The 72,089-nt window shown below is 41.0% G+C and overlaps 2 protein-coding genes across 4 annotated transcripts in view; one reads left to right on the top strand and one right to left on the bottom strand.

The window, feature by feature from the left end:
* Positions 1-5,969, bottom strand: part of esyt2a (extended synaptotagmin-like protein 2a) — a 43,043-nt gene extending 37,074 nt beyond the window's left edge. For 2 of the 3 annotated variants that reach the window (XM_010751960.3, XM_027288945.1), the window contains exons 1-2: positions 5,740-5,969; positions 4,402-4,786 (exon numbers count right to left, since the gene is read on the bottom strand). In XM_010751960.3, the coding sequence (XP_010750262.3) occupies positions 4,402-4,779 (378 nt within the window). In that variant the 5' untranslated portion in view covers positions 4,780-4,786; positions 5,740-5,969. The other variant, XM_027288947.1, reaches the window with a different exon arrangement.
* An 11,963-nt stretch (positions 5,970-17,932) lies between these two features.
* vipr2 (vasoactive intestinal peptide receptor 2) lies at positions 17,933-60,516 on the top strand. The gene is made up of 13 exons (XM_027291010.1): positions 17,933-18,167; positions 34,497-34,600; positions 41,622-41,740; positions 45,027-45,118; positions 49,548-49,645; positions 51,217-51,349; positions 53,211-53,361; positions 54,664-54,724; positions 56,723-56,792; positions 57,674-57,765; positions 58,825-58,954; positions 59,050-59,091; positions 60,301-60,516. The coding sequence occupies exons 1-13, from the start codon at positions 18,120-18,122 to the stop codon at positions 60,472-60,474; spliced, it is 1,314 nt and encodes a 437-aa protein (XP_027146811.1). The 5' UTR covers positions 17,933-18,119; the 3' UTR covers positions 60,475-60,516.
* The last annotated feature ends 11,573 nt before the right edge of the window (positions 60,517-72,089 follow it).

The following is a 72,089-nucleotide window of genomic DNA, read 5'->3' on the forward strand; positions in this document are numbered from 1 at the left end:
TTAATACAAAGGGCTCTTAAGGATGCTGATTCAGTTTGAGAAATCGGAGCTGCATAATGATGACTCGGGGACTTCCTATGAGCGTCTAATCACGAGTTTTGAGGTTAGTGTGACAGAGGTGAGAGAGATAAAGTATCTCCTCTGCAGGACAGGGACAGACCAACACCGTCTGAGAGTCTTTCAGGGATCAAGGTTCACTGATTGTTTGCCTCGTTATCGCACCATGATCTTAAAAATATCGAGATATTGGTTACAGGCCATATCGTGCAGCCCTACGACTAATCAGTTACGGAAACAGTTGCAGAATACATTTCTTTCGATTGGCTGATGAAATGTGTAGATTCTTAGGTTTGATTTTCCACCTTGAGTGGATCAAAGAGTTACAGAGTTATCGAGTAACCATGGATGGACAGCAAGTTAGAGTAGTAAGACTGAGACTGGAATGTACGACTTCTTTTACTTTAATCATAACATTGCTTGAAAAATGACTTAAACGATTAACCAGTCATCAAAATACTTGAGTGGACTGATCGTTGTAGCTCTTGTCGAACCTTTTGATATGCTACATTTTATAGAATATATTACATAGAGTAATCAGTAATAAAAATAATTGTCAGCTGTTGCTTTAATGTACAGAATATTGGTAGTAGTATTGTAATTTATCTACAGAGTGTGTATATGTGTACAACATAAACATTGACTAGCCACAAATACTTGTTTCATTGGAGTGATTATTTAGGTAAAGTCATTTTGCATGACTCTCTACTCTGCTGCCTCGAGTTCAAAAAGGTTTTACAACCTGTCTTTGGTGGTGAACACTCGCCAGTTTTGATCGAGGTTATCTGTGTGTCCAGTGAACTTCATGACCCATGTTTGAGACTCTTCTTTGAGAAGTTCTATAAAAAGTTATTTAAAGTTTTCTGAACATCACGGCACAATAAAAACAAAAAAACACGCCTCTACAGATGCTTCTCTTTGTGTTTGAGGGAGCCGGCCTATCTTTGCAGAGATAAAACCGTACCATGACCTCAGGCATTCTTGGCTTCTTAACTATGAGTTTCTGCCCATGTCGCCTATCGAGCCTCATTCTAGGCATATTTTCTGCAAGAGTGAGCCAAGACGAAGACGGGCTCTCCACTAAAATCCATATTTCAGCTGGTTTACTGCGTGCCAGTATGATGCAGACGTGATTTATTTGGTTGATTTGTAGGCCGAGTGAACTGTGTTGGCCTTCTATTCATTGTTTCTGTGCAATGGAGTGAAACGTTCATTAAATTAGACCAATCAGGACAGGACAAGTCCAAGTAAAACTACAAGATAAAAATCCACTTGTTGCATCACTATAAACTGAATATCTTTGGATTTTTGGATATATATGACAAATGAATTAACACAAACTCATACATTTAACTTATATTTCTGATTCTGAAATCACTAAATTCCTCATGCTGAACAAACTTTGACACATTAGACTGGAGGCTAACGCTTGAAGAGTCTTTGAAATCACAGTTAACGGGTGTTTTGTTGGACAGATTACACATTTCACAATAAGAGCCACAATGGAAAGTAATTCACTATCATTTAGAGATTATATTATTTTCTGAAATTATGTATTTTGGTATGACTTTGAAGGGAAAAGAACTTGAGAGCTCTGACTGTCTTAGGAAAGTAGTGGCGGCTTTTCATCTGGAGGGAATACTTTCCGCTTATTTAATGCAAAGTAGGTGTCGTATCGATGATTATTTGTCCCTGTTTGTGCTTAGTATGTCTCAAGAAGGGCTGAAACAATTAGTTGGTTAGTTGATTAGCCAATCAATGGAAAATAAACCAAACCTAATTTGGATAACTGCTTTTTAAATATCAGCCCTATGATTGGTTATTGGACTCTTGATCGGGCAAAACAATCAATTTTGAAGACTGAACAGTAGAGGTGTGCCTCATCTGGACAATAAAGTTGTAAAACGTCGCTATCTTTCATTGAATTGTGGGCGTTGTTAGGTTCGCACGAAGTATCTCTGGCTTTACTTTTATATGTTGGGAGATCTGGCAGCGAGTTATAAAAACACACACGGTATTCTGAAAACAGACATCTGGGCATATTTGAGATTTTATGAACTTACTGGGAAGCACACGCTGTGAGTGCACCTAACAGCAAAACCAGAGCCTAGGTGATGAAGTCAATAAGTAAAGCTAGTTAATTAGAGCTACTTAACACTTCATTTCATAAGCAGTTATCATTAATACAAAGGGGCTCTTAAGGATGCTGATTCAGTTTGAGAAATCGGGAGCTGCATAATGATGACTCGGGGACTTCCTATGAGCGTCTAATCACTGAGTTTTGAGGTTAGTGTGACAGAGGTGAGAGAGATAAAGTATCTCCTCTGCAGGACAGGGACAGACTAACACCGTCTGAGAGTCTTTCAGGGATCAAGGTTCACTGATTGTTTGCCTCGTTATCGCACGATGATCCTCTGACATCCTTTCACTGATTTCTCAGTTTCCCTTCAATCAGGCAAACAATGAGCTGTCAATCAGCACTGTTCACTGGCTCACACATCCGGACGTCATTAGCCGAGCTGTTGTGGGTTAAATTAGCTGTGACGTGGACGTTGTCCGACACGCAACATAAAAGAGAAAAGACAAGCTTGCTGACTCATTACACGACAAACATGACAGCTGCTCAACGCGGCGGCGTCTGTGCTCGCGATGAAGCTTTCTGAGTCGGGCCCCGGAGGGCTGTTGCTGAGCGCCGTGTTTCTCAAGGTCTGTGTGATAATGGACGTGTTGATGGGTGTCTCTGCGATGGGGTGTGTGTTTGGATCTGGCAAACACTCGGCTTCTCACAGTTGTCTGGCATTATCAGCGATAACAGAGAATATTATTGCAAAATGGAAGCCTCGTCATTACAGGGGCGTTCAGTCTCTGGGAGAGGGTGAGTGGTGAAATAGTTTCCAGGCGTGGAAATGACTTAATGCATAATTACAGAGAGATCTTGAAAATTCAGAAACATCTCGCAAAGACCCAATTAGATATGACGCCATAGATCAAGTGTCTGCTGTGTTTTTTCTGTGTGAGTAATAATCTTAAAATATTAATCTGGAAACAATTGTCATGGCCTGAACTAAAACTCCACAATCCCAATAACTCAAACTAAGGGAACAGCTGAGAGGTTTTGAAATACTCCTCTTCACCCAGCGGGAGTGTGTTTACGCACAAACACTCCACTTGATTAGGTTCATCTGTACAATCTGATGCAATCCCATCCAGCTGCTCTGCCATGTAGTCAACCTTTAAGTTGCCTTTTAGACTGAGAACCACGCTCCGACAAACCTTTTGTGCAAACACAGACAGGCCTAAGGGAACTTATTTGCACAGTTCGCTCTGACAAGCAAATGTTTCTGGTATGCTTACATCCTATGCGTGCTCTGTAAGTGCTATTCCTTGCTACTCCCTTTAGTCTGGATGAACATGTCAAGACCAGACAATGTAGTAGACGGAATGAATGGCAGCTATGTGGGAGGTGTGTGTCCTGTCAGCTTCCTCCTCCTTTACAAACCTGACTGCACACTCACAACAGGCAACACGAATCAATGGAAAGTCAACACTTCCAGCCCTGGGAGCCCCTCAGGCTCAGAGGCCATGTGTGAATTATTCACTGAGGACTCCTTCGGAAATGACCAAAAAAAAAAAAAGAGTCATGCAACTGATGGGGGAGCTTGTACACCTTCAACAAAAGTGCAGTGAAGTTTGCTTTGTCGTGTGGATTAAAAATAAAAGTGTCCGAGTATCATGTATCAAGAGATGATGCATCTTTTTTTATCCCGGGTTGCTCTGACTGTCACCATATTCCTCCTCCTGTGTAAAACACAGCTCAAACATCTGAGAAATATGGCATGACCTCACAAGAAATGTGAATAAATACTGACATTGGTGGCCATTTGCAGTATCTAACTGCTAACCCTTCTCTGTTATTGCCCAAAAGATAGTTTTTTCCCCACTTATTAAGTGATTGCAGCATCCTGTCTTAGTCTTGTCATAGTTTTCAAATGATGTAAGTCTCTTGTATCGAGTGTAACTCAAGTTTCCAGCTCAGTGTCAGTTTGACTGAAAAACAGGTTAACCACTAACCTGAATAAGGAAATTATACAGTTATTTGGTCTGGTCCTTTGGTTTGATTGAATATGGGAACCAGCTCAAAACCATGTGAGCTCGGATGTTCCATCTGTTCTTACAGTAATGAGTAGGATGGTGTTAATCCCTGGTTTCCCAGGGAGTGTATTTATTCTGAGCGGAGAAACCAAAGTGGGAACTCCATCTCCAGTTACATTTCAGCACGGAGTCAAAACACAAACTGGCGAGATGGTGATAATACCAGGAATGTAATAACACTGGAGGACTTACCCATGGTGGCAGCTCAGCGGTGGGAACACTTTGCTTCACTACTTTCTCCTCGTGCTCCAGGAACGCTAAGGCACGGTTTATCCTGTAGTCCTTGCCGCCATGGTTTTTCCTCCAGTAGAACAGCATGGCGAGTCCGATCAGAACCCAGCTGAAGCTGAACTCGAAGTATCCCAAGATGTAGATCGGGAAGATGATGGCGAAGGTCTTGCCGAATTTAATCCACATTTGGGTGACGTCCGTGAGAGCAGACTGCGGCTCTTCGTCCAGCTCTTCCGGGGACAGAGGTGGGCCGATGGGGCTCACCGGGGTGCTGGGCGCTGCGATGGGCCCGTTCGTCCTGACGCCGGGTCCTGCAGAACCCTCCATCCTGTTACTCATTTCCCTGCTGGAAAATGGATATTTACAGCAGATTTGTGTTAGTTAGTGTCTTGTCACACACATAAAGGTGCAATTGATTCATCACTGCAATGCAGAGAGGCCTCATGCTGCAAACTAGGCACTCCACTGGGCAAAGTTCAAATAATTACACCACAGACATGCAGAAATCATACACAGGGGAATAAAACAACATTAAACAAGAGAGTTTTTGAGGTTATATGTATGAGTTATTATGATAGGAAGCTCCATATTACAGTCAAAAAGTTGGCAGTAAAAGTTGGTGAAATATATTAAATAACCTGCACCAAATCACGAAAACAATTAAATCTGTATACGATATTAAAATACAGTTTATTTAGTTATGTAGCTGTGATTTCAGTGTCTACCTTCATGTATGGAGACGACGCCATACGAAACTCCTTTACAAAAACGTCAATTTCACATTAATGAGAAAACTGACAGCAGTACGAACTTTAAAATAAATAAATTAACTATATAACACGAAGCGTGTATACGTATTCTTTAATTCGGCGTACATCCAAAGCACCTACGCGCTATATTCGAGTAGTATTTTAACTTTGAGAAGTTGTTGTCGGCGTCAATGTTTAGCCACCAAAACAAACCGACGTGGATAGCAACGGCAACTGTGAAGCGGTTATGAGTGTGGGTTACACCGAAAATATATGAATTATGTGCCGCTTAGTTCGGTTGTATGTACGCCGAATTGAAGAACACCGACTAATAAACCGTAAAATGTCTTCAGTCGTCGGTTACCGTGTGTGTATTTTTACCGTTAAGCGCGGCAACTCTTAACTGCCGGTTATTTTGAACGGAGTCCGTCGTGACGTTCTCTCCCCGCAAAGTGACACGTATTATCGGGGCAGCACTGCGTAACACACCAGCGGAAAAAACAACAACTTCTCCGGTCCTCGCTGCGCTTCAACGCCGGAGCACACTCACCGGTATCCGCCTGCGACATTCGCCTCTTCACCGTAAAAAATTCACTGCCCGGTCCACTGCATGGCGACCAGCTAAACTATGATAACCCCGTCTCCTCTCCTCTCTCTCTCTTTCCCCGGCCAGTCTGTCTCAACCAGCCCCGCAGGAAGCTGTCATCGCCGGGAAGCAGGTCAGGCTCGGCCTCCGTCGCCGAGGAGGGAGCTTCGAAACACGGACCCAGCAGCGGAGCCGGGCGCCATCTTGTGGCGGGAAAAGAGGGGGAAAAGAAACGGTTAGTTTCGATTTAAATAAAAACAAACAAAAATAAGTTTTAAACATATTTTAAAGCTTTAGTGCTAATTTAACCCACACAGACAAGTCTAAATACTGTTGTTATATATCATACATGCATTACATATCGTGTAATTTCGAATATAGAAACAAAAATGTAAAAAAAATAAGGCAAAACGTTTAAACATAGAAATACATACAAGAATACAAGAATAACTCTTTTTAAATAATGAGTGACAATGTACAATATATTTTATTTTATCGTATTTACTATTGCTTTTTTGATATTTTATTATGTATAGGTTGCTTTATAGTATATTTTTATTTTTTGTTGTCACTTGTCACTTTGTGTAATGCTGCTGCTGCACTATAATTTCCCAGCTTGGGATAAATAAAGTATATCTATCTATCTATCTATCTATCTATCTATCTATCTATCTATCTATCTATCTATCTAATACCAAGCTTCCTTGCAACTTGTTTATACCTGATAATACCTGAGATAATAATGATGATTCTTATAGATGACTTTGTATTACAAAAAAAAACAAAAACAAAATAAAATCTGCATATAATACAATACACTCACACACATGCATGAAGAGAAACAATAAAAAAAACAAAAAACAAAACTATTTTTAATCAATATTTACTAAGAAAAAAAAACTTTATTATGGCAGATATCATGCTGAAATTGCATAATACTGTCTCTGGTCTGATTAAAATATTAATTACAGTTATACATGAGGTGATCAGTTGACTCGATGTGTTCTTCTTCCACCACCAGGCCAATCCTTTACAAACATTACCAGGTAACCTCTGACCTTTGACCATTTCATCCTATTTGTCGCCTGCAAAGCTTAATCTACAGCTGACCTCAGTGTAATTTACAACACGTAAGGAAGCCAGTTGGTTTAAGAAAGATTATTTAGTATGTAAAAGACAAAGAAAACATTGTAAAATAATACATTTATTAGATATTTAGGGCAGCTTGTGGATCATTGCTGCTCAGTGCACTATTATTATTATTTTTGCACAGAGGACGCTTCCCCACTAGATGTCATGGTAGCGTGTATACTGAATTATCTGTCAGCTGCTGTGGACTTGATATAAAGTGAACTTATCAAACACTCTCATAAAATGACTTTTCTATTCAAATAGGCAGTAGCATTGAAGAAAATGAACATTAATATTAAAACAGAAAACTCTCTTGTAATTTGCCATGTGTCCTTCCTCCTGAAAGTCTTTTTGTCTTATGCTCCTGTCTTTATGAATAAAACAACATTAATATGACATGAAATAAGACAGAAAAACACAGACAAACTTCAGAGAATTGACAGAAGATAGTTTGTCTGAGTTGTTCTTCTATTTGATCTGCACACAGGTGGAGTTGGAGTATGTGTGTTAAAGGTGGAGACAAATAAAAGAAAAGGATGTGTCCATGTGGAAAGACTCTGTATGACCTAGACAAACATAACTTTTAGTTTGAATGTTCTAAACATTGAAAACAAACATGTAATGTATACTATATAGTATATACTATTGTTTATTGCTGACTTGAGAACGGTCTCTGAAGATCTCGGCATCGACCGCATTCTCATTCGACCTTGTCTCAGCCTCAGACAAAGAGGATTTGGGATTTAATATCAAGACAGCTGCGAGAATATCAATACATTTCCCGTGCATTGTCTGATGTGTTTGTTGACATCGTTACTGTGATCGGATGTAAAACTTCATGCTCCAAATGCAACCGATAATTGGACTGAAGGTTGTAGCTGTCGAGAAGATGTCAGCTGGATTTGCTGTAATAAAATTCAGCTACCTAAACCACCAAAAGAGTTCATCTGCACAGCTGCATCAAAAAATCTGCACTGGGACCACGAACTTGCCTCAGTCTCAACCTCGCAATGTCTTGTATTAGTCTTGATACACTCTAGTCTTTTAGGGGGTCTTGACTAAAGCACTGGTACTCACTGTAATTCCCTCTAGACGAGATAATCAAGCCTGTGAGCTAAAGAAATACATTGTAAGAAGACGTGTTTGTCTTCACCTGTGCCCACATTTCTTTACTTGCCCACTGTTTGCTATTCAAGAAATTCCTGTAGGTTAATTAGATTAGTTTGGAGTCGTCCCGGTCTCACCGTCCGGCTCCCACAAGCGCTTTGATGATGCATCATAGAAAGCCCAGTTTGAGGAGACTTTAAGATGAGGTGCCATACCAAACGAAAAAGTGCGCTCATTATTCTCATTTCTGTCCTCTCTGAAACTGTGCACGGTAATGACAGTCTGAGGGAGGAGGAGGAGGAGGAGGAGGAGGAGCACTGTGCTTCTTAATATGAGGGTGGGAGAAGAGCAATTTACAACACTGCAGCACAGAGGTAATAGACATCCCATGTCTCCAGGGTAAGGGAGGTTTTTCGTGTAGCCAGTGGATATCTACGAAATACATTATAGATATACAGTCAAGACTTCATCTGCAGTCTGATTATCAATGCTTCTGCTAATCTTTATGAACAGATAACTTTAAAGACGATAAATCAGACAATAGCTAATGGTTTCCAAGACTGCATTGCGGTCAATGCGTTCTACCACTCGTGCTCTCCACACGAACTGCTGCAACCAAAGCCCGCTCAAACATGACTGATCAATAAACTGAGACTACAAATGGAAAACTAGAACCAACAAAGTCTTGGCTCCTTGTCCATAGATTCTGCAGATATCTGAGGACCTCTCCTGGAGCAGCAACACTACATCACCGGCCAGGAAAGCTCAGCAGCGCCTCTATTTCCACCACGTGCACCTTCTATAATGGTCAGCATCCTGACCAGCTGCATCACTGTGTGGTACTGCAGCTGCACCGCATCCTGCCAGAAGACCCTGCAGCGCATAGTGAGAGAAGCTGAGAAGATCCTCGGTGCGATGGCTAAAGCCAGCTAGACAGCGAGGTCATGAATGTGACATCAGGGACGAGCTGATTAATATGCACACTCGCCACCAGTTGGACAGGGGGGTCTACATGTAGTTACTGACACTGTTGCACATGAATTTCTGGACGTAATGGAGACCCCTCAGTGCTCATCTATCAAAAAGTTGGACAGCATGCAGACTTTTCCACTACATCTCAGTGAAAATGGGCAAATATTTGGTGGTTTATGGTGAAGCAGCCGGTATCTTGACTCAGCCTGAAAAACAGAAGAAAGTCACACTTGAGCACCGTGAATTTGAATTACACAATCTGTGTCTGCTTCGCTCGGTGGTTAAATTGGCATTGGCTGTTGTTATTGTTTCGACCTTTTGCAGCAGCTTTAATCCAATCAAATCAAACATTTCCCTTCCCTATTATTAAAGATTTCCACTTGTTTGTAGAGGTTGGTGAGGGATCCTCCTTCTTGGTTTCAGAGTTTGCTGATAACATTTTACAGTACGTGGTGTTTCAATAAAAAGTTCGACAAGCTATTGCAAAAGACATTGAAAGCACATCAAGTCTGCTGAAAATTCAATAAATATGCAAATATATTTGGTTGTCTCCATTCTTAGTGTATATGCATGAGCCGGAGATTTCAAATTTTCAAATCTTTTTGTGTAATGTTTGTCGGGCCATTTAAAAAACAACAACATTATTCTCGTGTATTCACGTCGTGAACACAGAGAAACTTTCCCCGTTCAGCAGACGGATGTGGAGGCAGCTTTTGATTGTGACAAACTTGCACATCTCTGTTTGGCCAAGAAGAAAACCTTAGCTTACCTCACCCGAAGGTAAGAAATCTTCAGAAAGCCTTCTTTTCTTTTATATGATGCTGCTCTTTAAAATTCCTCACCGTGGACGCGACGGTGCAGAAGGAGTGGGCGGTCACTTATATTTTTTCAATCCCTGTAGGTGTTGCTTATGGGCTGATGTACTTAAAGTCTTGATTTGAGCTTTGCTATAGATCATGTCTGAAATATAATGCCTGCACTAAAACCTATTGTGGGAATCCAGTCTTTCTTCTTTTTGATATATGATTTTCTTTGAGTGGTTCAGTTCAGTTGGTGCTTTTTTTTTCCATCATCCATAATTTTTTTATTTTTCATTTTGGTTGGGGATGAATCATCGCAGCTGAGGCTGGTTCCCTGAAGAATTACTGAAATCTATCCAATCAGAGCAGTTTCCCACTGAGCAGATTTACCTCATTTGCATTGGATGAGCTCCTTCTGCAGTGACCGTCCAGAATCGTGTCAGTAGATATTTAAATGTGCGTGACGCAATAAAGGGGTAAATCAGAATCATAAAAGCATAAGAGGAAACATGTATTAATGTGTTTTAAAGCTGGCAAGCCTTCAATCATTAGTTTGTTCAGGATGTGATGGGCCAGTAATGTACTTCATCAGCTTGCCAATACTGAATTTCAGCCAACGTGGGTTTAGTATGAAGGTAAGTCAGCCTATAACAAAAGTTACAGGCTTCATTTAAATCACAATAATATGTTTAACTCTCTTGTCTGCTCTTGAAGAAGGAAAACAATGGAGGGAAGAGGAATCTAAAACTGCGTTTAACTGAAGAAGCAGCTCCAGTGGAAACCAGTCACCACCACTGTGTCGGGGATATCTCCAAACCTGGAGCTCTCTGTGTGGTTGGATACTGTCACAAACCAGCTCAGGAAATGTGACAAGTCAGGAGTCCACACAGGATATTTACTTAAATAAGAGTAACGTATTAAGACCATGGACAGCGGGAGTAGTTTTACTGTTGTTTCAGTGTTAATTCCTTCTGATTTAAAGACTTTAGCTTGACATAGAGCGTACTGACCTTTTGTACTCAGTGATAGGGGGAGCAATGTTGTTAAACATGGTGTTAAGTTAAGAATGACAGACCAGTACACCATGAATTCAGCTCACAAGATCAGAGCAGATCCACTGCTGCTAAAAGAGTTTGGGTGTTGTTGGGTTTTTAGATATTATTGTATCCTCTTTGGGCAAAGAATATTCCCCCTAGGTGCAATAAAGGTTTAATTCATTCATTCATCTTCAAAGAGTCCAGCCACTACAATGAATCAGACATTCTAGTTTTTCATCACTCTACACACAATTTCCAAGAACAGTCGGGATGATGGAGGAAAATGGACATACTTCTAAAAACCAGGAGAACAAAGCTGAACAAAGACAGTTGAACATAAATATTTAGCTGTGATGTACAGTATGTGCAAGTAGGTGTAAAAATAGATCAGTGCATATATATACATATATATAAGACATACCATGTCAGGGCAAGTGTTTCTGTAAATTGTAAACAAGAAGGAAGCAGAGTGCAAAGAGAGCTGGAGTAAACATTGAATGATTAATGTACTTAAGTGGGTGGATATGTACAGTGCATGCAGGCATGCATGTCTAAATATACAATGTGCAGGACTTATATTATAACACCGATGATGTAGGTGCATGTTAAAAGAGCCGTGTGTGTTTAGTGTGTGTGCAGTGGATGTTTTAGTCTTACAGGCAAACTGACTCTGGTTCGTCGTGGTTTCAGGTGGTAGGTTCCTCAACGTCTGGTTCCTTGCAAACATGCTGCACATCTCATTCCTCCTCCTCACTGAGATTATGTTCTGCTCTGTGCAGACTGGCCTCATTTCACAAGAGGACAGGAGGTGCGCCATCCTTCCCCCCAGTTGGTCCCAGTTGGGGTAGGGTTGGCACCTTCCTCCATAGCGGCCCACGCACCTGGTCAAGAACGAACTTCCATGCTTGACCTTTCAAACTTTTAGCGAAAGAGTTACCTTATCTTTGACAGGCTGTGTGGGATGATTCAAACTATTGAATCCACAATGAATAATGATAATAACTTGGTGATAAGATATCAGCACAAAACATCAGTTTGAGAAGAAATTATGCATCTATTAATACAGAGTTCTTTTGTGTGGGCTTCAGCACGCTATCTTAAAAATCCACGAGATGACCTCTTCACACATTTAATCGCATCATTCCTTCATAATAAAAAATGTCATTTTGATATGAGCAATGTGAAATGTTTATCTGTGTTTGGATACATCACTGATGTGAGAGGAGACTTTAATCAGGTTTGCTAATAAAGATATGAGATATGATAAACAGATGGCTGAGAAAGACAAAAATAATCTCATAAGTAATCTCCACGTTGATGTTCGTGTACTGAAGATACGAAGAATCAAGTGAAACTCTGTGAAAACCAGCAACAGTCATGAAGAACACTCAGTTAAACAGTACAGCTGTGTACATTTCAGCTGTAACAGGGCTGTGTTGTTCTGTTTTTCAGCCTTCACTTCACACCTACATGTCACTGCATTAAAAAATACTACACCACATTCTGTTCCCAGATAATAAGCTCCGGTGCTCTCGTTAATTATGTGCTCTCAAAACCAGATTACACATGCAAATAGCCAGTAAACCCACACACTGAGCTAATATGTAAAACCTATACGTCCATGTGTGATGCACGCAGTATGGCCCTATACATAACTTCATGTTGAGACCATATTCATATGCAAATCTTATTTATTCACTCTATGAATTGGCCTTCACTAAAAGCTTCAAACATTCTCAAAACTTTCTCGAGCTTGTCTTTGTCCTGTGCTGATTTATTCAGGGTTGATGATCTCTAATTATTACACGGCTTTGTTGCAGTCTGATTGTTATTTCTGAATAACAGACCACTGCTATGAATAACAGAGACAGCAGAAGCAGTAAAATCATTTTTAAATCAATATCTTTTACTTCTTTAGTAAGTAGTTGTGTAATAAGTGTAATAATGTACATTGTTGGGTTAGTACGGCATCCTGCGTCAACCTGCTGGGGTTGATTTCACAACGTGAATCAGTGAAAATATAGATATATATCTATGTGTGCACAAATATGAATCCAGGTTAGTCATAGTGGGAGTGTTGGGCATGTTTTGTTTTATTATAATTGCATGGGGCAGCACAGGGGTTAGCACCATCGCCTCACAGCTGGCCTTTGTGAGTTTCACATTCTCTTCGTGTCCGTTGGGGTTCTCTCCGGGTACTCCGGCTTCCTCCAAGACATGAGGGTTATTATATCTGTTTGTCTCTATGTGTCAGCCCTGCAATGAACTAGTGACCTGTTCTGGGTGTACCCTGCCTCTTGTCCAATGCTCATCTGGGATTGGCTCCAGGAATGGGTGGATATGTGGACCTTTATAAACTCAGTTACTCGATATGAACGAAAGCAGGCTTGTAAAGAAATATTTATAAAATAACTGGCTCTTGGTTAGAAGATGTGCGCACTTTGTTCCACGACTGTGACTTTATTTATCTGTTTGCTCAAAGTAAAGCACTGGGCTAAAACTGTGTACATTCAGGGAGGTAAAACATGAATACTGAGAATTAACTTGTATATAATTTATCTAGAATACAAAGAAGCGCCAAGAGAGCTGGTATTTTACCATTTCGTAATGAAACATGGCTGGTATGTCCGTCTGAATGGGATGAAAATGAAGTTCTACTTTGTTTTTTTTACTTTGTAAAGTCAGATAAAGTTATTTAGAGGACGTCTTAGGGATTCCAAAAACACTATTTATTAGAATAAACTGTACGCTTGTTGCCATATTTTCTGTTCATTTTTAATTTTTCTACATAAATACGTTATTAGGGAATATAGAAATACTTGATCGTCCTCAGTCGTCGAATTAAAGATGTTCAAATTTAAATTTTCTCGGAGCACTTCAGGGACAATCCGTCAACGCTGGATAAAAACGTTGCAATTAAAAGTTTGCTCCTGATCTCAGCCGTTAACGAAAGACATTTTTTTCCACAGAGCTACAGTCGTTTCACTCGATTTGAATTTTCCAGATTGAGCAGAATAAAATTAACATATTTTTAAAAAACAGAATTACAAATGGACTCAGCCATACATACGCTGTGTGCTGAGGTATACAGATGGTGGTTTGTAGGCTACAAGCACCAACAATTAATGTTGTTGTTCCTCAATACGCCTCTTGGATCAAAGCATTAATGCAAACTAGAATTATAATTAGTAAGAATGGAGATAAAAGGTTAATCAAACCAAACCTGTTTGATTAAATAGTATCAGATCGAGTGTGTTTTAATAAAATCTTCCATGTGCCCCCATGAGCCTCCATCAAACTTTCATTAACTGTTATCATTTAATTTCTTCCCACCACACCTCTGCCCCAGGTGTTCTTCCTACGATTCTTACGAAGGATTAAAAAACTGTTTTACGGCGACGTGACATGAAAAAACAAGTCATATGACAAAAATGAGAAGCTAGATGACACTTTCTTTCCCCTCATCTGGATCAGGACGGGCACAGCAGAGAGTGACTGCTTGACTTCTGCCTGCACGTGTGAATGCAGCGTGAACACTTTGCCCACAGCGAGCGAGTGACGCTCTCTGGCTTTGTGTAAATACGTGCCACTTTCGTCCTCGCTCTGCTTTCATGAGTTTACTGTACAAGACAGCAAGCACGTACACACCCGAGAGCATTTATAATGGAGGGGTATTTCTGCTCGGCTGTTCCACGCTGAGTCAGAGTCCAGGGGTTTAAAAAGTTTTACATTTCTGCTGATAATCTGACATATCTTTAATCAGGCAGGCAGGCCACTGACCTTTACTTGATATTCAGAGACACACTCTCCAAAAGCTCACTGAAGTGGAGACGCAAAAAGAAAAATCCAGCTCTTATGCCTCTTCTAGCCGAACTGATGTTACAAAAGAGAAATCAGTTCATGTCCTCTGTCTGAAACCGTTCTGCTGCTGGCGATTTGATTGGTCCACTATCTGTATGAGCTTAAAATAGTTTACGCAGGCAGTTAACCAGCTGTTGCTTGGTCCCATCTGTGATCTGAACCCTGCCTCTATATGTTAGTCCATGTCCTGATGCAACGTACAGAGTGCTGAGGTTGCAGGAGTTTTATTTTATTAAGCAGTAAGGTGGTTAGGGGGGACATGATAGACACAGCATGAGTTCGAGCCGGTGGGTACGTAATAAACAAAGGATGGGATGGAGGAAAAAAAACTGTGCATGTGTGTGAATAATCAGGGTAATCGGGGAGATGAATGCGAAAGGGAAAAACAAGCAAGCTCTAAATAGATTAATCAACTAATAATTATGTGCATGTGTGTGTGTGTGTGTGTGTGTGTGTGTGTGTGTGTGTGTGTGTGTGTGCTCATGAGTTTTGCCAGTTTATTTGACATCACCACAACAGGAGCCATGAAAGAAAGACGGCTAATACTATCTGCATCCTCGTTTATTAATGTTGCAACAGTCAAACATGAAAACCTTTGTTTCTCCATCAGTCTGAGGTTAAAGTCTCCTCACAGATCTGATGTTTTCATCTTTCGTCTAAAGTGAAATGCAAACCGAACAGCACAGTGGGTCTGTGGACCTGTTGAAAATGGTCTTGCACCTACACATTTAGACCTGCAGTCATTAGCACGACAAAGAAGTTGATAACTCGTCTCCTGGCGTCAGCAGCAGTCAGTCAAATCAGTCAGCCGCTGCCATGGGAACCAATCCGAAGAGGACTGAAATTTAACTGAACAGTTAAACCACTTTACAAAGTTACGTGCACCCCGAGTTCACAGGTTATTAATCATAAGTGTTTGGACTCAGACTTCATAGTGTGAGTCACACAAACAAACCCTCATTTGACTCAGCGCCTTGTTGTTCTGCCCGGCCTTCATCTTTTGTCACAGACAGCTTCTGTTTAGCTCTGGACAGAAACAACACGGTGGGGATTAAAAGATGTGTGGACTGCAGCCACCTTTTGTAGTGTAGCGGTGAACATCGTGAGATAAAATATGCTGATTTACAAAGTATTTTATGAGATAAATGAAGACGGATGCTGATGTCCCTCTTATATTGTTTCCTGGTGGACAGATAGATTTATCTGCTGTTAGCAGGCAACAGAGCCGGCCTCCCAGTGAACCCAGTTGGACTTGAGACCGACAGGGAATGCAGAACTAAAGTCATTCACAGGGTTTCCTGATGGAAAGATAGACTATCGTGCTGAATATTATCTTCAGCAGCAGATGGTTTGTGCACTTGTTGTGGAAAGCATATCATATCTCTGATCACTTTAAAGACTTCTTGTCCATGCACACTAAAAGAAAAGTTTATCTCTGACTTCAGGAATAAAAGTTCATCTGCTGCTCAATATAATTTGATATGATCGAAAACAGTTATTAACCTACATTAAACCTGCAAGGACTTTTTGGCCTCTTGGGGGCAGCAAACACACAAAAAAGTTGTGAATATAACAATAACTTGTTTATGCTTTTACTTTAGGAACATTATCATCCGTTTGGAGTCATATTCGTGTTCAAATGATGAATCCAAGTCTGTTTTAGCTCTGTTTTGGTCTCCAATGAAGAAAATAACTGACGTTTTAGCTTGTCTGTGTCAGAGGCGTTTTTTAGATATGTCTCTCTGTTCGGACAGCAACAACGAGCTGAAACTCAAAGCTGGTCTCACATTTCCATAACAAACTGGCAGATTTATCTCCTGATGAAGGCGGTCTCATATGAGTTATTTTGTTCGCCACAGTTATAGAACGAAGTCCAAACTGTTCTGGAAATGAGACGAGGAGGACGAGGATAGATGTTTTCTGGAGAGATCTCTCCACTTTAACTTTTCAAAATTTATACCCAAAGCAGCTGAACATGAGTTCATGGACCAATTTGACAAACTATCACCTCACTGTGATGTACAGACGGACATAATTCAATGCGAAATTGAACGCACCAAGAAAAACAACTGGGGTCTGTATTGTTTGAGGTCCACACTGGCTCGCTCTGCTGATCGAGCAGCAGAGGACTGGACAAAGTCCAATTATTGAATCGTTGCAGCGCTGGAAGAAAGAGCCCGTGCACGGGGGTCAGTGTAGTTTGCGCTGTACATTGTGTCCGCTCATCCATTGTTCATTGTCCATGTGCTGTATTTACTTTATTTAAAAGCTTTTTTCTCTTTAGTCACTCTCAATTATTCTGCTGTTGGATTACTCCCAAAGCAATTTCCAAAGCGGTCTAGTCTTTTTTTTTAGGACAACACTGAGACGTTCGGACGTCTGGAGAATTGTTGAAGTTTGTCCGTCTCAAAGTTTTTTTTTTCTCTCTTTACTGTAGTCGACATGTTTGGACAGTTAAAATGAGACGATGCAAAGAAGAAGTGACACGTTCTTTGTCTTAAACCTGAAGCCAGGACTGAAACGTATAGACATGTTATTGTGTATAAATAAATAAACTGTCTACAACGTCTGTTTTGATCAGTGAAATATATTCTTTATCATTCTATTATCAGACAGTGGACGGAATATTTCTTTGGGTCAGATTTATCTCTCAGAGAAAAGATGGGTGCTTATCTCTGTGACTGAGGTGTAAAGTAAATACTTCTACTTCAGCTCCTGCAGCTTTGGTCGGCTTTCATCTCTCATCTTCAATTTACGTGAAGCCACGTGCATGTGAGCGTGTATTCAGTGGGTGGTGCTGCCCTGTATACCTGCAGTTAAATGTGAATAACGCAGCACTGCAGCACATTTGACTTTTAATACTTTAATATTTTCATTGCAGGACTTCTGTCAATAAAAGGATCTTGGTCCACAGGTTGGGAACCACTAATCTAGATAATCATTGGTCATGGAGGAGGGGTCAGTCAGTCAGTCATGTTTTATTATGATAAAGATAAAGGAAGTCAACACAAAGATGCTAAAATGTCTGTTTTACAGCAGCACATCCATTCCCTCATCCATTTTGTACAAGCTGACTGAATTAATGAAGTAATGCCAAATCGATTCTCATATTACAGCGAGCTTAGATAATGCTTTTATTTTGAAATTCGCCACAGGAAGCCTCTGTGTTCATCACAGTGGGCTTGACAGCTGAAGGCAGCTGCTTGAAGCTGATCTCTCTCTGCACATTCAGCTCTGTGGATACAGGACAGACATCACCGCCTCTGGCTTCCTCCTCTTCACTCTTTTATTTTGATTTCATTTTTTCCCCCCCACCACATTCATGGATTAAATCAAACATTCACTTCCTGTGTGAGGATGAAAAAGTCTAAAGTGGAGTTAAAAATGAAGTCTGGACTCTTTTATTAAAGCTCAGTTCAACCCTGGAGGAGTGAAGATGAAAGTTTGGCTCCTTGTCACCTTCTGCTCCTCGTGTCTGCTCATGGTGAGTCACTTTACTACAATCAACAGTTATTATGAAACTTAATGACTGTTTTTACTATGAAGCTCAAATGTGAATGTACAGGACACTGATATGAAGTTTCATTCTCATTATTAATAATAATAATATTCTAATTAAACATGTTTGACCTTTGTGTTGTGAGGTTGTTTTTTTTCTGCAGTTACAACAATCTGGAATCTGGTATTAAGCCAACTAAGTCTTTTCATTATCCATGTATGAGCTCATTATCTTCTTAATTAAAGCCATAATTAATTGGCGTATGAAATGTCAGGTTATCACAGAGTCATTTTCTGACCAAAAATATAAAAAATATCTGATTTTTATTTGATTATTTCATTTTTTTCAGTCTTATGTTCAGTTTTACTGAATATCATTAAGTTTGTTAATAGTTTGAATGTGTCAGCTTGAGCTTTGGGAAATTTGTGATTAACATTTATTTATTTTTGTTTACTTCTCTTTGACATTGTATGGATGATTAATCATTAATCAGGACAACCAGCTGCTCGTGTGTTTTGTCCAACTTAGAGTGAAAAAAAACCCAAAAATCTGAATTTACTGTCAGATTCGAAGAAGGAAACCACAGATATATATAAATAATAATTAATATATAACACATCAGAGACACTGCAGGCAGAGTTTGTTTAAAGTTTAATATATTAGGGGAAAAAAATCAATGCTTTTTGAGCCACTTATTAGGTGAAAATATCAAATATTCCTTCGAGTTGCCTCTTAAATGTGAGAATTTGCTGCTTTTCACTGTCTTACAGTGATAAACTGAATATCTTTGGGCTTTTGGTGGACATACAAAAAATAATTACAAAAAAAAAAACATGTCCCCGGGTTCTGAAACGTTTCTGTTAATTTCAGACAAAGTGAGAAAATAATTGGCCGATTATTAGATAATGAAAATACTTGTTTCTCTGGTGAAGCTCTGGTTGTCTTCGAGCGTTAATTAGATTGTTTGTGTCACCGCTGGTGGTTCCTGTTGAGCCGTCCTCCAGCTGTTATCCCAGTCCTTCACACGAGCTGCCCTTTCCCCGTGTTGATACACCTCACAGGATAAACACTGCTCTCGCTTTTCCCCCCCATAATCCTCCTCTGACTAAAAGCAGACCGGGCTGTCAAAATGTTCTCATCACCTAAAACAAATGTGAGGGTTTAATTATCCGTCTGATGAACGCTGCTGGCACCCCGAGCACTCAGAAACCTTTTCACATAAGCACAGAGTCTCAGAGCGATGGATGGACCCTGATACTGAAAGGAACATTAAATGTTTCTTTATTTTTGGACTAAATTCCAGCGAGGTAACGTCAAAGCGAAGTGAAGTCATTTTGCGTCTTATCACAACGCTTGAAAGTCCTGCTCGAAGTCGACGGTGACTTACGTTACATTGTTTTACCCAACCAAACAATGTCAACCATGTTAATTATTGTTACCGTGACGACAAAGTGTCTTCGAAATGTCATAAAATGCATTGTGACGTCGTTGTCATACTCACAAAGACTGGACCCCGCACGCGTATGATTGCTACCACGACGACAAAGTGACTTCATACTTACTTTTGTGTTGAAAAGTCGTAAAACTCGGCATCCGCGATGACGTTAAATGACACGCGAAATCTTAGCAGGAGTTAAATGACTCACGAAAAATAATTATCATGCATCATTAACGTTCAGGGTGTACCCCGCCTCTCGTCCTATGGGATAGGCTCCGGTCCTAACCCTAGTCAGAATAAGTGGTCACAGATAATGTATGTATTCACTATCTCACAGATGTGTTACACGTGGAAACATTTTGTAAATCTTGGTTTTTGGTGACGCTCACTCACGTTTTCATTGTAGCTTTGACGTAACGGGCAGTCGAGCTGACTGGTCACTTTCTAACCAAACAAATGAAGCAGAGGAAGACGTGAATGAAAGTGTCATTCATTGCTGAACGTCTGCCCTTTAAACAGATTGTGCTGTTATGTAACGTCACGTCTCCACCACCTCTAGTTACACCTCGTGACCCACAATGCCGGACAGGCAACACATCGGTGTGTGTAACGTTTCTCTTGTAAGTTAAGTTCCCCTACTCGTTCGTTCATCTTCTTCCGCTTATCTGTTAGTCGGGTCGCGGGGGCAGCAGCTTCAGCAGGGAGGCCCAGACTTCCCTCTCCCCGGCCACTTCGTCCAGCTCTTCCAGGGGGACCCCAAGGCGTTCCCAGGCCAGCCGAGAGACATAGTCCCTCTAGCTTGTCCTGGGTCTTCCCCGGGGCCGCCTCCCGGAGGGACGTGCCCGGAACATCTCACCAGGGAGGCGTCCAGGAGGCATCCTCACGAGATGCCCGAGCCACCTCAGCTGGTTCCTCTCGATGCGGAGGAGCAGCGGTTCTACTCTGAGCTCCTCAAGGATGGCCGAGCTTCTCACCCTGTCTCTAAGAGAGAGCCCAGCCACCCTGCGAAGGAAGCTCATTTCGGCCGCTTGTATTCGTGATCTCATTCTTTCGGTCACTACCCAAAGCTCGTGACCATAGGTGAGGGTAGGAACGTAGATCGTTCTCCTGCTTCACCACGACGGACCGGTGCAGAAGCTGCACCAAGTTCCCCTACTCCTGTGGCGTGATGTTAGATGACCATGAATAAAGATTTGATTCATGTTCGTCGATATATTTTCTAAATATTCTCCGGTTGCTTCTCGTGCGTGAGGAATTGCTGCGTTTCTCAGTCTACTGCAAATTGAAGCAGTTTGAAGTCACCAAAGTGTTTTATAGCCTAGTTAAGTATTATTAGCTGCAGCCCTAAATAACAGTCTAATTTACGACCTTGACTCACATGAACCCTCTGCACACACAGGACGTGACACTAATCTGGACTAAACAAAGAATTATAACGTGATCATTAAGAGTTGAAGAGGTGGAGTCGATGTTTGCTCCGTTGCTGGTTGTATTTCTTGATTTGCCCCCCGTGTGTGTTCCCGTCTGTGCAGCCTGAGGACAGCAGGGACTCAGGTGTGAACACAGTGCTATATTAAATTCACCTGTCTGCCTGCAGGAGAGCTCAGGTCCAACTCAGCACAGCAGATCTTAAACAAACTGAGTTAACCCGGGATGAGCGTGCGGTAGAACTCGTGTCAAACACTGTCACTCACATCTGTGCTGATTCTCTGGGATGTTATTTGGCAAAACAAATCGAGCCGGGTGCCTGGAAAACAGCTGGTGATTTTTTTTAGGCCACCGAACATCTGCTGAAACTTTCTCTCGTGTTCTCATTCAGGAGAAAAGAAATCAAAAAGAAAGTCAATAAAACCTTTCAGCGACTTTTCAGTTCATCAAACACGAATATTTCACATCATCGTGCACAACACTGGTCAACACACATCGACTAACTAATGTGGGTTTTTCTTTAAGTCAGATTTGTAAACTGTTTGCTAGACAGACGACAGAAGAATGTTCAGTGGATTCTGCTAAAACCAGAATAATATCAGCACATCACACACGTCTTAATTAGGAAATGCAACAGTCAGAACAAAGCCTAATTTGGAATATCCAAACAGAACATGACCCATATTAAATTCAGAATAATAATGATAAAGTACTGCGAGTGTAAACACAGTCACTGTGTCTGTTGATGTGTTTTATGTTTCTTCTTTCTTGTGCAGCAATAACCACCAAACTCAAACTACTCTAATTACTTTCAGACCATGAAACTTTAACAAGCTCCAAATCGTGTCGTCCACAACTCAGACACAAACCAGGAGTAGAAAAAAAGACCAAACTTCTAGCTTCTGGGTGAGCCTGCCGAATAAATCGGCGGTCGCTCTGCCGTACCGGATCCGGCTGTGACACATCCAAACTCTCCACAGAAAATCCTTGTAAGACGACATCAAAGCCCCGCGCTGTTTGACTGACAGGTTGATGTCTGGCAAAAGTGCGGCACCGAAACAACGATGAAGCAACTTTAGCGATTAAAGACAGAGACTCGAGATGAAAGAAGAATCTCAGAGATTCCCATTTTAGGATAATCTCTTAATGCCAATTAAGAAAAATAAGGAACAGAGGAAAACAGTCTCAGCTGCGTGCTGCATGTATAATTCTGTTTTAGGTTTAGGTTAATTTGCATGAACACCCGTTCATTTACTTTACTCACTTCTAACAGAAAGTTTCACACAAAAAATACAACAAAATGAGCAGGAGGGAAGGGATAAAAAACCTTGTGTTACCTCCCAAACTTCTCAACATGAACTGATCAAAGAGAAAGTCAAATAAACCGCCCGGCATAAGAACTTGAGACTTGAGGCCTTGTCAAGACGTCCCCCGCGTTAGCAGCATCCACTGAACTGCTCTACACGTCCATAAAGAAGCTTTGCATTCACTTACTGTTTCCCTGCTGACATTCGTAGGTCAATGCCTGTGTTAGAGTTCAGGTTTTGGTCCATCCTGCACGTGACTTTAAACCCCACTGGAAACGTTTCTGAAGCGTTTATCCCTCCAGACTTTGTTTACTTGCTCAGATTTGGTCATTTTCCTGGTTTATGTTCTTCTAAATATGCTTCTACGTGTGTAAATATGCTGCGTAGTTCATTTGTTTCTCTTTTGTCTGTTTTTACGACCAGCAGTTTGCACGGGGTGTTTTATTTTGAAAATCCACCATGATGTTTCTGTGTCTGGCTTCCTGTCAGCTCGAGGTTGCTCGGTGTAAACTGATGCGGGCTGCTCGCGGCGTCTGTCAAAAAAAAAACAGCCGCATTGAATTCAACGCAGAGCCGAGCAGAGGCCCGGTCCTGGGACGTTTCTGAACCGGACCGGGGTTTGAAACATTGACTGGAACGGCCACATATCGCTGCTAATTTGGGGGTCAGTCCGTACATGTTTCAATTTCACGTCAGATTTGTTGTTCAATGAGAGTTTTCAAACCTTTGGTTTTATGGATCAGAACAGGAACCAAATAAAACAAGATAAACGCCCAACAGACTTTCATTGTGAGAATTTAGTGACATCTAGTGGTGAAGTTTCAGATTGCAACCAACTGAAAATGCGTCACCTGTTCCTTCTTTCGGTTCAAGCATGGAGGAGAAACCACAGAGGCCGTGAAACTCGTTTGGTTTGGTTTGTTTGGTTGGTACACTGATGAAAACATGAATGTTATCAATGTGATATTCCATTTCTGTCAATACATCTCCTTAAATGTTACACACCGGACCTTTAAAAAATATATTGTTTGTTCATTGTTTTGGAAAATACTTTACTATTTGAATGGCAAAAAATCAATGGCACAGCCATGTGTGTGTATGTGTGTGTGTGTGGCCGGACTTTCAGCTGTCGGCTCAGGCGATCCTAATTGGACATGTTCCACACTAAACCCTCGTAACGAGCATGTGAGGTTTAGTCTAGTTTTCTGAGAGGGCATGATTAAATGCCACACAGAGCTGTAATGAGGAGGAACAGTCGCATTCTGCACTTCTTCTACCAACCATAGGATGGTTAGAAAATCCCATTTCACAGGTTAAACCGTGACGTCAGGTCCAAAACCTTTAGAGCGAGCGTAAGGCTGATGACAAGAACCACCTGTTAGGTTTGTCTCTGGGTCTGCAGGATCTGCAGCGGGGGTGCTATGACAACATCACACTGCTCCCGTCTTCCCCACAGAGAACACACAGTCACTGTTTACACAACCCACCAGGAAAAGGCAGAAGCAGATTGTGCTTTTTGCTCAGTTGGACCAAATTCACAGTATTGAAATGATAGAGAAGCATCTGTGTATCAGATCGAGAGGAGCCAGCAGGAAGCCAAGTGTACAATCATCAGCGTTCAATCAAACAGGCAGAGCTGATCACACCCGTTCAAGACAATCGTTACGGGAATTTTAAAGAAAAACCCTTAAATAAAGAGGATCGGATTCAAAACATCAAAGTTGAATTTATTGTTCTTGTACAAGAGGAGTGTTTCACAGTGAGACACACTAAAGGGGTTACAGAGAAAAAGGCTCTCTGAGGAGCTCTAACAGTTGGTTCTGTTTCAACCCCTGTAAATTGTTAACAGTCCATTTGCATATAATGCATTTAAACAGCTTTTTTCAACATGTCCCCTAATGAGTAGCCAGTATGTTCCCAATCTAGATGTCACCTCTCTGACCTGTCCCTGAAATCTCCCTACTTATACATTAACCCGAACTTTACCTTACCCTGCCAGTCTCAGGAAAACAGCAATAAAGGGAAGTGCCCTCAAGACATGTAATAAATAGGAACAAACATCGTATAAGTTAAAACATCTAACTAGCTGTGTAACCCGGATTTTTATAACAACAATGTTTGTGGTACGTTTCAGAAGCAGCTCTCTGCTCTGCTGGCGGTTGGCACCAATCAGCACCCATCAATAAAGAATCTGATCGATTTAAAAAATCAAACTCCTTGTGCAATTGCAAAAACAGACAAGAGGGAAACTACATACTCATGGTAGAAGCACTTACAAAGTGACCAAAGTCTGGGTAAAGTGCCCAGGAACAACAGGCCTTTGGAGCAATGGGCGTCGTTTGGACAAATGAACTTTCATTTCAAACGGACATTTTTTTGGGCTGTTGAGGTTTCAGAATATTGGACCGTCGGAACAATGGCACAGCACCTCATGTAGCTTTATTTCTGACAATGTGGACAACCAAGGATATGTGAGGCAGCCAATGTGCGACCATACAGTTTCTAATAAGCCAGTGTGAACACAGAGTGGAGCATTCTTGTTGGTCGGGATGGAATAAACTTAACCGTAGCTCAGTAAGGACCTTTTATTGTCAAGAGCCAAATCTCTATCGTTTTTCTAGGTGTTGTTTTCATGTCATTGGGTTGAATTTTGCCTTTTTTTCCCCCAAAACCTTGATCTGAGATCTGTTGTATGCATCTCCTGTGGTATTAAACCATAAAGAGCGCCTACATGGTGAACTGGCAGGGCTGATAGAGGACAGCAGCAGGTATTTCCACCTCCAGAGAGATCAACGGGGAGCTTCGGCATCCACAAAGCCACACACACCACACCCACATGCTATTTTGCTCGCATCACAGTCAGGCAGTAATTCATCCAATTATGAACCGAATGCTACCCGAGAATTTTAATGTCGCCTTTCAACGACGAGGCATCGAGGCGTCAGCACAAAAAGTATATAAAATCGCAACTCCCACTTTAGCCGTGATCAAAGCTGCGCACACCTTCTGTAATCGGAAAAAACAAAAAGAAAGGGGAAAGAAGCTCTAAAGCGAAACTGAAAAACTGCTTCAAGCCTACGTTTCTCCAAATAGACACAAGATTTAAGTCACACTTTGAAGTCTGAACACCGTAGCAAGTCACTCAAAGCTTCACAGGCTTTTAGATATGCAAAACGGTTGCCTAATGTTCAAATGGCAGTCGTGCGTCTTTTCTCGCTACAAATGAGCCCACTGTGTAGAATGGTATTGATACATGACGCAGCAATATAAAGCTGTATAAACTGGTGTATCCATGGATGTATTTACATTTCATTTACATTTATTCAACTGAACTTTTTATCCAATGGACAAACAAATGAGGTCAAATCCAAGCCAAGATCCGGAGGTGGGGGGCCGGATGCTGTGAGCTTCATTAATGGTGCCAGGTGATAATTGTGGTACTTGTTGTTTTCAAGGAAACAAATTGGATGAGTCACCTGAGACTCGCTGTGGGATCACATAGCAGGGGGATAGACAGCTGCAGCTACCCTTTCTCTTATATGGAAATGTATTGATTTATCACAGCCAGGCTAGGAGGAGGCGATGCAGGCTGTAGTCAGTATTCTGCAGGGAAGAAAAACTCCAACCTTTACTGGAAGGATAACAGCATTCTTATTCTGCGAGTTGACAGAGTTTTACCGCCTGTGGAATGCGTTGTGGAGAAATCAATGGTCAATGTAAAGGTCAGGAGTCCAGTTTGTTAGCCGGGGCTGCCTGGACTGTGAGCTCAGAGCACCGTGTTTGTACCACAGGTGTTTTGGACCTCCAGGAAGAAGAAGAAGGAGGTTTCCAGGCCCGGGGTGCAGGCGAATGCTGATGGGGAGTGGAGCTGCTGTCGTGCCAGAACAGGAGCTGGGCAAGCATATGCAATGTAACTGAGCTCAGCAGCCCCTATGGACATAATGACAGAGGTGAAGAGGATGTTGACAAGAGGAAGCTATGAAGAGAAAAGGAGAGTGACCAAACGAGTAATTCTGGATAATATATATATATGATATGGCTATAAATATATTAACTGTATATCTACTTTAGGGGCATATTGGATGCTGTATATAAAACATACAGAAAAGACCCATGCCACATATATTTTTAATTTCTGTGAAAGTATGGTTCCATTTTTTCTTCTTTATTTATTTATTACAAAAGTAGGATATCTCATTTCAGAGAGCCGTTTGTTGTCCATGTATTTAGGCTACAGAAAGCAGCGAAGCATAACCCATTATGATTAAACACAGCGCTGTGATGTGTGCTCATCTGTAGTTGCTTACCAACAGTTGCTTTTGTGCCGTGAGCATGAACATCAACACAATGCGATGAAACGCTTGCTTCCATTATGTGCAGCCAGCACACAAAAAGAGCAGAATATAACAGAGGCACTAAAAATATTAACAGCTCTCTGCGGCGGTTCTTCTCATAATCTGGTTTAAATTTAAATATATTCCAATGATGGACTCTTTGTACTGTAAATCACTGTGAATGGGATCGACGCTGCTTATTGTCACAAACTCGGTTTTCTACAATTAACAATACAAATATAGAATTGAAGATTTAATGCCGTTCCAGATTTTTCATCAACAAATCGTATGAAAAGACCAAAACCTTTAAAAACGGGACATTTGCTTTCAGTCTTCCTAAAAGAAAGCCGTTATTCCTAGTTTTTAGTAAACGTTACTCAAACAGGAGGATGTAGTGCATTCATTGGAGACTATTTTCAGTGGTGAGTTGTGGATTAATCCACAACTGGTGTATTTGTGGTAGCATGTACGAAATACTTTGGGTTATTTGATTGTTTGTTTTTGGTATTTTGATGGATTTGTTAAGAAAGACTACAAAGAAATCATGGACCTTCTTTAATATTCAAGTTCTTTAACTTGGATTCTCTAATAAAATGTTACTTTGGTGTGATTGGGGGAATCTGCATTCATTTCATCGCTGACATCACCAGGTGGTGCTTTGAACAGCCAAAATAAATGTAGTCAAAGCATAAAATCGTTGAATACCTGCTCCTCTAAGACCCTCTTTTATAACATGGTTCAGTTCACACAAATTTCGTCGAGCGAAGGTTTCTGATGTGTGGAGAGTTGGCGTTTGCACTAAAAACATCTGTCATGTTCCTGACATCAACTCAAAAATTTAACAATGTTTCATCTGCACATTTTGGCATCCTGTCCCAACCCGGCAAGATGATGTTGAGGAGACAATTATTTTGCCAGCAGCGGTTATTTTCAGTTGCTGCTTCCGCGGCAGTTGAACTGACATTGTTACGTCCAGTGCTTTGTCAGATCTGAAAATATCTATTTCCTCAGCGCCCGCATTAGAGCATCATCCATTTCTTATGAAGCTATTTTGAGATTGTTTGTTGTTGTGATTGTGTAATTTTAGATGTTTAAATTGGTTTCCTGTAATCAGTTTAGTGCTGGCCAAGCGTAAACCCTCTGAGACATCACCCATTGGTCGATGGAGAGCCAGAGGTGACTATATTTGGACGAGAGGTTGGTTGTTGGTTGGTTGACAGTTTGATGTGTTGAGCTAGACGGACTTTGTTGTCAATTTTACACAGGATATAGAACCTTACTTTATAAAAAGAACATCGTTCTGTATTGGGGAAGGCTTGAAACAACAGATTGAGACCATCATGAAGAAACTGTTTAGTGAGGTCATACAAAGTGAGGAGTTGGAACATTTTTACATAAGATTCAATACAACGGGAAGTTTTTTGGTTGCAGCCAATGGTGAGCTGCCAGTGTTTCGAATCCATCGGCTATAATCTAACAACGATTTAGCCTTGGCCAATGTGAAATGTGTTTGGTGTTGAGAGACGACTTCTGCAGGGGGTTAAATAGGTAGGTCAGGTATCTGCATATGATGTGTTCAGCCTCTTTCGCTCTTGGTTTGTTTGCAACCAAATCCCGCTCCAACATGACTGGTCATTGGTCTTATTTCTATCAGAGCTAGACTGATATCAGCTGATTTCAAATGTGTCTCTATCATGTTTGTGTTGGGCAATCCAAAACATTTTAGGGATTAAAGTTCCTCTCAGCGTGTTGTAATATTAATTCTAACAAATCTAAGGGATATAAAGATTGCTTGCTATCAGCTATCTCATAATCCGCCTTTAAAACACCACGTTGGTTGCCAGCTTGTGTTCATCCAGTGACAGTGTTACTATAGTTAACAGCTCTGACGTTAAACTGAATCCAGTGAGTGGCTGTGAAACCCTGAAGCAGATGGTGAAGCCGTGGTGGATTCGTACCTCGGAGACCGACTCTTGAGGTCAACAGTCATTTCTCTGGATCCTCATATGACTGAAATCTGGGGCAGCCGTGGCCTTAAGGTCAGAATAGCAGGCTTGTTACCCAAAGGACCAGCTGGTTGAACCAACGAGCAGCACGCCGCTACCGGCTTCTGCACAGCGCGCCTTTGAGCAAGGCACTGAACCTTGAAATTCCACAGATTTCTGCAATAGCACATGCTGAAGCCGAGATTAAAACGTCTCTTTCCGCAGCATGTTAACATCAAGTACAATTTTCAGACCTTAGTTACTAGTGAAGCAGAACATGACCTCGCTGGAACAAGTGGAACTTCATGGTGCTCTTAAATCGCCCTGCAGTGTGATTATTGTCTCTCTGTGTAATCTGATAGACTGTGTCCTAATAGGCTTTGCTGCCTAGAAACACAGCTCTGATGAGGACCGTGAACACGGCTTCATAACAAGACTTTGCTCATGTGTTCTACAGTTGCCTGTTTGTTGATGTCTGATAGCTCATTCACACTCGAGGCGGTTTGCTGAGGCTGTCAGAGTATGACTCATTTCATTTTATTTATTTATTTCATAAACATACATGGAAAAGATCTGTTTGTGTATTCCAACCCGCCACATACGGAGGACCTTCTTTATGCAGACAAACAAACTACCAATGTAGTTAGAGATGGACGACCACATTCACACCTACGGGCAATTTAGAGTTGCTAATAAACTTCTCAACTCTTCTGACACAAGTCTTCTTTAAATAAAGAAGTCAGTCACTAATTTCCATCGAGCAGCTTCGGCCTGTGCTTTCCCACACGCCGGCAGGACACAATAAATTTTGTTACCTTGCTGAGAAGTTGAAGGCGTGCAGCCCGTCGCCTGCAGCTCTTCATCTAACAGCTCGCCGAGGCTGCTCCGTCACTCCCTGACGCGCCATTTAAAACCGATCCACTGACAAAAAAACAACAAAAATAACTGGATTGTTTCACGCTGCAATAACTTCTTGTGGATCCCTCGAGCGTGTGAGCGCAATTTGAATCCTATTACACAGAGAGATAATTACATTAATGCAACAAATGGGGATTACCGAAGAAGAAAAAACTGCCCTTTAATGATGATTTAGTTCAACTTTAAGGGTGAGCCCACGTACTATTACCTGTGATCTCATTGGTTCTGACAAACACAGGTGATAGTTGGTTTGCTCACCTTCATTTCCACTGTGACTGTCAGCCTCTTCTTCACAGGAAGAATGTCTTACCTTCACATGGATATTAATAAAAACAATGCATATTCATGCACTTTCTTTGATAATGATACTGCTTTCTACTTGTTTTTCCAGATGTTGTGGGGCTAAAACAATTCAGATATATAGTGGTAAGAAAGCATATTTTTAGAAACCACCACTAAAGTCAGAGATTCAGTGTTCTGCATCTTTTCTCTCCAGTGACAAGTCACATGACTCCGCAGGCTTAAAACTGACTCATGCCCTTTGCTGTCATCCTCCCTGACAGTCGTCATCACTGACTGCAGACCACCTACCGCGACGAAATGTTTCAAAGATGACGCAGAAATACAAAGCGGAGGTCAAGAGCGGCGGCTTAGTCGAGGAAAAGGTTGGAATATGCAGCCATGAGCAGCTCGGAGCTGATGAATATTCACACATACTGTATAAAACCAAACATCTGTCCACAGAACTCAAATGCAAACCTATAAGTTTAGCTTTTCAAACATCTGGAGCGTCTGCTGCTGCTTGAATTTTCTCATTTTCTCATACTCGGCTTGTTTTTTTGTCTGGACTGCAGATCTCACGCTCTCAAAGTTTACGTGTTAGATGTGACCACTGAGGCTTGGCGGACCAGACCTGCTTGTTCCTCTGCTGTAATATCTAATCCAGCAAACAGTAAACTCGACACAATCTCTGATTGTGGCCAGCAGCCACCGATGTACGTCGCAGCTGAACCAAGCCTCGGCAAGAAAAACACACGAGGAGAGAAGCTGATAAGACTCCTGACTGACGGGAGATTCATTTGTGACGAGAGAAATTAAGAGCCAACAGAAATTCAGATTATGATGAACTGGCACTCACTGACAATGACGAGCTAAAACTAGATCTTTGATAATAAGAACTATGACGATGTTTTGTTTGCGCTGATAAGACTGGACTAAAAGTCGTTGCCTCAAGCGGAGTTCAAGTATCTCTGGGACGAGTGATGCCGATGATGTACCGGACCGTTGTAGGGAAGAGGGAACTGAGCTGGAAGGTGAAGCTCTTGGGTTTTCAGTCCATCTAACCCTCACCTACAGTCCTGAGCTTTGGGTAGTGACCGAAAGAATGAGATCGCGGATACAAGCAGCCGAAATGAGCTTCATCCGCCGGGTGGCTGGGTTCAGCTTTAGAGATAGGGTGAGGAGCTCGGAGTAGAGCTGCTGCTCCTTTACATAGAAAGGAGTCAGCTGAGATGGTTGGAGGTGTTCGGGCATCCACCTGGGAGGAGACCCAGAAGCAGACTCTGGCCCATCTAGCCTGGGAACGCCTCGGGATCCTCCAGGAGGAGCTGGTATGAGCTGCTGGGGAGAAGGACCTGCTAAAAACCAGAGACAGCCGACTATACGTGACGCTCTCCAATGTAATTGTTGCGAAACACTCTCTGGCCTGCTGAGCACGCATGTGAGGAAATTGTTTGTGGTTTGGAGTCCACATGGACTGAAGGAATGAAGGTCATCGGCATTCAGTCAGTGTGGGTCGTGCGTTTTACCTCAGATGAAACTTTTCGGGCATGAAATCTTTGAATTGGTTGGACCAGCCGTCCAGGAGTCCTGCATCAGGGCTATGTAGCTGTTGTCTTCACACACACACACACACACACACACACACACACACAGCTCTCAGACAATTGTGGGAATGAAGCCTGTAAAATGTCTTCACACTAAAAGGGAGGAAAAAAGACGAGAGAGGAGTGAAGTGAAGAAGTGGAGCCACTAAAAGCAGCTTCTGACACAGATAAAGACCCAAACTGTGTTTCCATCCAGCTCCTCCACATTAAAATGTAAATAAACGTCAGGCCTTGCTGGCTGCTGTCGGACACCAGTGAGTTTTTCCACAAACTATCACCGTGAGGAAAATCGCTGTGGTGGAAAAGGAAACGATTTACAGTTTGGAGGAAGTAGAAGAAGAAGAATTAGCATGAGCAGAAAGAGCTGCCACCTCTGAGGACATCATAGTCCCGCCTCCTGAATTTGACGGACAGGTAACCCACGGTGATGAACAGCACAGAGCCCTCAGCTCGTCACTCATCTTTATTAGTGTCCTTTGCTGTGATGAAAGCAACCAAGGGGACAATAAAGTTTGATGGAAGAGCGCTGCCGTCCTGGACGTTCGTCTTCTTTGTTCTTTTTTCCCTGGACTGAGCTGAACCTCAGTCCAAACAAAGACTAAACAGACTAAACATTTCTGTGCTGGACAGAAACAAACGCCGTCACATCAGTTTGTCTTTGATTAATTAGTCGCCGTAACAGTTCAGGAGTTTGCTCTGTGCTTCCTGTGTGTGCAACACCTCGTGATCCTCAACACGGGACGGCGTCTTACTTCTTTAGACCGAGTCTAACGTTCAGACATCACCCACAGGTTTCTGAAGAGACATTTTGAAGGTCGTCCGCCTCCCGCTTAATCAAAAAAATATATATTCATAGTTTATTTCTGCTGTGAAGTTGGACATTTGGACATGGGGACCTATGGAGACTGACTCACTTCTGGAGCCAGCCTCAAGTGGACGTTAGAGGAACTGCAGTTTTTGGTCAAAAACGATAAATTTGCTGAAATGTCCAGAGAAACATAGACGTTTCTTCAGTCTTTCAGTTCTTCTTTGTCAATTGGATCAGTTTGGAAACATATAACCTTTTCTTTCTTTCTTTCTTTCTTTCTTTCTTTCTTTCTTTCTTTAACAACATTTCATTGACTTTATTCCAGCATGTAGTGAAACGTCAGTTTTACGTAACCTGGAGGACTAAAAGCTCACATTTCATTTAATCTGCATGTTTTGATGCTTTCTGACCACCAAACTAAAAATCACTGCTTCCTTGCTGACATCGGTAGCCTGAGGTGAAGCCGGTTTGTTTGTGTGTGTGTGTGTGTGTGTGTGTGTGTGTGTGTGTGTGTGTGTGTGTGTGTGTGTGTGTGTGTGTGTGTGTCAGCCCCCGGGCTGTTGCAGTAAGTGGAGGTGTTGCCTTTAGTCATCTTTCCTGTTATGTTTGACAAAAACACCTCCTCTGTTACCTGCAGGTTCAGAGTTCAGAGCTCGGATCGTTTGGGTTTTGTCTGAGCACGTTCTCCACGAATTTAGGAGAAACTGGATTTGTAATGGACAGGAGAGGAAGTATTTCAAACGCTGTTGATCCAATTATCGGCAAAATAACGGAGAGAGTTGAGACATAGTGAGACGCTGCTAATAGTCTGATTGAAGTCTATACACGACTGTTTTCTCGATCTGCCACCTCCACAGTTAAAGCAACCGTGTGTAGAAATTGGTATTTTTGCGGTTTAGTGCCCCCTGAATTCAGACTCAGTCATAAATTTGAACATTATGATATATGATATAAAACTAGGGAGTCAGTCAACAAACATCAATCAAACGTCACTTTAAATGTAATATGCTGCAGTTTCTCGCTGTCCCTGTAACCTCACTGATTCTTTATTATCATATTTTTCCTAAACTAGCTGCAGGGAAATGCAGAAGTTACTATTTAATCAGACTTTGAAGCGGTTTAATCCAGCTGGAAACGACAGGAACACGCTGATGTTTACATGTTCAGACCACGGCTTATGTTTCTTTAATAGAAACACACACGGTCAGTGTTAATATTCAAAAACATGCAGGATGGTTTGTTCTTTGTCCAGCGCTGTTTGCCAGAGTCTCTGCAGGATTCATGTGGCTCACACACCATTAGTCATATGCTCACACACACACACACACACACACACACACACACACACACACACACACACACACACACTCATAAAGAGGCAGTGTTGGCTGGTTGGTTTAAGCAGCTTATCTCGACTCTGTATTCACCTGTCGACTGTCGCTCTCAGCTTGAAATACTTCCCTCCACCACGTACCTCTAAGAATATTACAAACGAATTATGGACAAACAAATCAAATAAATTTTGCTGTAAAATAAATTAAACTGGATTCTGATCGCAGCCGCTTTGCCGTGTTGTTTTGGTGTTTTGGGTGTTGTTGTTGAACGGTTTATATATCGCCAGAATATTTCACATAGCGTGAAACATATAATAAATATACAAGTCTGACTCTTTAAGAGTCTGATGTCTCTTATCAATGCCATTGTAATTTCAGAGCCAGTTTTTGTATTTTGGTTGTTGCAAGATCATGAAATCCCATTTTTCATTGGTTCACCAAGAAGCCGAGTTATTGCCCTTTTTCTCTTTCTAATAATTTCTAATAATTATTTGTCCCTATTATCTAGATTCTTTAATATATGAAAGACTCAGTATGCAGTCTGCCCTTATTTGTCCACATTGTCTCCAGCATTGGTTCTGATGTCCAGTTTCTTTTGATTTGATTTTTTTAGGTTATGAAAAACCTCGCACAGGTTTTCCTGAATCACCTGCATTTGTTGAAAGTGCTCAAAAGTTTCCAACCATCCTTCTTAGATGGTTTTCCCCAGCCCTGACAAATCAAATAAATTTTGCTGTAAAATAAATTAAACTGGATTCTGATTGCAGCCACTTTGCCGTGTTGTTTTGGGTGTTGTTGTTGGACGGTTTATATATATTTCACATAGCGTGAAACATAAAATATACAAGCCTGACTCTTTGAATATTTCCTCTGCAGGTTGACGGACGACATCCAACCTGTAACTTCCTGTTGGAGGTGGAGCGAGACCAGGCGGAGTGTCTGAGGAGGCTGAGAGAGGAGGAGGAGGCCGCCGGCAGCCATGCAGGTCACGATCACTCATTGAAACACAGTTAGACACTCTGCAGCAACTTCACAACCCGGAAACATGAAAACCATGTATAGATATGAGCATCCTGGACGTGAGCAGCTTTAGCATTACGCTTTAATCTGTTCTGCTTCTACAAAAAATAAAAAAAAAAACAGCTTCCACTCCTGAAAACCTGTCACCTGTGTGATGTAACGAGAATGCACTGCAACTAAATCACACCTGGATTTAAAACTCACCTGCCCAGATTAAATCTCATGTTAAAAAGTGAGATTATTCTTCTCCTTCATAAGGGACACTTAATGCTGCCTTCAGGCAGACGATACAGAGCCATTGGTGCAAGGACGAATAGATTCAAACACAGTTTTTATCCAAATGCAATAGTCACTGTGAATGCTGCCAAAAATGATGTGCACAATGTTTTAATGTTTTACGTTATGGGTGTATGCTCCTTTAAGCATATTTAGTATTTATTTTGATTTTAGCATATGTTTCATTTGATTTATTTTAGTACATTTTAATGTCGCAGGTATCTTTATTCTTATTTATTCTAGTTATTTTAACACTTACTAGTCACTTTAACGCTAGAATTTTATTTATGTTGCACTGACTAACTAGAAGCACTTTCAATCTCGTTGTACCTGTGACAATGACAATAAACATCTATTCTATTCTCTCTGACCACATTTAAACAAAACACACACTTCCTGTGTGTGTTTTAGAAACAGCTCATTCTTAATGTTGTGTTTTGTTTTGGTTCTGTTGAATCAGGGATAAACTGAATAATTCATGTGACTTTTGTAGGAATGTGTTTGTGTTTGTTTGTATGAATACTGTGTATTTTTACAGGTCATATTCCTTAACAACAAGAACAAACACGACAAATGACTTATTCTGTGCAGCTTGAACATTTTCTGGTCTTTAAACACCAAACTGGTATTTTATGCAAAGAGTGTCATCCCGCTGTAAAAATATGGACAGCTGTACACTTACTCACTTACTCATGATCAGAGCCAGGCTAGCTGTTTCCCTCCGTTTCCAGTCTTTATGCTAAGCTAGGATAAATGCATCCTGACTCTGCTCTGTGCTGAACACATCTTCTCGTTTCACTCACTGGAAAGGAAGGAAATAAATGCCTTCCCCCGAAAAAACTGGAACTGCTTCTTAAATAAATTCTCTCTCAAACGCCGTGTCCTTCTTCAGGACGATCCTAATTACCTCTGAACATTCAGCCGTCTGACATTCATGGCTCAGAAAATACAGAAAAGCGTCACCGATGAAGTTATTGGTAAGTCAAATACAAAGAAACTGGAACTGCATGAAAACAGAAAAAACTCTTTCTAAAAAATAATGAGGCTGAAGTATGAAATCATCCACGTAATTATAAAGTTGTCTTTTTTCATCACTGTTAACTTTGGAGCAGTCGGGGAAAAAAAAAGTTCTAATTATTTAAACGTCAAACTGAGAAAATCTTCAAATCGTCACAGTCAGATCTGTAAGTGGTGCTGACAGTGTTTACAGCTCACCGATAATTAAAGCTTTATTATGATGTGTTCATATAACAGTACACTCACTTAATATAGCAACACGTTCAGCAGATTACAGACAAAAACAACCAGACAAAAATAATACTAAAATGTTTCAGACAGTGTGAAGCTAATGCCGCATGAAGGGAGGCTGCTCTGTGCAATTTAACTAATTTAGATTTATTTATTTTATCAAATAAAATTAAAAAACCTTATGTTTTATCAGTGCCATTGTAATTTCAGAGCCAGTTTTTGTATTTTGGTTGTTGCAAGATCATGAAATCACATTTTTCCATTGGTTCACTAAGAAGCCGAGTTATTGCCCTTTTACTCTAATAATTTCTAATATTTATTTGTCCCTATTATCTAGATTGTTTGATATATGAAAGACTCAGTATGCAGTCTGCCCTTATTTGTCCACATTGTCTCCAGCATTGGTTCTGATGTCCAGTTTCTTTTGATTTGATTTTTTTAAGGTTATGAAAAACCTCGCACAGGTTTTCCTGAATCACCTGCATTTGTTGAAAGTGCTCGAAAGTTTCCGACCATTCCTCTCAGATGGTTTTCCCCAGCCCTGACCAGTATTTTGAATGTGAACACGTGAGGTCGTGGTGAATTTTTATCTGGTCTTTTATTTAAAATGACTGTGGCGACATGTTAAACACCACAAGCTGTTTTTTACTGTTAACGTTGGCAGGAGTTTTAAAAGCGCACTGACCACAGAGGGATCATGAGATAAGTCCAATTTGCATAAACCATGGTGACATGGTTTGCATCTGTGAGTACTGCACAGCTTTATGTTAAGTGTGTGGCTCATCCGGCGCCGGTCCCAGTGATTCAAACCGCATTTCCTCGTTTACAGCCATGATCATACAGGGCGACACGCCTTATTCAAAACACGCTTCCAGTGACAGGGTTGATTATTGGCAAACTTTCCCCATGAGGCATCGGCTCAGATCATTCTCACACGAGTCATTCTTGGAACAGTTTGATGGCTGTTTTTTTGTTTTTTGGCCAAAGAGGCGGCGAAGCGGTTTAACTGAACCCATCTACAAAGCCTCCAATGGTTTGTCTGTGGGTTAGAAGTACTTTAAGAGATAAAGTTGTTGTCATAGTTTTGGGCACAGCAGTCAACACTTAGTAATCTAATTAAACAATTATAGGAACCTAAATTAATCTGTTTGGGACTACAGACATGAATGTTTCTTTTCAACTGCAGTTTAATAATAACACAACAAAACAAAAAGATAATTCTGGACTGAAGAACGTGACGTTACCACTAATGACTCTTCAGATAACGAACAAACAAACGTTCAGAAGTTTTGAAATGAAACTTGTTGTGCTGAAGATGAAACGTGCTGCTGCTCTTTCCCTCATGTGGAAAGACTCTTATATATCTGATGTAACCCACTTCTTTCATAATTATCCCAGCGCTGAAATAAGACCAACTGTCAGCGTTACTTATTATATGATCCAATTAGTTTGAGTTTGAACCGAGAAAGTTTCCCCTTTACTTCCTTGAAGTTTTCCTCTGCATACCCACCTATCAAATAAGTCTCTGCATGTTTAATCCATGATTGGTGGCCTTTTTCTCGGAAGTGAAAGTCCAGTGAAAAACAATTTCGTTCTGTTCTTCTCTTTATCTGCCACAGACTCCAGACTGAAGCCTAAAATCACTGTTGTGTTTGCCAGAGTGTCCCCGCAGTGTTAACGAGCTTGGCTTTCCTCTCCAGCTCTGGACGCCGACTCGCTCCTGCTGTGTTAATTAAAGCTCAGTGACACGAAGTTGAGCAAAATAATAACATGGCTCAAATTCTCTGCGGGGGGCCAGTTTTTATTTCAGAGTTATTTGATCCAATTGGTCGAGCAGTGAGGCTCTCGGGACTTCGGCCCCAGTGGGAATCGAAAGGTCCAATTCCAATCTGGCCCCTACACCCTCCCAGAGAGTCACTCACAGCTGTGAAGGACCTCTTTAAACACGAGGACAAGCTCTGGACACCCTCGCTTTTCTTCCATGAAAAAACAGTAACATCCGTCAGTATGGTGTCCAATTAATGTCTTTCTAACAGCAATGTTCACATTCAATAACTCCTGTTTCTTAGAGACCTGTATCAGGGGCACTTGACCATCAAGGTTCAGCTGCCGTCACTCAGTCCTCTTTGGTCTCTTCTCCTCTGTCATTTTGTCCATAGAAGCTGCTGAGCTTGGTTACATTGCCTGCTTGCCTGGCTCCAGTTCTGGCATGACACTGGCTCTGCTCCCCCGTAGCATTCCCTTGTAAACCTCTTCTTCTTCTTCCCGGTGGTCCAAAACGCCTGTGATACAAACACTAACACTCCCTCAGGGCTCTGAGCTCACAGAAATCACAGAGAGTTGACATCAGAGGGAAAACCAGAAAACATTTCCTCCATAAAATATGATCCAGTTTCACCAGAATCAGTGAAATAGTTGCTGCTGTGTGACTTAGCCCAACAATGTCACGATCCCTCACTGGCTTCCCACCACTGAACGCAGCCATTTGTGTTTGTTGGAAGTGCCGAGGACCGAAGTTCATCTTCAATCAAATCTTGGATCTTGAACATGAATAAAAATTGAATATTTTCCTGCAGAACATTTGATGCATCGAAAAGAAAGCTTCGGTCTTCGGTTGAAGAAGGTCGCTGGATACAGAACGTGTCAAAGAAGTCAGTTGGTTTAACTAACTGTGTGGCCACCGTGCTCAGTCAGCCGGCACGTTATACTGCGTGAAGCAGAGGGAGAGGATTTCCCTCCAGATGTGTGTGCTGCTGTGCATTTGGTTTGCCGTTTGCTTTAAGGCGGCGCTCTGATGTTTCTTCTTGAGTGTTTCGGTTGAAGTGCACGGAAAAAGGACGGATCACTTAGCGGGTAGATGGAGTTTTCTTCATGCACTGATGAGTTCAGACTTGTGTTGGAGCAATTTTCCCCCCAAAGACATCTGTCCTCTCGCTGTCTCCTCTTTTGTCCTCTCTTAGTTAGTTCCTCTCTTTCATCGCTTCTTGCACTTTCACTTCCAGCCTTTTTTACTCGTCCGCTCTTCGTCTTACCGTCATCCATCCGTCTACCATCTTTTGTTGGTTTTCCATCATAACCCACCCTCTTCTCTGAAGAGCATTTCCACTTGCTCTTCTTCTGTCGTCTAAAAAAACTTTTCAAAAAAAGGTCTGATGGATTGAATTCAGCATTTTCTCTGTTCAGGCAGGTTAAGACAACAATACATTTAGAAGTACTTCAACAAAGTCTGGACGACTTCAAGCCAGACAGCAAATCAACCTTTGTCTTCAGTCTCTTATTTCTGATGCTCGACTGCAGAAGAAGACAGAAGAAGAAAGAAATGGCATGAAAGCATCACAGAAGGAGAAAATACAAAGAAAGGAAGGAAAGAGGAATAAAATCAGAATAAATTTGTCAAAATGAGGCGACAAGAGTCTGAAAACAGGAACGGGTACAGGGTTGGACGTGGTTGATGGATTGGAGAGGAATATTCTGAAAACTCCACATACCATGGGTGACGTTTGGTTGGTTCACACTTTTAAATAATCCCAAATATAAATATGGATCATGAAAGTAATATTTTATTTTATGATATTACTGAGGCTGAGGATTATTGAGGTGGTTATTCCAGGAACATTGACATGATATTTGTAACATTAAAAACCTTTGGATTACGTTTGTACGTGCAGGAACGAACCAAGATAAGGCCTGTAAATAAAAGTAGTGAAAAAGGAGAAAAACTAAGAATATATACATTTAAAAAATGAGGTTTGAAGGGTTAAAACAGTGTCTGTGATCACAGACAGCAGGATGCAGCAGACTGAGGATCTGATGGAGTAAACGCGACGTGTCTGTTCCACCATCTGATGCAGTTTTGTGACTCGGAGGAAGACGAAGATGAGATTCATCTGTTTTCATGTAGTTTTGGGGTTTTCTCGCCGTGGATGGAGATCACAAAGTTTGATCTGAACAGCTCAGCAACACAGAGTGTGTCTGTCAGCAGGCGTGCATCCTGACAAAAACAATCCTCCGCTCTGGATAATGAAGTCGTCAGCATGAAGATTTGAACTGTGTGCAGTTCTCACCCAGTTTGTACGAAACAGTACAGGAACCAACATGGAAGCAGATATTTAACAAGTTGACACCAATAGGTTTCTTGTTATTGCATTTTTCCCTCTTCCCCTCAGGTCGACGGTGACATTTTACCAAGCGTGCCGTCTCCACTCGCCTCGTTGACTGTTCAGTTTGCCATTAGCACTTTTGCAGCCATTAAGGCTCACGCTGAAGAGCTGGGAGCTATTCTGGGAGACATTGTGTTTGTTTTCTTTCTGGACAGAGGGCGGGCCGCTCCTCCCTTATATATCATGTTCTGCTACTGGCTAAACTGGACATATGTATGTCTCATGTGCAGCTTAGGAAAGGTTGTGTCACTTTAAATATCTGTTCAGATGAATCTTCACGACTCGTTCCCATTTTTCAGAGTCATAACAGTCGAACCTGAATATCCGATCTGCTACAAACGTTCACTGAGAACATCGCAATTTGTTCCCCACCAAAATATTCGATCCTCCGCTCGGGTAATTTCAAAGCAAACTATGTGTTTGAGAAGCTCTCAGACTTATGTAATGCTGCATCCATCCATCCTTTTTCCATAATCCTTACCTGAGCTGACCCCAGCTGGCATTGAGCAAGAGACGGGTTGCAAGAGACAAACAACGCAATGAACCTGGGAGAACATGCAAAGTCCACACAGAAAGCTAATGAAGTAAAACACTTTATTTCATTTCATATTTCATATTTATACTTTATTTCTGAAAAAGACAAAAAACTAAAACTTCAAAACTCCATATTGAAAGTAATCAGAGTGTGTACCTCCACCAAAGTGTAAAATAAACTTACATTAATAAGAGTAAAAGTTTTTAATTTGATCCGGATCTGCACCAAAGCACAAACAGTGAAACAAAGTCCTGACGTTACGTCGCTGTTCATTAGAAAATGTTTAAAAAAAAAACGTCCGTCCTTCTTCTTGGAGAAATAATAATTGGAGTATTCCTCGTGTGGGCCAAGAAATTTTCACATTTCATTAAATTTCTGTCAGCTGTTAACAAATTGGATGAAATCTTTAAAAATAGAAAACTCTTATAACAGAATCTGATTAAATTTCATGTGGACTACCTGAGTCTGTGGCGCTGTTAGTGGTCCATCCCCTCTGAGACCTTTTGTGGTGATATAACAAGTTAATCCCACTTCTGCCTTTGCTAATGGGCATATATATAGACATGCATGTAGGTGTTTATATGTATGACTGAACAGGTTATTACATTTTGTACGGTTAAGGTAAAGAACAAGCACAAGGATACTGAAGCAGACATCATGTTCCTGTGACTAATGCTGTTGTTGATCTGGAGAGGACACTCTCTCCTCTCTTCTCTTCTCTTCTCTTTGTGAATATGTTCTCATGAAGGCACACTTGGTTTTCACAGAGTCGGGATGCAGAGGAGCATGGGACAGCATAGCATGCTGGGAGCGAGCAGAGATCGGAGAGATCGTCACCATCCCCTGTCCGCGAGTTCTCAAGACTGTGTTTGGCAGAAATGGTAGGTTATGTGTTCATTATTCACACTTAATTACTGTGGATCTTTCAGTTGTATGACATGGTCTTCATTCACTGGTTTCTTAACTGATGTTTCCAAAGTCAAGATCAAACTTTGAACCTCAACTTTTAAGCCAACGTAAAGTTAAAATGAAAGCACCTGCTGATGAAGATCATGTGGCACAGCCAAAAGCTCCAGAAGAGCTGGAGAATACACCTTGCTGTGAGATTGCAGTTATCGCAGTTCTTGCAGGTTACATCACATTATTACAATTTGACGATAAAACTTCAGCTGAAAAGACGATCCTGATTCACGTTGCAGTGAGTTTATACTTTCTGTCCTCTTTCCACTCTTCACCCTCAGTCATCGCTCGTCTGTGTGAATGAGCAGTCGATTCCCGTCATCCACTTCCACCTAGTGACCAGATGGCAGTTTGGGTTTTCCACTCTGAGACGTTCTCTGATGGTTAAACTTCATGCAAAGCACCCTGCGGCTTGTTTCAGAGCTCGTAGAGGCTTCCCTGTCTGGGACGGATCCAAACCTCCCCTGAAGTTACATCTTACAGAAATGTAAACACTCATTATGTCAGATGAACATGTAGCAGCAGCGGGAATCTGACCACCAGGCAACACGAGGAAAACAAGAAAAACAACATTTGTATGTTTTTTTCAATACATAGCATTTTGAAGTTGCCTCCAACTCTTTATCTTACTTTGTGCTTTACTTTATTTAGCTGTAGTATATTTTCTCCTCTTTAACATCAAAAGCCATGAAATGTGATACGGTTTGTAGTACTGCCAATCCCGCTCAGAACCAGCAGTCAGGCCTCGCAGCTCTGTGCAACAGGTCTTCATACCTGAATGACAAAGCGGGTTGTTTGTTTGATCCATGTGACTGTTGCAAACTGATGTGCCACAGGTGTGATCGTTGACTTTAAGATTAAGGCGAGATTGTGGCAATGCAACGAAACCGACGTTGATGATTTTTGGACGTTTGAACAGATGAGTGCTGTCACAATGGTCGAAGATGTACTCATTAAAAACAAAATGTACTTAAGTGAAAGTATTCTTTCTGCAGAACAATTGGCTCTGCGGTTGATATATTATGTATTAGATTGTTAACACTGATGCAACAACGTGTAAGAAGCATTTTAACTGTTGTAGCTGGTCGACGTGCAGTTAGGTTATCCAGTGGTTCCCATCTTGGGGGCCGTTTAAATGGGAAATGTCTCTTTGGTGGAACTCATAGACATCTGAAATGTGTGAAGGGACCCAAAGTAGAGGAACTACTGCTTTAATCTAACAGCATGTTGTGTTTTTTAAAGATTATCATTAATGTTAGTGTAAGTTATGAACTGTTAGTTATTGTAGTGCAGTAGAAAGTACATGTTCTTCTTAAAGTAGCTTTAAAAGAAATACTGTACATGTCACTTTCTAACACAGCCTAAAACTGTCTCCATGTTCAAGCCTTTAGCTGTTAGTACACGTGAGCCACATGTCAGATGTAGTTGTGTTCTTTCCATTGCAGTACTAGATGTTTATTCATGTCAGAATATGAACAGAAAGATAGAAACATGTTTGAACTTTTCAGACTGATGAAAGAAATCCGGTCGAGTTACAGAACCCAAAAAAAAAGGTGCAACTTCAGATCTCTGCAGTTCAACAGGTGGCGGATCAGTAATAGAAAGAACAAAGTCTCAAGCATGATTTATTACAAAACACTGCATGAATACTCCAAGGCAGCATGTCATCATTACTTCACATGAACACATGATCACATGAATAGTTTCTACTGAAGGTATGTGGCACATGGAAGAAGTTATTTTGGACATTCGAGGTTCTGGAAGTAAAATTTCTGTTGATTTCCTTCATAGAAGATAAAATTTTAATCATGAACATGAAACTGGTTGAGTCATCAGTTCAGCAGATGAACAACGTTGGTAGAAAATGTTTCTTTGACATCGATGTTGCAGACTGAAGGAAAACTGCGACTCCCAAGGTGCATCCTAAAATTCATGCAATCACTCGTCTTCAAAAATGTTTCTAGCATTTACATTTCCTAAAACTTTGCCACCCCGTGCTGTAGAAGGCTTAAAGAAAATTAAAAATGCACCACACAAACTCAGACTTCTTCTTCGTTTCCCTGCACTGCTTCCATTGGGAGGATAAACACGGCTCAGCAGCATCGACCACAGCTTTAGTGTCACCACTTGTTCATTGGCTCACCTACATATAAATCACTGTTACCCATTAAAAAGTCCTCTGAGCTTCAGCTGTGTTTACCCGGTTTGTTAACAGGGCAGTGAAGCAGAAGTGTGGTGGCTTTACTTCCAGTCATTGAGCGAGAGACTCTCCATGGTTTTCACAGTGCATTCTGGGAATTTTCCAAGGGAGATGAACTTCCAGTGCACTGCGGCGCTTCTGGCATCGAGTCACCCAGAAACTGTCTCATTAACATGCAGTGTGACATATAATATCACAACTTTTAATTCAGAAAATTATTTGGCTTGAAACCCAAAGGGGCTTTTTGTGAGGTAATGAGGAATCAAACAGACTTAGGCATGTGTCACTGGGTTTTGATGGTCGCAATTATTTCATTTATTAGTTTATCTGTTTGAAGCCCATTAGGCGCGAAATCTCTTTTCAGATTCGATCAGTTACTAGCAGCAGATGGAAATCATAGACAGTGTTTTTTTGACCTAACACGAGTGCAGCTGTGATAAAGTCTGATGATCGATTCATATTCTTGTTTATTTTCTTTCATGATGATTTTAAATAATGAATAATAATGTCTTGGTTGTGTAAAATGGCATACTATACTACAAGATATAAATAAAAACTAACTTTCATAAGAAAGACACGTTTAATGGACCTCAACATAAGCTCCAAGATCATTCTTAAACCATAGAAACTGCACAAACAAGGTCCATTTATAGCTGCCCTGGAGCTTTCGACCATGTCACATGGTCTTCATTCATTCGTTGTTTTCATAGCTGCTGTTTCAAAGTCCAAGAATGAATTCTGAGTCTCAGCTTTTAAGCAAATCCTGAAGGTGCTCTATCAATGACAAAATGCACCTGTCGATGAAGAACACCTACTAAATGGACCAAAACCAAAAAGTTTGAGAACCTTTGTTTTCCTCTGATCTTCGGTCATGTGTTCTCATCCAGTGGAGCCTGTTTTCATCCTTTGACGTCACAGATGCATAAAGACGTTAGACTAACAGCTGCTGTGTGGGCGAGAAGTGTGTGGACTTAATTTGCTGTGTCTCTTCTTCTTCTTGCCCACAGGTAACATTAGCAGGAACTGCACGTCAGCAGGATGGTCGGACGTTTTCCCAAACATCACCAGCGTGTGCGGGTCGGACACGAGCCAGGACAAGGTGCAGTCTCCTGCCACTCTGTCTGTATTTGCTGTAAATGTCAGAGCGACGTTTCAGCTAAACTCTGATGAATTCTCACTGTGCAGCGCAGGAAAGGAGCCGCGATATTACACGGGCCATTAGCGGGCCTATAATTGACGAAGCCTGCAGGGTCAGATGTTAATTAACACCGGTTAGTGGTGAAGGACTGCTTGTTTAAAAGGTCAATATGTCCAACAACGGCTTAATACATGTTTAAATTTGTCAGCGCCCGTGTGCTTCCCCTCCTTGTTTTTGGCATCATTGAATTAAAGCGACACTCTTGAAACACCGTCAGCTTTCACTCTTGTTGGAGCAAATTTGGTGTTTTAATTTTGTTTCCTGTATAATAACAACAGGCGTGTTAACCAGGCAGGACGTTTTCAGATCTGCACCTCCAAATGAAACACTTCTTAAGCATTGTTGCTGAGACTTTAAATCCTGGTAACAGGTTGGTAATGTTGACATCTTTGTCTCTTAAAAAACATGTTTATATATTAATATTTTCAGACGTAGCATTGGTGGTTTCACCTGTCTGTTAAAGCAAGGTGAGTTAGATTTCTGTTCTCTGGTGGATTTTAAAACTTACTTTGCAGTTGAAGTTTTAATTAATGTCACTGTGCGATGCTCAGCTCTTCTTTTCACATTTAACATGCACGAGCGCTGAATGACAGGGCGTTAAGCCGGGACACTTGTTTTAATTTCTGCTGGTTGTAAAAAAAAGCCTTAAGCTGAATATTCATTTATTCATCCATGGTAATGATTAAAAATTAAAACCACAGGGAGAAACTAGTACTGTTGTTTTTTAATCTTTTCTGCCCCAGTTGGGGAAAATAGTTTCTAAAAATCTGTCACAGTGTTTCATCGCTTATCAAACTGATTTCTATATTTTCTTTGTGCATGAGAGATTTATTAAAGTGTCCTAAGAAGAAGGTAACGGATTGACATTTCTCTGTCGTTACACGTTGATCTGCTGGCATCAAATTCAGATTTACTCCATGTTGAAAGTGTGCCAGAAATATGATCACGTCTAGTACGTAGGCTTTTTATTCAGGCATGACACCAACAGCAGTAGGCTGGATTACGATGATTAAGATGATTAAATTATTAAAATAATAGCTACATAACATAATGCATGAAACAAACTTTTGGTTTCACTCTCCTGGGTGAACGTCCTATGATTGTTTGACCCATTGTTTGACATCTGGGTAATCATTGGTGTGGTGATTTACAGGCTGAAAGACATTCATGATACATATAACTGTTATAACTTAATATGGCATTTTAATGACCAGTCTATACAGTCGTCCCTCACTATAACACGGTTCACTTTTCGCGGACTCGCTGTTTCGCGGATTTTTTTTGTGTAATTTTGCATGCTTTTTTTACGGTGTAATGTACAGTATGAATGCGTATTGTGTTCTGCGTCCTGATTAACTAAGGGAGTACTGTACAAAATGCGTGTAAAAAGGTGTATAAAAGTGTGTGGTTAGGGGTTTTACGGCCTTAAAACATGTATAATAATTGTAAAACTTACTTCGCGGATTTCGTTTATTGCAGGTTATTTTTAGGTCCCGCGATAAACGAGGGACCACTGTAATACAATAAAAAATAGTCATCTACTGTATGTGCTGCAAAAAACAGCTCAGGCATTGTGAAACCATGATAATGACAATCAAAGTTTGCACGTTTCTTCTGCTGCAATTCCTCCTGCAGTTCGAGGAAAAGCAGAAGAAGCATTTGTGAGGAAGATGTTTGGCCTCCACGGTGATAATTGCCTCTCCTGTCGTCTTTCAGTGCTGAGGTTCAGTTTGGGTCACGACTGGTCTTGTTCTGAATCACCCATTGTGCTTGTTAAATTAACTCCCACATCTCTCTTCTCCGTTTCTGCCACTCTGTCTTCGGTTTCTTTAAATCTTTCTGTCTTTCTCATCTTCATTTGCTTTTTTTTCTTGTTTCTGCCGTGTCCAAGCCTCAGCAGGTGTTTCACTCCAAAACATCCTGAACAATATTCCACGTCTGTCAGATCAAAGTGGTCCACCTTCAGCGGTTGCGGGACAAAGAAAGACGAGATGCATTTATTTCTTGCAGACTGCTCGCGTATTACAGCAATACTTCAATATCTGCGTGAGAGGATTCAAAGGCGCAAGAATCATAAAATTCTGTCCAAACATGATGGAGTTGAGCTTTTATAATTCAGACAAGAAAGAGAGAAATGACAAACCTTCTCGGGGCAAATCTACAGCTCTCTAAATAAACAGTGGCAGCTCGCTACTGTAACTTCAGTTGGACAGACGTCATGGTTTTCCTTTGTAAAGTGGATTAGTTGACTTGAAATCAAAAGAAGCTTCATACCATCGAGGGGTGTAAACGTTCCTTTTCATTTTCTGCTTTGTATCGAACGTTAAAAAATGCCGTCTTTCATGTGGGAGCTGGAGAAAAGAGTTGTCGGCAATGACATTTTCTATGAGAACTGGAAAATGTGAGTTTATGCCACCACACACGAAAGAAAATATCACTGAAAAGAAACTAAGCAACTCAAAAATTAACAGTAATGTGAATGTACTGTGTTAATAAACCAAAACTTTACTCTTACATAATAGCTGACTGTTCAAGGCATCTTGCATCTTCATTTTTTTTTGTTTGCTTGTTTCAACATTCTGCTTCCAAAACTGAAGAACTCACTACACAAACAACAAGCAGTAAAACTTCATTTCATATGCAGGCAGAAATTCTTTTTATGTATTATTCTGGTTGCATGTTGTTGCATCTTTGCGTCTAATCGGGGCTGTAGTCTGTGTTGACAAAATGTTGATGATTAGTCACCCCCTCCAACACTTCTTGTTCCTTTCGCTTTGGATGTTGGAGCTTCACTTAGGATGCAAAGTTTTCACATTCGTCTCTGTTCTCCCCTTATATCTCAGATTTTGGAGCCAGTCATGACTAATAACGATATTTATGCTAATTATGAAACATTTATTGTAATGAAGAAGGCCGAACAGAGAGAGTAATTAATCGCTGTGTCTAAAAAATGTTGAGTGCAACCTTCAAAGATTTCTGTCAGGCCTTTTATGTGAATTTTTTTTTTATTCAGACACAAGAGCAACATTTAAAATTTACTTTTAGAGAAGTGTTGGAGGGAAAAAGGAGGGACAGTGATTTATAAGACTGTAACATGATTCATGTTGGATTAACTCTAACATTACCATAACCAATTAATGCCTAAACCTAACCTTAATAACCAGGAAACTCATTAGGACCGGGCTTTCCCCATTAGGACAACCGGTCCCGACAAGGTCTGTCTGTTTACAAGGTCCTCGATATGTAACAATAACAGACACACACACACACACACACGGCTGGACCATTTAAATTAAATGCAAAATTCACACACAGCTCACCGTCTATCACATTTGAGTTTTTTTATGAGGTGAGGGAATCAAACAAATCACATTTTCTACGGAAGCAAGATGACAAAGCTCACACACACACACACACACACACACACGGAGGGGATATATTGGCAGATTTCTATCTCTCAGGAAATGATCTGTTCCTTCAGCTCTTCATGCCAAGAAGTTTTTGTCAAAAACAAAACACTTTCTCTCTCTTTGTGCTCCAACACTTACAGTGTAATGAGCCTCGGATCTAATGCAAACCTTCATTCAAAGCACAAAGGCCTCATTGCATCACATTTATGTTGAAACACACAAGAGACATATTTTATGTCCTGATGAACTCTCAAAGAGGAAAGTTCCAAAAAGAGAAAGAGAGGGGAAAAAAAACAACAACATCCAATCCTGTTTTATTTAAATGTTTCCATCCTCTGGATTCATTTCACACTCGTGCAGCAAAACTGAAGTGAGACAAGTTTAGTTAAACTTTGGAGGCACATTCATACGTACGTATTACAAAGAGCAGAGAAAACACCTGAGGGGCTTTAATTCAACACGATGAGAGCGAGATCTTAGAAAATGTTAAAATGATTGAGAGACTGGGCTTCAAATAATCTTTCATCGTTTCATTTTCTGACTCGGCTTTTGTTTCCAGAGTAAAAAAAAAGAACTTGACCTGGTTAATTGGTGCTGACACGTTACAAGACTATTTCACAATACAGACGAGAAGCAGGACAGAAGGTCACGGAGAGAGCTGATGATGTGCTGAAGGACAAAAGACTGTGATCAAAATGGACCGAACTGAAAACGCTAATCACTGTTGGAACAAAGCATGAAAGACTGACGACCTGTTTGGGTCACGAACGGCTGAATCGCCCTCTGTGTCCCGTTCTCTCTCTCTGTCTTTATTCCAGCAATTTGCGTGGTGTTATGTTGTGGGTGCTGATATCGTAGCTTCACGCGATAATTCAGATTTAACAATAACCCTGCTCCGTCTTTCTCCCCGTGTCTTGCAGCTGATCTTCTACATGGTCGTGCAGACGTTGTACACTCTAGGTCACAGTCTGTCTTTGATCGCCCTCACCACGGGGAGTGCCATCCTCTGTCTGTTTCGGTAAGACCAGTTATTACAATATTAATACCGCAGCATGTCCCAGTGGGTCTTTAACATACAGTAAAACGATACAGAAAAAAAAACTGATAGAGGAGGAGTGGGTGGTGTTAATTTCAGGCTCTTTGTTCTTCGTGTTTTGTTTCTTTATGTGCCGACTGACGCGTCAGCAGCGTCTGAGGAAAGGCTGTCGCTTTAATTTGGTTTTAAATGAGCAAGCAGTGGCAATTTCACAGCTTTATCATTAACTGTCAACAGTGTGTGTGTGTGTGTGTGTGTGACAGCCCCTAATTGGATTTTAGTTTTATTCAGTTTCTTCATTGAAATGATTTTACGTTCTTTATTTTGCTTTTGGGATTCGTTTCGAGCTTTGACCAGAGCAGGAATGTGGTAAATATGCATAAATCATGTATCTGTAAAAAATATATTAGAATCAAGAGACATTAAAAAACTTTTTACAGGCTCATTAGATCAACACTTTAAGTGACTGTGCACACTCCTGAGGTCAAAGTAAGAGATGCTCGCACTCTCAAGTTTTCTTCTAATGACATCAGTAATTTGCATTATCAGCACAAGTGTTTGATGATGGTTAATCCTCCTATATTTAGCCTTTATCCATATAGTCGTTCTTATTGCTCTCACCCCCTGAATTAAAGCTCATTAAACATTCACCCCCCGTAGATTTGCAAAGTTTCCAGCTTGATTGGAAGCTGAGCAAACTTTCCCTGGATGTAAAAGTGTGCTGACCTTCTGACCACAGATTAGGATGAACTCCTAATTAATCAAATGTGTCATTTGGTTAATGAGTGACTATCAAACTGGATTTAGACGCAGAGGTGTCAGTGAGATGATTTTATTTTGAAATAACAAAACCCTCTCGACAGAGTGATGCTACGGCACGCTATGAAAAACAGGCCTAAACTAAGGAAAACAAAAATCACTCCAAAGGAGGAAAAAACTTTAAACTGGTTTATGAAAAAAATGTCAAAATCACTCACAATGAGAAAAAAGCTGCAAAACATTAACTGAAATCTCTCCAAGGGAGGCGGAAAAACAACAAAACTAGCACTAAAAAACAAAAAGCTAGACTAAGAAAATTACAACAAAAAAATCACTCAATCGAGGAAGAAACAAAAACACACTATGGCTGTGGCAAAACTAGGAAAAGACTTAGGCGAACGATCCGAGGACGAAACACTTTGGCACAGGACAAAGACAAAATATACACAGGGTGATGGGGAACAGGTGGAAACAATCAGAGCGGTGACACATGAGGCAGGTAAATATCAAAATAAAACTGGAAATGATGAGAAAACCCAACTTGACCTCACCGCGGTGTGACAGTGACTCCAAATTTGTTGGTCAACCTGTCTCCAAAAGCTCCATGAATAAATAATAAATCCAAAACTTAAACAAATGAGCAGATATGCAGTATAACATACAGCTATAATATAATTATAGTATGTAGTTTGGTAAGTAGCAGGTGTGTGGTGTTATATTATTAATAGTGCTAAATTATGAAAAAGACAACGAAGGTAAAAGGGAGGTAGTAAATAATCTGTATGTTTGTGCAGGAAACTCCACTGCACCAGGAACTACATCCACCTCAACCTGTTCGTCTCCTTCATCCTGAGAGCCGTGGCCGTGTGGGTGAAAGACGACATCCTCTTCAACCGAAACTCGCAGTGCTCCAACCAGCCGTCACTGGTGAGGTCGCCACCTCTTGTCCTTCGCTGATCCGAGAGTCGGTTTCCCCCGAGGCAGCGCAGAGAACAGAGAGCTACACTCATGTGTTAACAGAAAGAGAAGTGTTTGAGCGTGACGCTTCCAGCCGCAGTTTGTGAAGTGAAATGAAAATGTAAATGAGGTTTAACAGAAATTACACTTGATATATTTTTCACCTTTCCTCTGCAAACATCTCACATCTTGTAACAATGATAAAAACATCCAGCGTGACGTTTCATTTACTGATACCAGAATTGAATTTAGCCGGACGAACTCGCATATAATCACATATTGTATTGTGACTGACATCCTTTTGATGTCCCAATACATTTCTTTTTTATCCTCTTGGTTTTGATGACACTTTACTGATTCTACTTTTTTCATTCAACAAAACAAGAAACCAACTTTTCAAATTCATTTATTAAAAATCTATCAGAGAGTCGTCTGCAGGCACAGCAGTTAGATCCAGAGCAAAAAACAAAGTTCAACTCCTGCAGCATAATCCAGTTTCACACTGTTGATCGGTGAATATGCTCCATCCGGCAGAGCTTTGTGGGTATTAGCAGGCACAGAGGTGATTTAAAAAGAGGTGACGAGTGTTTGAAACATGCAGATCAATGGGGAATAGGTGGACTTCATTGCAGGACTGGTTAAAAGTTGGATTCATTGAGCCAGTTTAGTTTTTCCACTCCGTGGATATAAAAGGTTTATTCTAAGGTAACAAAAACATAATAATTTAATAATAAGTCATAATTATCTGATCAGAACAGCTAAACCAATCTCCCACTTTACTGACCAAGCAAAGGAATTGCAATAGATGCACTTACACACCCGTACACGCTTGGTTATCTGTTCATTAGACAGATATACACCTAGTATAAGTTTGGGCTAGGTATGTATAGTACATGGTGAGGGTGCGATCAGAGACAGACTGTGACCCGGAGTGTACCACGAGTATCAGCTAGACACACTGTGAGGTTTTTAATTTGGGGAGATCATCACAGATCAAATATTTTCTTGCACAGAAGTGAGAATTTCAAATAAAATCTGGCAGCACCAGCCAAAGTTTCCCTTTAATCACAAAAACTTGATTCAGACAAAAAATAAAAAATACTGCATGAAATTGAGCAAATTGTGATTTAACTCAGGAAATTTATACAAGACGGAGCGGCAGTGTGGCTTAAGGGGTTAAGACGACGAAGTATGAGCCGGGGACTTCTTGTTCCGTCTTTCTCGCTTCATGTCCTGTCATCTCTCGACTGTCGCTATCTAATAAATGCATAAAAATGTCCCAGAACATAAGTCTGAGAATCTCACTGACAATTTTTAATACTTGACAGCATTTGATTCTCAAAAACTCCTAATGCTCTAAAGCGTTGACATTTGATCCTTCCTTATTTCGTTATGACTCTTTCCCCGTGACGCTCCTCCGCCACTCGCCTTCGTTTGCTTTCACATTAGAGCGGAAAAATCCGGACGCTCTAACCTTTAAGCTCAAATCTACTCGCTACATTGTGATCTACAAATTAAAGCTCATCCTCCTTGTATACTCACTGATTGCCCCAGTGGAAGAAAGGGAATGTATACCCACATATCTGACTAATTAGCATAACAGCCTGATTAACCCACATTGTCTTTGTGGGTGTAGAAGCGCAGTACCAACACTGCGGTCATGTACATGGCTGCAGAGTCAAATTAACGGATGTGCACTGATGGTTGATATGAGAAAACGACTTAAAGGTTAATTTAAGCTGTTACGAAATTGACGTGACATTTAGAATTTTAATATTTAAATGTAAAGTTCATAACTTAGTTTAGATCTTTGACCTTTCTGTTTTTTTAGGTGGGATGTAAAGCCAGTCTGGTGTTTTTCCAGTACTTCATCATGGCCAACTTCTTCTGGCTGCTGGTGGAGGGTCTCTACCTCCACACTCTGCTCGTCGTCATCTTCTCCGAGAACAGACACTTCATCGTCTACATGTTCATCGGCTGGGGTAGGCAGGCCTCCTGATGATCGCCTCTGAACCATTCAGTCGACTCTTAGCCTTTTTAGTTTTTGTTTAACGGCATAATTACTGGTTTAGTTGCGTCTCGGGGATCTAATTACCTCATTTCCAGCAGCGGGAGGAAGCTGTTTTCTGCAAACAAGCTCCGATAAACCCGCTGTACACACACGACAATGGAACATCCAGCTGTTAAAGAAAGATATTTTTGTTGAGAGTCTGTAGTGATAAATGCAATCCATTCCAAAGAGGTCGAGACGCTGCATAAAACTTAAATAAATACAATTTGCGAATCCGTTTCAACCTATATTATATTAAATATTTCATCTTTGTGCTGTATTCAAACTGATAAACTTTGTTGTTAGTTTGATGTCTCCAACATGTTCCAATCAAAAAGCTGTTTGCACAGGTAAACAGGTTCTTTGGTAACAAGATTCATAGAATCTCGTCTCGTTAAGGTTTACAATCAACATTGAACGCCCGTGACCTTCGACCCTTCCAGGCAGCTCTGCGTTAAAAACCTGTTGTCAGTAAACGCAGTTCATTTCTGCATCTACAAACACAAGTTAAGACTCGACCGTGCAAAGAGAAAGACAGATCAACAACAACAACCAAGAAACACCGCCGGCTTCTCTGAACTCTGAACTCATCTGACTGACAGGAAAGTTGAAAAGTGTGACGTGGTCCGATGAGTACACATTTCAAATTGTTTTCTTTGGAAAATCACGGACGTCAAAAAAAAAATAAAAAAGACCATCCAGATTGTTGCCAGCTCAAAAGTTCAAAAGCCAGAATCTGTGATGGCATTGGGTGTTTTTGTGCCCATGGCATTGTCTCTGAAGACACTGTTAACGCTGAAATGTACAGACAGGTTTTAGAGCAACATATGCTTCCATCCAGACCAGGACCTTTCAGCTTTGACAATGCCAAGAATCATTCTGTACGGCTTCATAGTGAAAGAGAGTGCGGACCTAGACAGGCTAGACTGTCTGCAGTCCAGACATGCCTCCCATTGAAAATGTGAGGCCTATTATGAAGCACAAAATACACTGAGCGCCCAAAGTTGTGTATAAAGAAAGTGAGTGTTGTTAGTGCTGAATATAGATTGAACTGTGTATTTAAGGGCTTTATATAGACTTTATGTAAGCTCTACACAGTGTCCAAACTTTTATGATTCATGGTTATGAAAAAGGATTGCATTGTGTATTGCATTGTGTACTTTGTGGCACTAGTATTGTCTCAGATGGAAACTAATCAAACATGTTTTACTTACTATGTGTCGATGTTTTCCAGGAATCCCCACCGTGTTCGTGTTTGCGTGGGCGATGACGAGGTTTTATCTCGAGGACACGGGGTGAGTGCTGCCATGATTCAGATTTGTGTACATCATACAATTATATCACGTACTTTTAATTGTGTCACAGTAATCTGCATGCCACGTGTCGCCTGACGTATTGATAATCGTATATAATTTGTCGTCAAGGGGATAAACGGACGGACGTCAAGCACTCTCAAGATTCGTTTGTTTGTTATTCATGTGAGAGAATTATATTAGAGAGCGGCACACATTGATATTCACCAGGTCTGCATCTGGTTTGATTTCATTAGTCTGCAAATTACAGAATTGATTAGATTCTGTCAGCAGATATCCATATGGGAATGTGGCTCGCTTTCCAGAACAACAAGACAAATATCACACATGTCAGAGGGCACTTTACTGAATAAGGCAGCTACTGGGATTTGCATTGAAGAGCCATCATTATGAGCCACGGATCAGTTTTGGCTCCTGTTGCACATTATTACAGCTGACACCGCAGCTCATTATTGAACGATTCGTACTGAGTGGGCGTATTGTTAAAAAGACTTGAAACAACTCTGCAACAACAATTACAGAGAAGTAGTCTGATAACAAAGGACAGCGAGGATCCAGTGCCATAGTGCGAAGAGACTGTGTGGAGAATGACAGTGGTGTGGAAGTTCAGTGTTGACCTGGGAAACGGTAGTTTGACAGACCAAACATTGAGCAAGTGCAACAACACAACACATAGGTCTCGCCAACGACTGAAAGCCAGTCTGGGATTTTGTCTGTCACGCTATATTTTTTCATCGTTCCTCTGTTGTCCTCTTTGGTATCTTCACCTCTGCCATGCTCTGCCTCTGCTGAACCCAGTTATGTTCCTCGTTCGCCTGGCTCCAGTTCTAGCGCCTATTCTGCATTTCCCCCTGCCCTGGCCCTCAAAGCCTCTTCTTCTTCTTCTTCCCAGTGGTCCAAAACACCTGTGGTACAAACACTAACACTCCCCACCTGTGGTACAAACACTAACACTCCCCCCGGTGCTCTGAGCTCACAATCCGACTAACAAACTGAACAGCAGCTACAGCTGTCAGCAGGTTACTTCACTGTCCATCATAAACTCTGTAAATCACAGAGAGTTGAGGCGGAGCAGCCGGAGGACATCAGAGGAAAAACCAGAAAACATTTTCTCCATAAAATATGATCCAGTTTCACCAGAATCAGTGAAATAGTTGCTGCTGTGTGACTTAGTGCCGTAAAGCGTTACGTACTTCTTCCGACCCGGAGCCCAAAGTTACATAGTGTGAGAACAGACGTACGAATGACAGAGACACCGTTCAACTGATCACAGGTCAGTGTGGATCAACAGGATTTAAATCTGTTATTTAATGATATTAAAGTTGCACAATATTGCAAAATTACTTCTTGAGACAGATTTGAAAGTGTTCAAGTCTTAAGTTATGGCAATTTGGCCATAAGCTTTAAATGGGCGTAGCCAAAAAAGCTTGAATATTTAATTATTATTGTTATTGTATCATTAATGAGGGTGCGATTGAACACGAGATCAACAGGCAGGTTTGGTGCATCAGTCATAAAGCAGATGCTCGGAGTTGAAACGTTCCTTCATGTTAAAAGAAGCCAGTTAAACTGGTTCGACACACTGATAACGATGCCTGCCCATTTTCCGGGTGTGTCCAACTGAGAGGAGACCCAGAAGCAGATACAGGAACATTTAAGAGGGATTAAAAGCTACACCTAGGCTAATAATATTTTGGGATCCTTATGGAAGAGCTGGAGGACATGGATGAGGAGGCCTTGATAAGTGGTTCAAAATTAATGGATGGATTTGTGAGTTGACGCGGACTTTCCCTGAAGGGGATGAGCTTAACTTAAGAAAAAGCTCTGGGCCAGATTCAACCTTGTAAACTTGTTGTTGTTTTTTTCCACATCAAGCTTTTAAGTCTGGAAAACATCTGCTAGAAATGCATTCTGCTTCTAACCATCCACACTTTTCTGATGCCGTGTCACATTATTGATGATTATTAATGTTGCCCTCAGATGCTGGGAGACAAATGACAACCCCATACCCAACTGGGTAATCAATGGACCAATCGGATTCTCCATTATGGTAGGTTGAGTTTCTCCTGTTCGTCTGCAGGCTGGTTTCGAAAAGGGGTTAATGAATGAGTCGCACAGGTTCCTCGTTTTTAGTTTGCAACCATCGATTCTCCCAACTGAAATGATGACTGTCGCTGCCAGATTTGATCAGCAGAATACGCCATCCCTGACTGATGTTTTCATTGGACTCATGAAAATGAGAGATCCCATACATGATATCATGCCAGCTAAATGCTGCATTATTACTAAAGGCCAAGTGTAGGATCCCCAAGAGGGATTATAAAGTACGTCTTCCCTCAGTAATAAGATTAATGCTTCTTTCTTAGTATTTTCTTAATTATATGTTACACTTTAACTTTGAAGATGAAGGCAAACTGTTGGGCAAAGTTACAAACAAATCTAATGAAGGACGGGGAAGACCTGCTAACGTTACTTTAAACCATCCATGAGCAGGGTTCCCCTCCTGAACAGCTTTTTCTAAAACCCATCAAACATCGTATCATCTTATGTATCATATACTTTTTAGTGCCCCATGCACACCACGTACGTGGCGATTGGAGATGAATAAAAGCTTTACAAACCAGCAATGGCCTAGTTACGAAAATTGCCTTTCAGCAAACTCATAAATAGCAGCTCCAGTTCACCATATCTGTGTAAAACATTGATTAGCATATACCCCAAAAATCCTATAAGGTAATTTCATTAAACTGTCACTCTTTTAAAGGAGCCAAATACTGTATGTGCCAGAGTGAATGGAGTTCTCACTCTTCATGTTCCTGTCTAAACTTTTCATTTATTGCTTTCTTTGGATGGACGGCAAAATAGAATCACCCCTTGTGGTTATTTCTGACTCTCTTTTGATATTTCTGTGACTTTCTCCATGTCTTCAAGGTGAACTTCATCCTGTTCATCAGCATAATTCGGATCTTGGTTCAGAAGTTGAGGTGTCCTGACGTGGGTGGCAACGACCAATCGCAATACAGGTCAAGAGAAAAACTCTGCAGATGTAAATGAGATGTAAATCCTATGCTACCCTGTTGTTTCCGCTGCAACTTGTTATAAAAGTTGACAGATTGCGTCAACATTCATGTGTCGTTAAGCAAACGCTACACCTGCTTGGTCAGTGTAAGCTACTGTGGATAAAGGAGTCAGCTAAATGCCTTAACACATAAAAAACAGATCATCCGAGGTGCCCAGAGCGTTTTATCCCCTCTGTATTTGCTGTCTTGAGAGATAAGACTTGTGCTATCGCTCATGCAACAGGACAGCATTGCATGCTGCAGCCTTTGTGAAATGGAGAGTCGGGGCTGAAACCTCTACGGAGCGGCACATTCTTGCACAATTCAGTGTCTGTTTGAATCTTTGCCCAGTCAGAGATGGTGTGTTTAATCCTCAGGCAATTTTGCCCTGCAGGGAAATCTGAGCTGTGCTGAGTTGTCAGGTATACTTGTATCCTGCAGCCGTGGGGATCTGAGATTCAGAGGCGAGAGGTGATGAAAAACACGGATATGCCCGGTTTGTTCCACTGCAGAATCTCTTGTTAGTGTATGTGAATATTCAGTGTCAGCGCCGTGTACTTCAGCGTCAGGCTGAGCCGAGTCGACAGCTGGAGAGTGATACTGGGAGGAAGGATTTTAGCATATTATATGGGAGTTGTAGGTAATACTACATGAATAGTTTTATTGCATCGTCTAAATGTAAGTGTATTCTGTTTCCCAAAACCTTTTGAGATACCCACAGCTGAGGTTAAAGAGGTTCTGACGACCCTTAGGTCCAAATTCTGTGCCATATTTTTAGATGCCATGACGGAAAGTATGAACTGTGAAGGGAAACCCAGGTATTTATCCCTGGTGGCCATTGTCTCTACTCGGTTCGTTAGTGCTCTTCATTGTTGAGTTACATTTTGGTGATTGTCTAATTATCTTTTGATTTGATTGAGATTTCAACTGTGTTTTGGACAACTAAGCAAAATTCATCCACTGATAAAGACTGTGATGTGATTAAAAGCAGCAAACAACGGCTGATTTCTCTTTTTGCCTCAGGCGGTTGGCCAAATCCACTCTCCTGCTGATCCCTCTGTTTGGGATCCATTATGTTGTTTTCGTTTCTCCCAGTGAATCCATCGCAGAAGATTATAAAATATTCTTTGACCTGGCCCTCGGATCCTTTCAGGTGCTGTATTTTTAGTCCCTCAACCCGCATGTCTATTACTACATGTTACTGTCATTGTGTTTTATTTTGAAGTCTTCCTTTTTGTGTTTTTTCAGGGTCTCGTGCTGGCCATACTGTACTGTTTTCTAAACAGTGAGGTAAGCTTTCATAATGTGAAATGACAAAGTACATTGTGTTTTGTAATATTAATGAGAATTTAAACTAAAACACTCAAGCAGGACCGAGTGTGGCACTTCCAAACGGGCTTATTGAAAAATACACAGCTCAATTTCAATGGTCTTCACTGGAAACATTTGATAAGCAGTAAGTTATATTGGAGCTCAGAAGATGTGTCCTAATTTCATCTGTAGATTATTTTAATTAAACATATTCTGAATTATCTTATTCAAACAGCAAGCATTGAAAACAGCAGGCTGGCTTTTATTTACACATGGACTGCTGTCACGATTCTTTCTATGTTACAAACCCTCTTTTGTACACAACTGAACATGGCAACGTCAAAGAGGAACGATGTTGGTGCTGTCAGGCGGAGAAGGAAAGTCAGTCTCTGGCAGGTTCTTACTGATCATCTTGTCGTAAGTCCTGCAAGTTGTGAAAGACACCAACTGTGATTGGCTGAGGTCCATTTCTCTCTCTTGCCAAATGATTGACTCAAATCACCAAATCTGACTCAGTGACCATCTTGAGATGTTAAATATGACATTACCTGACCCTGGGATTAAAGGACCAATGTGTAGGATTGAGTGACATTCATGTAGTTGCTGATTGCAAACTCCTCGCCTCAGTCCCTATACTAGGGCTGAGCATCGGTACTCAATCCCTTTAAGGTGGAAATGGACTGATACCTGATCCTGGACCCAGATCTAGAAATCATCACTGCAAGGGTTCCTTGATTTAACATGACATGTTATTGGCCCACTATCAGAGCTACAGATATTATCTAGCAGCTGCATACATGCTCTGGTGGTGGATGTAAGCATGGTGTAATTGATTGGGAAAACAAGTAAGTAAACACATCATCGAGCATTGAAAAGTGTAGGGTCAGCTGCACTGTGTTGGTAAAACCAATGGCTTCTTCAGCGCCAGGTATCAAATCAAGTACTAAGTGTACTGGTATTGGTACTGGTATCGTATATTTTTAAATACCCAGCTCTAGAACAAAATAAAACATATAAACCATTAATATTTTGACTCATCACAAGGTGTTAGAACTAATGGTACAAATGCAGTACCACATTTGACCTTTAGATGTTGGTTTTAAACTATGAACCAACTATAGCACATGTGTGAATTTGCCCCATCACTGGTCAAAGTTCGATTCCGTTGTGTGTTTTTGCATTTTGCAGGTTCAAGGCGAGCTAAAGCGAAAGTGGCGGAGTATGTGTCTCAACTGCCGTCTGAACAGAGACCACCACTTTAACAGCAACTTCGCCTCCAGGAATGGTTCAGAGCACATGGTGCAGTTTCACCGCAACTCCCGAACCCAGTCCATCCTGCAGTCAGAGACCACGGTGCTGTGAGGACCTGAGGGATCCTTTAAGAAAACAAAAAAGAAGGGGCGGTGTTTAGCTCAGTGAGCAGACGCCCCATGTGCGAAGGCTCAGTCCTTACTGTGGAAGCCCAGGGTTCGAATCCGACCTGTGGCTCGTTCCCACATGTCATTCCCCATCTCTCTCACTCTTCAGCTGTCTCTATCAAATAAAGTTTGAAAGGGCCCCAAAAATGATCTAAAAAAAGGTTGACCTTGGTCGAATAGTTATACAAAATGATTTTAACACAAAGTTGAGGTACCACATGGGTGGCACCTGCATATCGTGTCAGAGCAGATTTTGGTTTTAGCTTTACAAATCTCTGCAAGCCATAAAATGGTTCTGATCCATCAAAGAACCATTTTTATTCAGTGTTTTTATGTTGTTTATTAGTTTGAGCCAAGAAAAACGGGTCTTGTAGACAATCCCAATGTTAAATAAACTTTTCTTGGACCTGTGCACATGGGTGAGGTAAGAAACGTGCATACTTTACTGATGTTGTTTTCTTTTAACCATAACCACCATCCTTCCCTAATCCTAGCCAAGTACTTTTCGTGCCTGAACCTTACCAAACCATAACCACGATTGTATTTTTGAAACAGAAGGAATTGTCAGATGATGACGTTGAGGCAAAATGTTCAGCATGTAGGCTACTTTTAAAGACTGTTTCTTTAAATCCAACCATCAAGGTTTAATTCCACCAAGTAGCAGAAAAACTGGTCTGCTATACATATATGTATATAGTTTATGTCAGTGGTTTTCAGACAAGTTATCATCCAGCACCATTTTTCCGACATATGCATTAAAATGTGGCAGCTTGTTACTTTTGTGATGTATTTTGTGGTCAGTGGCCATGCCCAGCCATCTGATACTTGAAACTTGTTAAAATCACTGCTAAGAATCATTCACAATGGTGTTTTGACCCGGGTCAGCACATGAGCCCTGGTTTTCTGGGGTACTGGTAAAAACACTGGTAAACAGGGTTGTTTTGTACTGATTCAGAACCCAAACCGTTCTGAAAAAATGAAAAATGGCATAATTTTTAATGTATATTTACTTGCTGTCATCAAGAAGTGGTGTGCATGCTCCAAACCCTTTATCTGTGATATGATGGTTTTGACGCTGTGCTGTTATAATGAAACGATGCAGACTGAAGATGTCATGAAATCAAAAAGGAAAACTGTATCTACCGAGAACTTCTGTTGGGATTGGTGGCATAATCGAGAGACGGGACAGGATTTTACTTCACACATTTGTAATGTGCAATTTTGAGCAGGAAAGATGTTTCAGTGGGAAGCCAGTGAAAGATCACATCCCTCAACAATTCATCAAATTCATCAAATCAAAGTCTTGAACAGGAGGTTTGCACAGAGCTGTTTATTGGAACCCACACCTCGCTACAGCAGGTTTTCTATTCACTGCCACCTGCTCATGTAGCGATTTTGATCACTCCCACCCACAATACTGTTTTTGTTGAAAATCCTCTCTGCCCCATCCCACGGTGAAAAATAAGGCCCATATAACCATCGAGGAATGCTTTTAATCTGAAGAAATGCAAATACTCAAGATTTAGTTAAGTAAGATGAAAACAAACATTGCTAAAAGGCATTTAAGTAGAGGAAATGTTAGTGATCACATACCACATTTGGGAATATCACACTTCAGCAATGAGATGTTATTTCCAAAAAGCATTGTGTGGAATTCACAGTGCACCGATACCGCACTCAGCAAGTTTGGAGATGTTGTTTTTAGTCCAATTTGTCAGTTTGTTTGACGGTTTGTCAAATATTTCAAAAACTGCCCTACCACATTAAAGCAGCATGATGTAAAAATTTATATTTTTGCATATTAGCACCCACATTTTCAGTCGACAACTTTGCCAACAGCCAAACATCAATCAAGGTCAACAACACAAGACATAGTAACCAGCTAATATTACTGATTAGTCCAACGGTAAGAAGCTCAGCTCGGATCATTCTCCTTCTTTCTTCTGTGGTTACTTGCCAAACTCCTGTTCTGGCACGACACCAGTTACTCCTGTTCTGGCACGACACCAGTTCTGCTCCTCAGCATTCTCAACACACCCAGGGCCAAAAATCTTCTTCTTCTTCTTCTTCTTCCCGGTGGTCCAAAACGCCTGTGGTACAAACAGTAATACTCCCCTGGTGCTCTGAGCTCACAGTCCAGGCAGCCTAACAAACTGAGCTAACGTTATCGAAATATGATCCAGTTTCATCAAAATCAGTGGTGTGTGACTTCTTAATCGTACTCCAAGCCCAAAATGACATAGTGTGAGAACAGGTGTACAAATTACAGAGACACCATTCACCTGATTTCAAGTCAACATGATTTTAAATCTGTTATTTTATGGTAGAAGTTTCACGGTATTGCTTTAAGGCTTTAAGAAATGCAAGAACTGATTTATAATCTCCGCAGTTATTATAGTATTAAGATCATATTACATATGATTTTACAAAGCATCATTACATTTATAATTGCTGAACTTTGAGTCAGCAATCTGCTTCTACACATTCTCATTTACTCCAGCAGGAGCGTCTCCGATTAGTCACCATTCAAAGCAGAAGTTCCAGGTGAATACAGGAAACTAAAAGAAAAAAAAAAGACTTTACTTCTTAATGTGAATAATGTTGGTTTGATTCATGCAGCAGGTGTTACACAGCAGGTGCATGATATTCTCAGTGTTTTTTTTTCATTGATATTGGTAAACGAACTGTCAGCGTGTCAATTTTCTTGTAAAATCTAATGTAAAACTTGTTAACAAGAAAAAAAAGGAGAAGCTTGCTTTGTGCAGCGTGCTACAGTAATATTTGTCTTTTACATGTTGTGTTTAACTGTCGCCATAAGACAAAAGAATTCTGGTGACACTTGACTTAAGGCATACGGTATTAAGAGTTTATTTTCAATAATCACATTTTCATTGCACTGATTATAACATATTTATTTACTACTCATTATAACTTTATTTTCTATCTGTAAAACATAATTCTCACATGTTACGATCTCTGGTTAACATGTCTTTAATTTTTTTAATTTCATTTTGTTTTTGAAAAATGCTTATGGGATCAAGTGATAATGACAATGACCTTTTTAATACTGCTCTCCAAATAATAATAATAATAATAAATGTGCACTTTAATATGCATTAACTAGTAGCCAGACCCCTTTGTGCCTTTAAAATATATTACTAAACAGATCGGGATAAAAAAAAAAAACACATTGAGAATAATTCTTAGTCGTCGAGAATCAGATAAAGTCAGGGAAGCAAAATAAGGAATAATTTTTTCCCAAATCTATAAAATACCAGGCAGTTTAGCTCCCTTGTATCTCACGGTTTCCAATATAAGCCTGTGCGTCATCTGCATAGAAGATGTGTTTATTTTTTATCAGTCATGTTTCCGTGCACGTAAGGTTGAGAATAACAGATTAAACCTAGTACAAAAGTTGGAGTGGATGAGTAAGCAACAGCAAAAAGTCATTTTAAGGCTCAGTGTGAGAATATTAAACAATATCCTCCTTTTTAATGTCAGTTTTGTGATGTGGTGGTAGTATTGGACCCAAAAATGCAGAGGAGCTGAGTCGTTTATTATTAGACAAAGGGAAAATGGTGGGGAGGCATCACAGACACCAGGAAAGCAGCGGAGGCAGGAAAGCTCACGGAGGGGAGATAGAGCCGGGAACGAGGGAGGTGGAAGGCGTCGAGGGGTTTAGGCTGGGGCAGACGGGTGCAGTAGCCGGAGGGCGAAGCGCTGGAGTCAAGATGCGGTGACAATCTGGCAGCAGCATGAAGGAGGCCAGCCTCTAAATACTGCTCGAGACGATGATCTGATTCAGGTGTGCACAGTCAGCTCCACAGCAAACCATCTCTGCAAAGAGAGCACATAGAGCCCGACCCCCAGCCTAAACACACCACATGTTTTCTACATATGAGAAGGTTTTTAGGAAGATGAGGTGAAAAAATATACACTGGAAAAACTTCGTATAATCTAAGATACTTTTTGTCAGACAGTTTTGGCTGCAGATTAAATTAAGATACTTTTTGTCAGACAGTTTTGGCTGCAGATTAAATTGATTGAACTTTGGTGGAGCTACGACTAACGTCATTTCCATTAAGTTGGAAAAGTGATTTTTTTTTTTTTTTATGTGAAAAAGACAAACGTTAATGAATAAATCATCTATCGTGACTCATCAATTAAGTGACTGTTTCAGCTCTGAATGCTGGTGCTGCCATGCTGCTTTTAAAAGACGCTGTCATACAACCAAATACTTCTCATGAATAATGTAAGTTAAGAAAAAAAACAACAACATTCTTATAGTTGCCATGCAAATATCAGTCGTTACAATCAAACAGCTGTATGCCTTAAGAAAAGTGTTACCAAATATATTACAAAACAGGATGTCCCCATGTTACTCAGTGTATCATCAGACATCTACGTGAATATAACCACGTTGTTGGTTTGTCGAGTGAATTCATATTTAATGTTGACTGACATGATGCTGAGTATCACGTCTTTAATCAACACATGTGTTTGTATAGAGACACCATGAATGTCATGCAAAAGAAGATTGATAAAGGCTATCTTTGTAAGCATTGCACTGTGTGAATGTAACTCTTTAAACAGAAGCGTCCCGCTCGATGATAGGTAATATGATTTCAAATTAAAACTCGTTGACACCTGAAGAGAAGTTCCTCTGTGCCACTTTAAACAGAGGACATGTATCAAACAGAGAGTTTCTTAATAATGTCTTTTAATCAGTGTAACAAAAAAAGTACAAAGCCTCCAGCAATTCATAGACCCTGAAAGCAATTTTAATCTTTAGGGAACTGATTATATCAACATCTTATCATTTTATATATGCCCCTCAGACACATGATGTAGCTCATCAAAGCAAACAATGCCTCATCTAGAGGTAATGCAACATTCACGTCACGTGGGAGGGAAGCGTTTGAAGCCCATTATTGCATCCTGCTCGAATGACGCTCTGCACACGTGTGTTCATGGAATATTTATTAATAAATATACATTTGTGAATGAGTGGCAGGGAGGGGACATTATTATTAAGCCATTAAAACGAGCAGCGGGTCCACTTCTTTAAAGAATGCTAGATGTCCTCCAGTCGTTTTTAACTGCCCTATAATTAAGCTGCTTTCACTCATCAGATAAGACAGCAGATGGCATGACGGCAATATTTCTAACTCTATTTAATGAAATCATACAACTGTCACAGCAGCAGGAAATACAGACAGACACACACACACACAGCTGGGGGAAAGCCTACTTTTAATTGTAATGACATGCATGAGTTTCTGGGGCTTCACGTTCTTTCACAAAATCTCGATTTTAAAAAAAAGAGAGAAGGAAGAAAGAAATCTCAGTTTAAGTGCTTCAGATGTGAAAGTTTCTTTATCAATTAAAGGAAAAAAAAACAGAAACCTCATTATTTTTGACAATAATACAGTAAATTACCGTTATTGGGTAAACTTCAGAGATGGTTGTACTAATGCTCAATAAAAATTATTTCTTGTGTGAAAATGTCAGATGATTAAACTGTTTTCAAAGCACCATACAAGAATATTTAGTAAATAATTTAATGCAGCCTAATGCTTTGACACAGATAAGAGCCCCATAAGTTTTAATAAGAAAATTCAAAATCATCAGCTATAAACAATGCAAAGAATACTTAAAATGGCAAAAACATTTTTTATACTCAAGTTAACTTGAAGGAACGAAAACTAAGTGTGGAGGTATAATCACACAAAACACCAAACATCTGGGTCCAGCAATTAGATTTCAATCGAAGCTCAACAGACACGTGCAGGTGCAAATTTGTGAATAAGATGTGAACTTTGTTCGTCTGCTTACGTCACAATCGTCCCAAAAAACTTAAAATTATTTGTGAAAGAAGCAAAGACACAATTACTTCCATCATGATTTATTTCTGTGCAGAGTCTGATATGTCTTCTGATGCATGGATCTGTTACTCAAACCTTTGTTGATCATGTTTAACATTTTCCACGGCATCAACAAGATACGTTTAAATGATTTATTGAGACAATGAAGGATTGAGAGTGAAGCGTGATCTCTTGTACTTCTTCGGACTGATGCTGCAGTGTGGGGAAGTTTCGGGAGGGAATCTGCCTTCAGAACCCAATGGAGAGTGGATAGAAAACAGGTGAAACAAATGGGGTGGGCAGCAGCGATGTGTGGAAAGGGGAAAATGGTTAGGAGGGTATGGAGGGAAAACATGACAAAAGGCCTCAACAAGTTATTGTGTTTATATAAGAAGGGTATAAGACTATCACACCAAACTGTGTAATACACATGCAGGTACACCGTGTACTTTTCACGTCTACGTGAGGTAAAATCTTGCTGAATATAGTTTGGAATCGACTTGGTTAGGTTTAAGAGAAGATCATGATTTGTGTTAAAATACAAATGGGCATCTAGAAGTTCAGGTCTCAGGATAACGGGCTGTTTCGTCCGATGGGGCATTTTTCTATCAGGATTACCAAATAATGGTCCGTAGGAAAAATAGCATGGCACCACAACATGGTAGATAGTTTCGTTTATACGGGCATCACATCAGAAGAGGTGAAGAGAAGAGTTCCACTTAGTTTTTTCAGCTCAAACTTTAAATCCAAAGAAAAAAAAAAGATGGCACAGTCGCACTCAAACTGTTTGACTGACTCTTAGCAACAGACATGGAACACACAGTAAAAAATTATAAAAGAAACATGATATCGAGGCTTCTTCAGTTTTTCTTCCTCCTCTCTCATGTCCTTTCTACATATCGGCTCCGTCCTCGGGGTTGCCCAGCCTCGGGTTGGCGAGTTGAATGTTCAGTCATCTCAGAAGAAGAGCAGCCGTGATTGGAGCTGACACAGCGACTGGAGGCAAAGACGCCGCTAATTGGGAAGGCGAAGGCGGACTTGGGCGAGGGGGTCCGTGTTAGGGCGATGACTGAGCACGCGGCTTCATTTCGCTGGTTGCTGTGTTGAGTCCTCCAGAGGGGCAAACTGAATCTTTACTGCAGTTTCTTTATCAGCTAATAATAAAAAACAGAGGACTGAGAAAGCAGAGAGTCTCGCCTGCGACAAAAAAATTATAATAAAGGAGACGGAAGATGAAATCCTTCAGGCATTTCACTGAACTGTGACTGAAAAGTGAAACTTACAAGTTCTGCAACAACACGATGTCTGCTTTCTGTGTCAAACAGGTTGTTTCAGAGCACTTTATCCAACAACTGTGAAACTAATACAGTCCTGTATGTCCTTGGATTGAAACAGGATAAAAGAAAATACAGTACATCAGCAGCTTGGACCTTCAACTGACTTCCACACACCAAAAGATCCGATTCAATTCCTCAAGTAAGCGACACACACCCAGCAGTCCATGTAATCATCAGACCGGAGCAACTTCTTACATTGCTCCACGGTCCAGTTCTGATGCTCGCATGCCCTTTGTTGACACTTTCAGTAGTAAACAGAGGTCAGCATGGACAACCGGACCATTTTGGTTGGTACTGACCACTGAACACCGCACAAGATGAGATGCTCTGACGCAGTCATCTAGCAATCACAACCCAAATCCTGGCGCTTAAACCCTTTTCACTGCTTCAGACATGAACACAAAATGTTCACTACCTGCCTCATATATCCCGCCAGCTGACAGGTGCCATGATGAAGAGATAATGCTGTCAGTCGTCTGAATGTTATCTCTGTACGTACAACACAGAAAGAGACATAAGTCCACATATACTTACAAAAATATGTTCTGGTGGGCCACTTCAGTACCTTTTCTGTGGTTTAATGGAGGTTCACTTCATCTGTTCGCTTCAGTGTCCAATGTAAAATATGGAAATGAGTGTAAAACAAGATTCAGAGGACGGCTTGAGTTCAGATGGGTTTTCCTTTCACTGCGGTTACCGAGGGCAGGACGTTTACTGATGGAAGACTCTGGAGGCAAAAAGCTTAAAAAGCTTTTACCCGGTAAGGCTGAACCGAGTCAGACATTGGACCTCTGACACCTGGAGAGCAGCAGCATGTATCTTACTCATGAATGTCGCTGGTTAGTGTTAGTACACACTAGTTTAGCAAACGAGAGACCTCTTATCATTTGTTCAACTCATTGTGAGTACTCCTAATGTAATGCTGCAGAATGCACACAGGAAAAAGCATTATAGACCGTCCTGTATTACATTTCTACTTACATTAATAATATCATTACTAAATCATATTGGTCTTTGACCTTGCTCATTTGTTTTTATTTGCTCTTGTATAATATCTTTTGCCAAGTTAAAGGAAAAAAACAACACAAAGTGTCTTTGTAAGGTGTTGGACCACCTTGTGGACCCAGAACAGCTTGAATGCTGCTTGGCATTGATTCTACAAGTCTCTGAACTCTACTGGAAGGATGAAGAGCCATGCTTCTAGAGGATATTCCATCATTTGGTGTTTTGATGGTGGCGGTATTTAAAGGTCTCACACCCGAAATGTCCCATAGGTGTTCATTAAGGTTTTAGATGTGGAGGCTGTGATGGTTGTAGCATCTGATTCACGTCATTTCTATCATGTAATACAACTTTGTATTGATTTGCAGTGACCCTTCCCTTAAAGGGGACATGTGGAACCAAGCCATGCCAGATTAAAGCCCCCCAGAGTCACTGGATCCCCTCACTGTCAGGGTCCAGCATTCAGGCCTATACCGTTCTCTTGCACATGCAGTCACCCACTTATTGAGAATATGAAGGATCTGGCCATATCACTTCTTCTTTACCGCATATCTGTAGAGCAGTGCCTGTTGTTCTTACACCACTGAACTCACAAATCTGGATTCATGACATGGTCACATCCTGCATTGACATCTGAATCACCTGAGGAAAAGTTCCCACAGATCTAAATGCAGGTTTAGTTGCTTTAGTCAAGGTGGTTGAACAGTCTCCTGCCATCCGTGCTCAAACAATGAACCCTCCAACCTTTTGATCAGTATTTTTATACATGCTACAGAGCATGATTGGATGTTAACAGTTTAACTGGACCATGCATTGCATTCATTCAGGTTTCTTTACTTCTTCTAGTCACCTGTCCCTCTGTGGACTGCATACAGCTCTTGACAACAGATATGATGGGATATGAGCTAACATTTGATGAATCAGCGCCTACCAGAGCGAAAGTAAACTCCCTTTGGCAACCGAAGATGAACACGAGGAATGCTTATGCTGCTGAACTACACAATCCCCCCTCTGTGATAGATGTGGCGGTGCAGCTCAGGAGACAGGCGAAGTGTGAGTAAAATCTAAATTTTGAGCTGCCAGTACCGATCTGCCTGGAGTTTCATAGAGGCTGACAGACTGTTTCTGCGCCTCATTACATCAGTGTGTTAGCAAACTCTGAGCTTTGACATTTAGAGGGTATTAACATCCACATCAAGCGTTTCATTGGATGCAATTATTGCATCGAAACTCTAACTCTAAAACACCATGAAGGATACTTGAAAATACCTCAAAATTTACTTTTTTTGTCTAGATAATGGAGTATATGTGACATATAAGTGATACAATGACTTCATGGGGACTAATCATGAATGATTGATGATTTTTAATCACTTTATTACTCAAGATTCTATCCAATGAAGTGTTTTAAATATGTGGTATTGAAAAAGTAACAATACTTTTGACAACCCTACTGGCATCCAAAGCACTTAGGGTTCGGTGCCCAGCAGGCGACTGGTGAACTGGCGACCCTCTGGTTCCCAAGCCAAGTCTCCACAGACGTTGGTCCCGTAACTTCTTGCACATAGATTTCATATCATAGACTGTCCTTTAATTTCATGTGTTATGTATAAAGAAATGCCCAATATGTGACTGCTGTCCTACAGCTGCCTGCAGTGTGAGCTTCATTGATGATATCATTTTCTCATTCACTTTCTTCAATGAACACGTCACATGGCCACATTTCAAACAGTGTGTGTTTTTAATGAGCAGTTGGTGAACTAGTGAGAAACAGATCAGTAAGCATGAAGAGTCGGACGCCTTCGGCCATCTGCTCGCTCCATCTGTCAGCGACAAACATCTGTTCACCGCTGACTTTCATCTCAGGGACATCGCAGTCAGCTGATTCACAGAAACTCATCACATCCACACTCGTCTGGAGCTCTGAGACACAATCCTGTCTAATCCAGAAGCTCAAAAACACAAGACTTCTAAAAATCTAGTCTGTTTTGCACTTCACAGATCTGGTCAGGGTCAGCTCTAGTCCAGAGGGTGTCACCTCAACCAACCAATCACCTGTTCCTCCTCAACCAATCAATCCCTGCAGTGTTTGAGACCGGTCCAACCTCCCAGATGCCACCAGATGGTTCAGCCTGCTTTGTTGGTGCCACTGCTCATCGCCTCTGTGATCAATAAACTGTTTGGGTTGTAAATGATGAGCGGCACACCTAGAAGAAGTGTTACTATAGCTGAGAACATTGGCAGTTCCCGCCAGAGGCTGAATCAGCCATCAGCCAATAGCCAGTGCTTTCTGATGATTGGCTAACCTCTAGTCTAAAACCTGCAGAGATGGACTATAAGCGAGAGAGGCAGTTTTTTTTTCCTCTTAATGGGCTAATTACCAATACACACCAATGCTCTCATTACCCACACAAATGATCAGTGCTTGCCCTGATCTGGGATCAGATAAATGCTGCATGTTGAAATCACTGGTGCCATTTTCCTGGTGTTGCTTTATTGACACGGGGAAATCACAGGCTTCAGTGTAATTTCAGGAGCAGTCGACCCTCCGTCAGCCAGATAGATATTTGAATGAGCTCTGAATGTGTGCACCTAATGTGGGCCCCATGTGGATTGACCAATACTGGGCTCACGGCAGTTTTTCTCCTTGAAGCCTTCATGAGGGGCAAACCCTCTCAGGGGTAGCCCTCCCAAAGCCTGCACAGGATCCATGTGTCGACACTGGATAAGTACATCCCCTTCTCCAGCCTCCAGCTTTATAGCTCCGCTACATCTCATCGCCAATCAGCCAAAGTAGTTCAAAGTTTTCACATTTTACTTCAGTAAAGGATCCGAATATAGAACGTAATATTTAGGGTTAGTCGTTGCAGCAGTCTTCTCGTCCACAGACTAATTCACAGCAGGTTGGAAAGATTAGGGCTGCAACTAACAGTCGTTTTCATTACCAATTAATCTGTCACATAAATGCAATAAACTCAGTACGACTCCGGTCTCCATCTGTGCACAACAACAACCCGTAATGTTCCGAATTATAGCTGCATGTACTGACATAAAGCCACTTAACACCATGTACTATGAGAACTGTACAGTGAGTAGCTAGAGCACTCTGAATTCCCACAAAGGCCTAAAACAAACCCACTAACTCGCTGCCCACTTCATCTGTGGGGCTTCACCTTTCATGACTTGATGTGTCTTTGAAAGAGGATCTGGAAGCAAGATAAATTAGATTTTCTATCTCCAAAGTTGAGTTACAGGAAAAAAAGGGGAGTATCGGGACACAAAGTCTATAACAACCTTTCTGCACGACTTGAAGTTGTCAAAAGGTAAAGTATTAAAGTATATAAAGGTGAATGGGT

Source organism: Larimichthys crocea, chromosome II, assembly GCF_000972845.2.
Source record: "Larimichthys crocea isolate SSNF chromosome II, L_crocea_2.0, whole genome shotgun sequence".
Classification (NCBI taxonomy): domain Eukaryota; kingdom Metazoa; phylum Chordata; class Actinopteri; family Sciaenidae; genus Larimichthys; species Larimichthys crocea.

Coding starts and splice junctions, on each gene's coding strand:
- vipr2 (XM_027291010.1), top strand. CDS start 18,120: ATGAAAGTTTGGCTCCTTGTCACCTTCTGCTCCTCGTGTCTGCTCATG. Junction 34,601..41,621: donor GAGGAGGCCGCCGGCAGCCA/TGCAGGTCACGA, acceptor ACACTTGGTTTT/CACAGAGTCGGGATGCAGAG. Junction 53,362..54,663: donor CTACATGTTCATCGGCTGGG/GTAGGCAGGCCT, acceptor GATGTTTTCCAG/GAATCCCCACCGTGTTCGTG.